The 72,089-nt window shown below is 39.9% G+C and overlaps 1 protein-coding gene across 3 annotated transcripts; it reads right to left on the reverse strand.

Moving 5' to 3' along the window:
• Positions 1 to 3,184: 3,184 nt before the first annotated feature.
• Positions 3,185 to 39,276, reverse strand: SLC25A36 (solute carrier family 25 member 36). 3 transcript variants are annotated; one of them, XM_070794062.1, is made up of 8 exons: positions 38,997 to 39,275; positions 36,413 to 36,572; positions 26,011 to 26,175; positions 20,936 to 21,013; positions 18,729 to 18,829; positions 10,988 to 11,054; positions 8,301 to 8,590; positions 3,185 to 7,085 (listed from the first exon to the last, which is right to left on the reverse strand). In XM_070794062.1, the coding sequence occupies exons 3-8, from the start codon at positions 26,064 to 26,066 to the stop codon at positions 6,892 to 6,894; spliced, it is 786 nt and encodes a 261-aa protein (XP_070650163.1). In that variant the 5' UTR covers positions 26,067 to 26,175; positions 36,413 to 36,572; positions 38,997 to 39,275; the 3' UTR covers positions 3,185 to 6,891. The 3 variants fall into 3 exon arrangements, with proteins under 3 accessions (XP_070650163.1, XP_019817281.2, XP_070650158.1); XM_019961722.2 differs by lacking the exon at positions 36,413 to 36,572 and having other exon boundaries at positions 38,997 to 39,276; XM_070794057.1 differs by lacking the exons at positions 20,936 to 21,013; positions 36,413 to 36,572 and having other exon boundaries at positions 38,997 to 39,276.
• Positions 39,277 to 72,089: the final 32,813 nt, after the last annotated feature.

Below are 72,089 nucleotides of genomic sequence, written 5' to 3' on the forward strand. Positions count from 1 at the left end.
AAATTCTAGCAATCAGAATTGAACAACACATTAAAAAGATCATTCACCATGACCAAGTGGGCTTTAACCCAGGGATGCAAGGATTCTTCAATATCTGCAAATCAATCAATGTAATACACCACATTAACAAATTGAAAAATAAAAGCCATATGATCATCTCAATAGATGCAGAGAAAGCCTTTGACAAAATTCAGCATCCATTTATGATAAAAACTCTCCAGAAAGCAGGAATAGAAGGAACATATCTCAACATAATAAAAGATACATATGACAAACCCACAGCAAACATTATCCTCAATGGTGAAAAATTGAAAGCATTTCCCCTAAAGTCAGCATCAAGACAAGGGTACCCACTTTCACCACTACTATTCAACACAGTTTTGGAAGTTTTGGCCACAGCAATCAGAGCAGAAAAAGAAATAAAAGGAATCCAAATTGGAAAAGAAGTAAAACTCTCACTGTTTTCAGATGTCATGATCCTCTACATAGAAAACCCTAAAGACTCCACCAGAAAATTAGTAAAGCTAATCAATGAATACAGTAAAGTTGTAGGATATAAAATTAATACACAGAAATCCCTTGCATTCCTATACACTAATAATGAGAAAATAGAGAAATTAAGGAAACAATTCCATTCACCACTGCAATGAAAAGAATAAAATACTTAGGAATATATCTACCTAAAGAAACTAAAGACCTATATATAGGAAACTATAAAACACTGGTGAAAGAAATCAAAGAGGACACTAATAGATGGAGAAATATACCATGTTCATGGATTGGAAGAATCAATATAGTGAAAATGAGTATACTACCCAAAGCAATCTATAGATTCAATGCAATCTCTATTAAGCTACCAACGGTATTTTTCACAGAGCTAGAACAAATAATTTCACAATTTATATGGAAATACAAAAAACCTCGAATAGCCAAAGCAATCTTGAGAAAGAAGAATGGAACTGGAGGAATCAACCTGCCTGACTTCAGGCTCTACTACAAAGCCACAGTCATCAAGACAGTATGGTACTGGCACAAAGACAGAAATATAGATCAATGGAACAAAATAGAAAGCCCAGAGGTAAATCCACGCACCTATGGACACCTTATCTTTGACAAAAGAGGTAAGAATATACAATGGATTAAAGACAATCTCTTTAACAAGTGGTGCTGGGAAAACTGGTCAACCACTTGTAAAAGACTGAAACTAGAACACTTTCTATACACAAAAATATACCTAAAATGGATTAAAGATCTAAATGTAAGACCAGAAACTATAAAACTCCTAGAGGAGAACATAGGCAAAACACTCTCCGACATACATCACAGCAGGATCCTCTATGACCCACCTCCCAGAATATTAGAAATAAAAGCAAAAATAAACAAATGGGACCTAATTAAACTTAAAAGCTTCTGCACAACAAAAGAAACTATAAGCAAGGTGACAAGACAGCCTTCAGAATGGGAGAAAATAATAGCAAACAAAGCAACTGACAACTAATCCTAAAAATATACAAGCAACTCCTACAGCTCAATTCCAGAAAAATAAACAACCCAATCAAAAAATGGGCCAAAGAATTAAATAGACATTTCTCCAAAGAAGACATACAGATGGCTAACAAACACATGAAAAGATGCTCAACATCACTCATTATCAGAGAAATGCAAATCAAAACCACAATGAGGTACCATTTCACGCGTCAGAATGGCTGTGATCCAAAAGTCTACAAGCAATAAATGCTGGAGAGGGTGTGGAGCAAAGGCAACCCTTACACTGTTGGTGGGAATGCAAACTAGTACAGCCACTATGGAGAACAGTGTGGAGATTGCTTAAAAACTGGAAATAGAACTGCCTTATGACCCAGCAATCCCACTGCTGGGCATACACACCGAGGAAACCAGAATTGAAAGAGACACGTGTACCCCAATGTTCATCGCAGCACTGTTTATAATAGCCAGGACATGGAAGCAACCTAGATGTCCATCAGCAAATGAATGGATAAGAAAGCTGTGGTATATATACACAATGGAGTATTACTCAGCCATTAAAAAGAATACATTTGAATCAGTTCTAATGAGGTGGATGAAACTGGAGCCTATTATACAGAGTGAAGTAAGCCAGAAAGAAAAACACCAATACAGTATACTAACGCATATATATGGAATTTAGAAAGATGGTAATAATAACCATGTAAACGAGACAGCAAGAGACACAGATGTATAGAACAGTCTTTTGGACTCGGTGGGAGAGGGAGAGGGTGGGATAATTTGGGAGAATGGCATTGAAACATGTATAATATCATATACGAAATGAATCACCAGTCCAGGTTCGATGCATGATACTGATGCTTGGGGCTGGTGCACTGGGACGACCCAGAGGGATGGTACGGGGAGGGAGGAGGGAGGGGGGTTAGGGATGGGGAACACGTGTATACCTGTGGCAGATTCATGTTGATGTATGGCAAAACCCAATATTGTAAAGTAATTAACCTCCAATTAAAATAAATAAATTTATATTAAAAAAATCATAAATTCAGATTCCTTCCTCTATCACAGCTCCTGGTAACTGGTAGTGAACACACATTCACAACATTTAAACTCGAGACATTTGAGCTAAGTCATACCAACTTCAACCATTATTTTGCCAGTATCTTCACTCTATATACTATTTCAGTTTTCACAAAGAATACTGTAAGGAGGCTAAACAATGCCAGCTTTAGGCAAATTGAGAAAAGGAACATGGCAAATTTTTCCTGGTTTCCTTACCAAAAAAATTAGGTGAAGTTTGATGGTTGCTACAATTTGGGAAAATCTAAAAAAACCAAAACAGACAAAACATAAAGTGGATAGGCACTACAAACACTTACAAATGTATTTCAATCTACCACATGTGGATTCATTCAGCTATTCTAACAAGTTTCCAGCTCTTTTCGAGTTTAATTTTTAATATTCTTAGTTTTCTCAAAGGATGAAACTAGAAATTTCTTCCTGAACTAAGAGTGGGATCACTTGACCTTTTAATTGCCAGAGACATCTATCACTAAGTCTAGCAGGTGGGACACTAACAATTGGAAAAAAAAAGGCAATGCACTTTTGCTCTACACATAATCATAAGAAAGTATGATTATATTCTTACCATACCAAATATTAGGATACATTATATGAAACTAAAAAATGAGACATTGGATTTTCATAAGTATATTTTAATTTTTTGAATTTTAACAACTCAAATGAAATTCAGCTAGTTAACATAAATACAGAGTAAATGCACATAATTTACAGCCACATAACAGGAATGCAATAGCAAACCTCACATAAATGGTCAAAGAATATCAACTCTTTGAAGTTGTTTAGCTACAACTGACAGGTCATAATTTAAATGTTCACATATGCAGGGGTACACATTCAAAATGTTTATTAACACAAAAACCGAGTAAAAGAGGAATCTTCAGTTTCTAAAAGGAGTAGCATAAAAAGCAGAGTATAGATTGAGAAATGTAAGGGCACAATGGAGAAGAGATTTGTGTAAGCTGAAAGTCTGTACACTGTATTAAATACTTTTAATTAAAATCCCTTTCCAATTTAAATCATTTAGAAATATCTGTATTCTTAGGAATGTTGAAGTCATGATCAATACTAGAGAAAAAGGCTGAACTATTACATCCACCAGCCCCAAAGGGGTCCTGATAGTACTAACAGTCTGGGCAGAAGGGCATGTAAACAACAAAAGACAGCACAGACAATGCCGGAAGATTACAGGATAAACTGATTCCTAGCACTTAATTCTTTCAAGGTCAAATCAATATTTTCAGTGATCTAAAACAAATCTAAAAAATGCTGACATATTTATACTCCAGTAAAAGAGTAAACACTCATTATTCTTAATAACCCAAACTCAGCTAGTCCTAATATAACCATGCTATTCCATAATGGGCATTTGGTTTTAGGAGACAGAGACATAGTTAAATAATGTAAATGATATTCTCTCTTGGTGTCAGTTTAAAAAAATCAATTACTTGGGGGTCCCATCTAGTAAGATTGGTTCCGCAAAGTAACACACATAAGGAAAACCAAGCTTTGGTGACAGTTTTTTTCCCTGGATTTAAAAGCACTGTGTGGTACCCCACAATCACAGGTTGGTGATTCTCAGATGTGCACTTGGAAATCTAGTAAACTGTTTCTGTGAGCCAGAAGTACCAGAGTTTTATCTGCTGCTCTATGAATATGCTCTTCAGTGTGTACCGCTTTAAACTGAAAGGATCAATTCCATTTTCTGAGAAGATTCTCAAATAAAAGTACATACCAATTTGAAGAGTGCTGACTACCTTTATACAGTAATAAAGTTATCTGATAGATGAAAATAAAACACAGAATAAAAAAAAGTTTCAATGCTTTTTCTTTTTAAATGTCTACACCCCCCCAAAAAAAAAAAAAAAAAACCACCTCCCAAGAAATGTTTCAGACAGACTTTATATACAATTTATATATATATATATATATATATATATTTTGTTAAATTATCTCTGTCATAAACTGCAGCAGATTGTACTTTTGGGGGGACAAAACAATTAAACATCATCGCTCCTTTCCAGTTGTTGCACAAAGAAACAAAGTCTGAGACTCTAAGATCCTTTTCTTCCAGCACAGAAATATACTCACTTTTAAAAGCTGAACACAATGCACTAAAAGGTCAAGGTCAATACAAACACAAACAGGAACAGAATATGAGTTCATCCTTGAAGGACACTTGTTATGAATTTGCTACAACTAAATAAGATGTTCCTTAGTTGCTGGTTTTCATATCATTCTTAACCATTTGTGGGTATTCAGATCACTAAATTATTGAGTCTCTTGTACATTCGATACAACTAATGTTTACAGATCTTCACAAGGCAAATGGCACTGTATTAGGCAGTATAAGCGGCACCTGAAAATCAAAACACTATAGGCTGACACTTTCACTACAGATTTAAGTTATAAACCCTATTACTGCTTTCTTTTTTTGGCATGTTTCTCACAATAAATGTCAAAGCTGATATGAATAATCCCAAAGGTAATGAAACTGAATTTGCCTTTGGTCTCCAAATAGACTGGAATACTAATTCCAATCGAAGCACCTCAAAAACATCCAGTTACTGTTGATTACAAGGAAGTTAAGAAGGTGGAGGAATTTAACAGGGCACTGCGTTTCACTGGTGACAGCAGAGAAAGCTTGCAATGACATGCTACGTTTTTTAATGTTAGGGGCACTGGAGTACACATAAGAATACTTAAAACATTTATTATATTAAAGATCCCCCAAACAATATACCTAAATCCCAGAAAAAAATGTTATGAATACTGTTTCTGCCTAATACATTAACCAACGTTTTAAAAAAATAATCCAACATGGGAATCCTCTCCTACTCACACCCCCCACCCCCAACCTCCCAAAAGGCCACAAAGTGCATTCACAAAGAGTCATTCTTAAGATAAAGCCATTGCACACAATGCACAGTTCATGTATACTGAAATGAGTACCACACTGGAGTTCAATGGTATAAGCTTCATACACCAGTATAGCAACAACCATGAGCAAAAGTCTTTAATATTATAGACTTACAGCAAGTATCTTCACAAGGGCCATACATATAATACAGTATTAAAAGGTGCAGTTGATCTCAACAGCAAAATGTAAAAGCTATCTCTTGTTAATACACTTAATCTGAATTAACTTGCATTTTTTTATGATTTACCATTCAAGAAATTAGGATGGAATAAATTTCTTATGCAAAGTAGTTTGTTCATTTATAAAACTATAAGTCAATTAGGATCACTATCCACTCAATCAGATAACAGAGGCCCTTCTTCTATAAATGTTTATGCTGCCCTGGATACTTATATAATGTTGCCTTAAGAAGAAAAACACCTTTTAAAGGCAAAGCTGAAAACTACCATTTTCTCTACTAAATAACGCAATGTATGAAGATCTTCCAGAAATAATCCAAAGGTTCAAATTCTTAATGTGAAACCAGAGAAAGATCTAGAAGCAGTACATTTTTTTTCACTTTAAGAAAATGATACCTAGGTATGATGGGTGATAATTCAACTTCATAATTAGTAAGTCACTGAAGAGACACTGCATTCATTCATGTATCATTAGGTTAGACAAGATAAGAGAACATGCTCAAGTTGTCAAAATGGCCAAGATCAACATTTTGCTGGCTTATTTTGTCCCAATCTATTACCATTTGAGTTGATACACTGGGCAATTTTAGTGTTCACACTGGGCTAAACATAACACACCTGTGAGCAGTAGAAACCAACACATTTTTAAACTAAAAGCAAGCACAATATTTAGATACTACTTCTTTTGTCAAAAACAGTGACTACTAATACCAAACAATTAACTTTAAAATACAGTGCCAAATCCTCTCAAGGAAATGTAAATACTAGTATTGTTACTTTCCAATTTCATAGGAACTATACAGAAGTGGGATGTTAGAAATTTACAACTGTTAATACTTTCTTTGGATAGTTCTAGTATATAGTTACGGATGGCTTTGTCTAGAAGACTGGAAAAGTGCTCATGGAATAAACACTGTACTCTGGTTGCCATAAATCAACAAAATGCCAATAGTATCCTGTGGTTGTGACAGAGAAAATGGCAATTTTGAGGAAGGAGTGCTTCTAAAGGCTTTTTCTTGGAGGCAGCCACGGTTTTTTCCCCCCACATTACTAAAAAGACTAAGTAATGTGGTTACAATTACTTTAATTCCTACAAGCAAACTTCCACTTAGGCATAGTTCCATGTTCCCACGCTATTTTCCTTCTGTCCGCCATGCTGGCTTTGGTGCTCCATGGTCCAATTTCTCTTTTGGTCTTCCCTCTTTACAGCGTAGCAGTTTGGCGGTGCTATCCATTGAGCAGGTAGACCACCAACTCATAGGTGGCCATCATAATGGCTGTGTTTGGAATCTGTCTCACCAGATGAGTTGTCAGACCACGGTAAAGAGACCCATAGCCTTCTTCTTGAACAAGCAAAGATAATGTCTGAAAAAAGGATCTATACTTTGTTCCCTCTTCACGCAGTCTTGTTCTTACAACTTCTGTATAGGGGAAAAAAAAAAGTCATTTTATGTAAAATGTTAATAATATCTTTATACCCTCCTAATATTGAGCACATTCCATTTATTAGATTGTAAGCGTGAGCTCAGAATAAGCGAGGAGTGATTTTTTTAAATGTAACTTACTGACACTAGTTATTTTAACAACACCAAACTCCTAAGTTAGCTAGCTAAAATCATGCATATTAATTATAAAATTTCATAGGTTCCTGAATGGAACCTATGAAAGAAGACAGAATAAACAAAAGTATCTGCTGCATACTAGATATAGATAAAAGGGAGAAAAGATGTGATTAAAAAAAAAAGGTAGAACAGGAATGATTAAAAAAAAAGGTAGAACAGGAAAGAGATTACAGGTGGTATCAAAGATGAACAGAGGACTTGCCTGGTGGTATACTGGATAGGAATCTGCCTGCCAATGCAGGGGCCATGGGTTTGATCCCTGGTCGGGACACATTCCACATGCCAAGGAACAACTAAGCCTGCGTGCTGCAACTACTGAGCCATGTGCACCTAGAGCCTGCGCTCCACAACAAGGAAGACAGCGCAATGAAAAGCCCCCGAGCTCACCAAAACCATGAGCAGCCTCTGCTCGCCACAACTAGGAAAGCTCTCATGCAGCAACAAACATAAACAAATCTTAGGGGGAAAAAAAGCCTTATGCTACTCATACATATTAAACCCCATTATGATGAACTGTATTGTTATACTATAATTCAATAAAATGGTAAAATGTTCTAATAAATGGGCCACTGGCTGAAGTGGGAAAATATTTCAGAGTTAATGGATTTACTCATACACATTCAGGGTTTCCCTGGTGGCTCAGTGTGAAGAATTCTCCTGCCAATGCAGGAAATGTGGGTTCAAGCCCTGGGTTGGGAAGATCGCCTAGAGAAGGAAACTGCAACCCACTACAGGCTGGATGGCATCACTGACTCAATGGACGTGAGTCTGGGTGAACTCTGGGAGTTGGTGATGGACAGGGAGGCCTGGCGTGCTGCGACTCATGGGGTCGCAAAGAGTCGGACACAACTGAGCGACTGAACTGAACTGAACTGAACAGTATTCTTGCCTGGGAAACCCCATGGAAAGTAGTGCCTGGCAGGCTACAAAGACTTGGACATGACTGAGAGTCATGCGAAGAGCTGGACATGACTGAGCAACTGAGTAACAACATACATCATCCCGTCTTCCTACCGTGTGGATATGCTATACTCGTGGCACATGTTTTTGAGGTGGCGGCAGCTAGCATCATTCCCACAAAATCGGACACTTCTTTTACAGACTCTTCTTCATTTTCCATTGTAGAAGCAATCTTATATTCCAGTAGTTTTTGCTTAATACTTTCATATATAACAAAATGGATAACAGTCTCTGATATGCCAGCATATGAAGCAGACATGCCCCTATAAAATCCTCTAAGTCCATCTGTCTGATACACTTTACGGACACACTCGAAAGCACCCATTCGCTTTTCCCCACGGTTCCTGAAAAGCAAAAAGGAAAAAAATCTTATTAACATAAAGTAGTACAGGTTTTTAAATAAAGTAAATACAATATACAGGAAGAGGCCACTATAGTCAAGAGTAACCCTCTTTAATTCATGAGGAAGTACAAATGAGAATTTAAAAACATCTAGAGTTCCTATTCTTTTGTCTCAAATCTGTCACATCAGACAGATAACTTATAAGGTAGTTTATTTTACTGAATGCAAAACACACTACATTGAATCTCCAGTTTCATTGAAGTTTGTATTGTAGGAATAAGCAACAAAATCCACCATGACTGCAGCTCAAGAGAAAAACAAAATAAAAACCCCTCACATTATATTAAATGCAGTTCTAAGTTGAGAAGATTTCTTTAGCATTTAATAACACATAAAAAGAATGACTGAGACACCAATGACAACAGAATATTAAGAAGTACAATTAAGGTAATTTCAGTGCACCTGAGGGATTCTTCCAAGCCCACCCAATTTCTCCCCAAAAGTCACTGGGTGAATTTAAGTCAAATTTTCTATGATCCTTTGAAGGTAATGGCTGTCTCTTTTACCTCAGTAAATAGTGAATGAGGACTTCTACAGTTATCAAGTATTTATTGAGCACTGTGCCCAAGACAACTTTCTTAGTGCTGCTTAAGGGTGCAGCATCTACTCTTGGATATAATTTTGAGTTCATAAAAATATTTATTACCTTCATTATGATTCCCTCAATAGAACTTTATCTGTAAGAAATGGGTTTAAACTCTACCCACAGGGAAAGAAATAGAAAAGTTGACTGTTTATAAATTATATACAATCTGCTTATGATGTAACAAAATAAAATCACAACTAAGACACCCACCTGATAACCTACAGATAACCTCCAACTTTATAAACTAGTAACTGTCTTGAGTAACTATCCTCAACTAATGGTACTGAATAAATACCTTCTTGGTTGAGTGATCCATGCAACCAACTGTAATTAGTTTCGGCTGTCAGACTCTTTCTTACAAGAAAGTTAAGAGAGCTCTAAGTCCTAAAGGATAACATGCAAACATATCCGTCCTATTCTCGGTCTCAGTGTTGGAAGGCAGCACACCTTCAAATCAACCTTTCATTAACCCTACTCCTAAGCCTAAAAAATTGTGCTGGCTTTACTATTACTTTTCACCTAAATCTACCCTCTAAATACTGAAGCATACATTCCCCTGGTAGTTTATAATAGTACAATACAGACTGGCATCTCATACTTTTTAACCTTTGGGTTATCTTATCTACCACTACCTTTCAGTTCTCTGACTTCAAAATAAACTTTGAGTCTTGCCATAACACTGTACTTAAGGTTTCACTAAAAATTATTCCAGATGAAACAACGACTAGACATTTCAAGTTTCCAAGTGACATACAATTCCACATGACAAAATGCAGAAAACATATCTTTAGGCAGGCATAATTGTTAAAAGATTTCTTAGATCAGTTTTATTTATAATCTACAAGATTAACACTAGGCTTCCCAAACCCTAAAATATAAGAAACAGTGAAAATCTTTTATATAAAGCCTACTTCAGGCTAAAGAGTTAAATTAGTTTCAAAACTATTAATGTGATTATTATTATTACAACACACCAGACAGGATCATCTCTCTCCTTAAAAAAGTGCTACCCTCTCCCCATCCTTCATTCTGAAGGCCAATGGGAGCTGAGACGGCAGGACTCTAAGCTATACCGCTTCTGGCCTTTCTCTCAGTTCCCAGAACCTGCCACAGGCACTAAACTTAAAGATATGTGAGGTGTGCACTGACTAGTGCCTCTGCTTAAAATGGGTTCAAAAACCATTCATTGACTATTCCACTAAAATTGGTCCTCACTGTTTCCAGAGATATCTCTAGAACCTACCAGTACCTGTTCATTACAGATACACTGAATGAATGAATCTTGCTGCCATAAAGTGACTGGGGTAACAGATGAAGTTCATGAATACTTGAGAGCTAAATTCCATGCTAGAACACTCTGCTGTACAAGGTTCTTGAGTTTGAGCAATGATCTTCAAAGACTCAGTCTAGACTCACTGATCATGTAGTTAGTTAATTTAGGTATTTAGAAGGGTTGATTATAATCAAACATGGGGTGAATGAAAGTATCACTGCTCAAGCTAGATCAAGAGGTCCTTTTTCTTCTTTTACTGAAAAACACAATGCATAATATACTTTCTTTCCTAGAAATTCTCATACCTGCAATTAACATCACTTTTGCATCTGATGGTACACCTAAGTTTCAAAACCAAATAAAACAAATTCAGCAGCAAATGAGGGCAAAAACATGGTTGGATACCTGGCACTGAAATCTCACTGATATAAATTTATAGAAAAAATTTTGTTGAAGCCAACTTTAATGAATTAACATACCTTGCATCGAGCTGTAATCGAGTCTTTATAAGCCAAATGGGGTTGGTCGCTGTGATTGCGGTAAAACCTAAACAAACATGTTTAAAATGAACTCTGGTAAAAATGAAGAACACACTATTAACCTCAAGGTTTTTTAAAACTTTATGTAAGTCTATATTTTAAAAAATGCATATAAATATTTACCTATAAACTGATGTATGCTTTACACTTTTGTTTTACAAATCCATTCACAACCATGAACATTTATACTTTATTTTCAATTTAGTCTCAAATTCTGACTCATAACTAAAAAAATTTTTAAGAACAAAATCTGATTATATGTAATTCATCTTCCAATACATTCAGAATACCCTCTGGGCACCCTCTACTCTCTAAATTTAGAAACCCATTTTTGCAGACACATAGAAATTTTGTGTATTCTAGGGCTTTTTAGCATGCAAACTCTACAACAGCTACTTGGGGTCCAACTAACATCACAAATCACTATGTTCAAAATGGAGTCTACATAAACGTCAGCATTTACCAATATTTGATCTTAAGTTGACTATATGACGAAAGAATTATTGTTTGGCCTTATGAATACTTTATGTAACCATACACTTATTAATACTGTTAACATAATGGTATCACACAGATATGGTTTCTGTTAAAGAATTAAAAAGGGCAGATCTATTTTTTCATCCACTTAAAAACATACAAAAACTTAAACATACAAAAAGTTACAAATCAGAACTTCCCTTTCACTTTGAGACACTGAAGAGAGAAACTGAAGGTAGAAGGTAGCTTTATTATACTTTAAAACTAAAGTACTATGTATTAACTATCAGTGTGGAAGGGTGGTCCCCTAAGGTGGCTCATTTCAGGTAGTAAATTAAGATCTCTTCTATGTTTCTAGGCTAGTGCGTATCTTTTACTTGCTATCTTCCTAGAGCTACGGAAAAATAGCACATGAAATGCAATCTTGATGATGGAAATTTATGAAGATTGCCTCATCTATACAAAACAGGGTTTTCATAATATAATGCTTCTGAAATATTTAAGATTAGCTGCTACACAAATTTCATAGAATAACCTTTCATCAACCTACATTTATTCAATTGGCCTTTAAATTCAGTGAAAACTTACATGCAAAAATGTCTAAGGATCTTAACTGTTAATACTTTCTATCAAATACTAGCAGGTCAAGTACATTATTTTTAGAAAGGCTTTGAAATATAATCAGCACACTAATATTAGTAAAGTACTTTCAGGAACAAAAATGCTGTGGTACTACATTGTTTACTAATTGGAATTTAGTCTCACAGGTTCTTTCCCCTTCTATAATGTCAGATCATTAGCTAACTCAAATTGTACTCCTTTAAACCACTATATTAATACTGCAGAAATAGCCAGATGTTTCACAAAGAGATGCTCAAATTGAATCTATTATCAACTAAGATAAATGAAGCAAAAGTTTGGTTTAATAACTCCTTTAATAATTTTTTAATGATTATATAGTCTCCATTTCTCTTAAGTGCTTTTAATGCTACATACATACATATAAAACTAGAAAGGGATCAACAATTTTGTAAGAATCAGCCAATACCAAAACAATAAAAATTGAATGTGCTGAACAGGGTGTCAGGAAGATGTTTTAAAAGGTTCTTTTCATGCATATATTCTTGATAAAAGGAAAGAGAAGAAAACTATGAAACCAGATCAGTTTAAATATTTTATTTGGAATAGATTTGTGCATGGCCTGGCTTAATTAAGAATAAAGCCTCTTGAATCTCATTTTTCTAAGTGAAAAAGTCAAACTAAAGATATTTAAATTACATTGTATATTTAAATTACATTCTAAAGCAAACGTGAACCTGACATCAGAATTCTGATCATATCCCTAATTTAATAATTCTTTATTTTAAACCTAAATATCTGTATTAGCTAAATGTCTGTACAGTAATATTAGGAGTTTATCAACAAAAGGCCACTAAGCAGCACAAGCCAACAAAATACTCTGCATTACTCAAAATAGTTTTTATTAATTACTCTGTGGAAATTTTAAGGAAAAAATTTGCTTTTTATTAAACTTTGAAAGCCTAAAACTGGGTATCAAACTTAAGCATCAAAGCTTTCTAAAAAAATAAAGTTCTATGTCTAAAAATATAAACTGAGTACCTAAATTTATGAACACTCTTCCAAGTCTCAAATTCCTCAATTAGAGGCTGAAAAAACCCCATATATGAAAACTTAAAAATATTATAATACATATTTGTAATTATTACTAGGGATAAATTTTTAATTATCCATAATTAAGTTTTAATTGTGCTTTGTACATGTTAATAAACAATGATAGGAAGCAAACAACAGGTATTTCTCACTTAACTAAAATTCATTTCCAGATACAGACTCACCTATGGAACGTGACACACTAAAATTTAAGTGAAAGAATGACATCATCTTGTTCCTGAAGAGTCTGAGCTTACTACAGCTGGGACTCCCTCGCCCAGTAAAAAGCTAGCTCAATGAACACACTGCCTCACTGTCAGCGAACCATTAACGTAAAGAAAATAATCGATATATAATCCACAGGTTTTTTAGCTATTGTTCCTTTACCAGCTCTGGTCCTATTACATTCTTTTAACTGAAAACATTCTAATAAATTACAGAGACAGTATTAGGCTAATGAAATCTAGAAAACATAATCTATTAGTTAAAAAAAAAACAAGCAGGAAGAAACAAATTTATTACTACCTTTGAATTATATATGGTAAGGTGATTTGAAGCTGACAAACAGCTTAAGTTAAACACCTTCCTACTTCTTTTAAGATAAACATACACAAAGCTACTGGGAATGGTTCCCCTGAAATTTAGACATTTCCTATTACTTTTATTTTGGCATTAAAATTTTGTGACATTTTGATAATATGCTATTTCATATTAATATTCTGAGTACCCTGTTAAATATTAAAACTGACTTATCTATTTGTAGGTTAAAAAGAATCAATATTGCTCCAGTCAATAAAAGCAAAATGGCAATATACTGGCCATACTATTAGTAATATGGTTAATATTTTATTAGAAAGTTTAAGAAACCTTTTAAATGTAATTTTTAAAGTTTTGTTTCATTTAAGATTCTATTTGATAATGTAAACCAATTAAAAACCAGAACAACAGAAATCCACATAATAAACTTGCTGAAAATGTCTATTTCATTAAGTGAGTGATACCTGTAGTATTGCATTTGCAGTACTTTTTATTAACTTCTGTAAGAACAAAGCCCACCTAACCTTTGAAGAGAAATATATTAAAAACAAAACAAAACAAAAAAAACACAAAAAACTAATTAAAACTAAAATAAGATCCCATATATTCTTATCCCATATTTGGAAAGTAATGGTAGGTATTAAGATCAATGTTTTTGCAAGAAAGTAGAAAGCCAAGTATCAACAGACAAGAATGGAAAGCACTGTATTAGGCTTTTAAAACATGTTATACTAAACAAAGAGAACTACTATTTTCTAAAAGTTGTCAGATGGTATGATACCATTTACAGCTATGTAAATCTTAAATACTATTAAGGAATTCTTTGGAGGTCAAGGCTATTATGGCCAAGCTAAAGACCCCAGGCTTTTATTAACAATAACTGAAAAGTTACTCCATTCTTCCTTCTAGAAGGAGTATTATCAAGGAATCAGAATTAAAGTTTTATGAAATACTCAGATAATGCACACACAAATTCAGGAAATAAAAATTCATTTCCCGCCTTCTATTCAACAGCTATTATAAATTCCCAGGGTGTGTTTCTTATAACTAGAGGCTGCAAGAGATGCTCAGATCAGTACTCACGAGGTTTAAGTTAGTCCATATTTCTACAGGAAGTGACCTGCGGATGGGGAGCATGAGATGACACGATCTCACTCTTTTCTCGGGAGAAATGTACAGTAAATGCCTAAAATAGACACAGGCTTTTCTGTATCATAACAACAAGCAGTGACCTCATCAGAAACACGTGTACAAAATGAATCCCATTGGAAGGATTTGAGAAATATTTACTGTGAGATCTAACTTTTGAAAATTTTAAGTTAAAAAAGAAAAAGGAATATCAGAATGGGCCATAATTTTTTTGTTTTTAAAGTACCGAGTACTGAAAATTCTGCCATCTGTAGCAGTTTTGAGAGTCTAAATACTTACCCAAAAGAAGATCAATTCTGCCTTAATGAAAAAATGCTAACCTTGTCAAAGTGGAAATCTAAGAAAATATTCAGAGCAGACTGTCATATCCCATTTTCCTACCATTATTATTTACCATGCTCAGAGCTGAAATCACAAAATTTTCTGTTTTTTAACAATCAGCTTATTTGGTAAATCTAAAAACCACAACAACAAAAAACCCAGAGGAGTTCCTGGCAGTCCAGTGGTTAGGACTTGGCACTTTCACTGCCATGGGCCCAGCTCTGATCCCTGGTCAGGGAATCAAGATTCTGTAAGCCACACAGCATGGCCAAAAAATATTTAAATTAAATTAAAAAAAAAATAAGTAAAAATTAAAAAAATAGAAAATTCAAGGAACTTCATTTTATAACTATAATTTTTTAAAAATGTAACATATAGGTGGCTACAATAGTACCTTTCACTTTCTGTACTATGATCAGTAATATTGCACATCCATTTTTATGAAATATTTTGTATTCAGTTTCTTGTGCTCTACGAAACAAAAAACAGGAAGAATGTTTACATGAAAACACACAAAACATCTAACCATCCATCTAGCTGAATAAACTGCCAGGGATAAATTATTTTAAAAAATATTTTATAATGTAAAACAAAATTTCTATTTAATGAGTAAAAATTTAACATTAAGCTTTAAGTCAAATAGAAAATGTACCTTGAACACTATTAACACAAACAAATAAAACCCACTAGTATCTAGGAAATGTTAAATGATTACATTATTGGTATTTAAAAAATTAAGCAATCACTGTGTAAATATATTATCCAATAAAAATCAGAATTCATTTCTCTTAAATCTATACTGTTGTATATAAAAGTATATATAACCCAGATAAAAACTTTGGAAGACTGGGAGTTACTATAGAAGAAAAAAATTTAATACTATTCTTTCTGTATACACATCTTTGTGTAGGTGTATACAGAGGGATATGCAAACTCATTTAAACAAAAACACACAAAGACCCTAAAGAAAATAAATACCCTTGATGATTAAGATATATTTAGTCTGCCAAAGGTCATATGTGGGGTGAGGGGGGAAGGTAGTATAACAAAGTTACTATTACTTAACCTGATTAAGTAGCCTCACAACTAGAAAAAAATTTTTAATGCATGAAAATTTATAGCTCAAGTTGAGAGTTTACAAATTCTTACATTATTTCCTTGAAACACTAAAACAAATGAAAATAAGACAGCCTTTAAATAAACTGTCCTTTAAATTAAATAGGCTTAGTATTCAATTTCTATGAATAGAATGCAAAAGGCAACTTAACCAAGAGGTTACTTGGAATAAAAATTATGTACATGATTACTAAACCCTTAAGGCATATGCTATGTGATGTGGCAAAATCTTGCAGGCATTATCAACAGTGGTACATTTTTGATACTAAAGTGACAAGGTTAGCATTTTTTTGAATAGTAAGAAAACAAATTTTCAAATGGCTGCCTCTAAGCACTTTGCACCCCAAGTTCATATTTTGAAGACCTCTAAAAATGATCCTGAAGAAAAACCAGTCTAGATTATTACAAGAGTGAAGGGGGCCAAAGGCTACCTTAACAAGTCTGCACGGGACCATTCAGTTTCACCAACCATGTAGCTACCTATAAAAACTGCAAAGCTAAATATTATTGCTCATGAACAGGTGCAAAGAAGCTCTGAAGGTGTAATTCTCAGAAAAAATCTAACTGCAAACAAATGGAAGAAGTATTTTCAAATTACACAAGTGTATAGTACAATATTCTCTGAACAATGTAAGTCTTTCAATTTACCAAAATTCAAGAAATTCAAGTTGGGAAATAGTATCAATGCATAGATAGAACAAGTTAATATTTGTACACATTTGAGAAAAAAAGTACAAAATGGCAATTCCACTGAAAATCTTTGCAATATGATACAAATACAGTAATAAATTTTGATGAGATAGTCTAATGAAAGATGTTCCAGTGGGAATTGGTTTTCTGAAACCCTAAATTTGCAATACTCAATATATTAACAACTATCCTCAACTTAAAATAATTGCTTACCTACTTTCTTGGCATCAAGTCTTTCAAAAAAGAAAGATTAACATTTCTTTACAATTTTCTGGGGTTAAAAAAACAAAAACATGAACACTGATAATCCAGAAATATATTCTTAAAGACCCTAACATAGTGGTTATATAGCTTGAAATTAGCCACTAACTTTATAGACTCAAATTTGGAGGGAAAAATCATATATATTCATATCCAACATTTATCAAAATACATTAAAAAAATCTAACTCTCTGTGGTATTAAAGAACTGATTCTCAAAATATAACCTATGTAGAGCAACCCACTCATTCTAAGAATACGGTAATGGAGAGTCACATAAACTATCTAACTTGCCTAAGATTTCTTTTCTTTGCTAAAGAGTATTTCACCATCTTGATCTTTAAAGCTTTACTTTCCAGTTTTAAAACTCTGTGAGTCAGTCAACAATAAACTAAATATAAAAAGCCATAAAAATAATTTGTAAGGTATGTACTAGATTGTATGGCTATTGACCTCTCGGAAATTAGTATTTCAAACTTACACTTAGTTCATTAATTATGTGGTTGAAATGGATCCAATTTATTTCTAAACAGAAAACAGTTAACTCATTATCAAACACCTGACATTCAATTTCTCAATCAACAGTTGAAAAAGGTAGTTATAATTTGCTTTATAAAGTCACAGCATAATTTAGAAATGTGAGGCATGATTAAATATGTGACAATCTCAGAACTATAGAGAATTTTCTGATGAGAAATAAAGGTCATGGCTTTGTCTAACATGCATGGCAGCAAATGATTTCAGAACCACATTGGTCAAACCAATCTCCCAGCTTATCTTTAATGGCAGTGCAGAGGTCCAGGACTAGCTGTTTTAATTCACAATCATATATTCTCATGAATGATGATGAAAGAGTTCCTGGAAACATTTCTAGAGCAAGCTTGTACACACACCTGGTGCACAGCTACATTTTCAGTGCTATCTTAGTGTGATTTATGTGGAATGCTAAACATATTTTTTAATACATACATTATAACAACAGAGTTATCAGTAATACACCACTCGCAAAAATTTCAGCATTTGAGCACAGGACAAAATGAATACTTTACCAAGAACTGCCGGCACATTTCAGACAGAAGCCAAAACATGCAGCAAAAAAGGAAAAGGCACTAACAGAAATTGAGGAGAAAAGAGTAAATTACAGCTCTGTAATTTTAAGTATAATTATGGTTGGATTCTTAAAACAGTTAAAAGTGATCACAAACTACACAAGACAATGTAAATATTATATTACCTGCATGTATTACAAACTTCTAAATACATAAATGCCAACTGACAACAGATTTTACATATACTATTTAATCAAATTTATGGTATACTAAAAAATGTAAAAATCATGCTTGCAGATGTGAATCAATGAAAGCACATTGCCTTAACTTTACAAGGTTAAATTCATCAAAAAGCAATATTAAGTCTCTAGGTATCAGAAAATTTTGTTTTTTAATATCATGTATTCATACCTGCCATTGCAGCTGAAATCATGTGTACCTGGGTAGAATCAGGATCAAATAAACCATTCAACTTTTCCTTGCAGTTTGAATAAGCAGCAAAGTATATGGCTCTAAAATAAAGATTTAAGTTTTGTCAATAAGCATGTTGCTTAATTCATAAGATTTAAATGGCATATAAATTGATCTTTATTATTTCAGAATCCAGAAATCTAAAAACATAATCTTAAGTTATTATTTACATTTTCATGTAATATCTACATATTTTTTAAAAAGACCATAAAGTATTTTTTGTATTGACTCGTTAAAGATAAACTTAAATGTAAAGCATTCTCAAACAGATGCTCATATCCCAATATTTTAACAGCAACTGACTGAAACAAAAAGTGTTTGTATAAGACTTTGATGATCAGAAAACACATGAATAGGCTGAAAGGCCTATACAGCACTAAGGGTAAGTTAAATACACCTAAGTAGATGTGATATGGGTATTTTATGTTGTTTTTGAAGAGAGGAAGGCAGAACTGACAAATAATCAAAGCGAATGTTCAACAATTTTGACACATTGAGCTACATATCAATCTATGCTACACAGAGAGTAGTTTACAGCATCCCTAAACCGACAGAACAACTGCAAAAGAAATCAGTCACACTGGGTCATATCAGGTATTCTAACATTTGTAAACACTGAATTAAATTTGTAAATATTTTCCCTGCTAACTTATTGTGACTTTACGCATTCAACTACCTCCTCACTGTTCATAGCCTTCGGGGCATTGAGTTACTTGCTGCTGTATCAAATATCTTGTTATTTTCCAACAATCCTGATTGTCTAAGAAGGGAAAGAGTAAACAAGTAAAAATGGGGCAAATGTCACTGTTGTGTGTTTCTTTAATGTGCTTAAGAAAATACGGAAGTCAATAAAACTGAAGATGAAACACTCTATTTCATAAAAAAAAAAAAGGATACACTGAATGATATCAAAGTAGTAAGAGGAATAAACACTGCATTACTAGATATGAATAAGAAAAAATGCACCCTCATGAGAAAACGGGCAAGGAATATGCATATGTAATTCACAGAAGAGAGATACAAATGAAAAACAGTTACGAGGAGGAGGACATGAAAGCACCAAAATAAAACATGTATTAAAACAGTGAAAATCATGGCTAGTCTATTTGGCAAGTATTAAAATACATGGAGAGTTGCCAACATTTGTAATATGTGGATAAAGAACAACTAATTCCCTACTTGAGAATAAAAGGATGGCATGCCTTTTCAGAGGGATCTGAGCAATATTCGCTAACTTTAAATGTTCATATGCCCTTCTGTCCAGAAATTCTACTTTTAGGTAACTATCCTAAAGAAAAATATTTGCTTAAGTACTCACAGATAAAGGCACAGCTATGTTTCCAAAACCATTGTTTTTAACAGCAAGAATCTGGAAATAAATCTAAAGGTTTACAAATAAGGGGGTCAATCACACTATACAAGTTTTAAAAAACTCAGCGATTTTCATGGAAAAAGCTTCAAGAAAAATTTGGTGAAATAGTTCAATAGAATTCAATTTATATAAATGATAATAAACATATATACTGTGCTTTTCATGTACACAATTAGCCAGAAAAACATAAAGGAAGACTTTAAACCAGACTTTTATCATAGCTATCTATCTATGGGCAGGGCAGACTAACTGTGTGTAGAAAGGTACGCTGGGTGAGAGGGGATGTGTTTAAGGTGACATGTCAAGCTTTACGCTACACATTTTTTTAGACCTCACAATAAGAATGAATTTTGGATCAGGTTTTAAAAAGAAAGAGCCCACAAGAAGTTGAAATCCCATGAATAATGGGATCTGGTTCTGCTACACTGTTTGGATACAGAGACCTGGGTACACATTTTCTGAATGTGAACTCTGCTGTGTTCTATCATGGAAAAAGTCAACCTAAGATAAAAAGATATCAGAGAAAAAAGACAAAATATTAAGGCCTTTTTGGTTTTTTTGACTTGGTGCAAAGACTGCTTCATGACAATCTCATACATGACAATGACCACTGAAGTCCTCACACTCCACATGATACAATCTGCCCATCCTTTTGGATGGTTACTGACACCCATCTGTCACAGTGCTCCATCCTTATCATCTTGACTTCTCGTCAGCATCTTCTCTCGTTAAACTTGACTGCCGCAACTGAATTAACTTAAATGTATTTTTTTACCTGGAAGGGGCCACCCCCACCAAATTGGGGCCTAATCCTCTAAATAGGGAACGAGGCCCTTCTTTTTCCAAGATCACCCTGAAAGAGAAAAATATTATTTAGAAAGGAATGTCCTTCAAAGTGTGGTACTTTATTTATACAGAACATATAAAAGTCTAAATCTCCTATGTTTGTACTATGTTATAACTGCTCTTGTCAGTACTCCTCACCTCACTTATGAAAACGTGCTTTCCTTGACAAAGCATATAATAAAGATATAACAGATTTACTAGTGAAACTCCATTCAGATTCTTTCCTGAAAGTTTCAGAGACATAATCATCGATATAGATTTCTACATTTTCATATGATCATGCTACTCTTTTCTTTAATCTCCTCCATTTTACTATCTTTACCAGCAACTTCAATTCCCAATTAGAAATGCAGTTGCTTCCTAGTATTGGAGATCCCTTGATACTGAACACTATCCCACTGCAGCAATATGTTATCCAACCATTTTAGTGAAATGGCAAATACCTACTAATACAGTACTAATCTACTAGTAATTTACTAATTAATCTACTAATGTTAGTACCCTTACATTCTTCAGGGTACTAAAATGGTTAGTCTGCTACTCTTTCTCCCTCTAATCAGTTAACATTTACTGAATAGTTACTGTGTAAAAACTAAACACAGTAAGGAGATAGAAAAGATGGTAAGGACCCTGCCACTGAGAAATCTGCTGTCCATTTGTGGAAAAAAGAATTAGGCTGAAGTAAGTAATTTAACAGAGCATATTAATAAGTAAATACTAAACACAGGCTCAGCAGGGAGAGGAACAGAGAGGCATGTCCAAGTTATAGAAGGCTTTCTGAAGGTGAGTTATTAAATGAGATGTGGAGGTAAGAAACATAGATTGATGAAGTGTAGGTATTTTAACTCAGAGTTAACAGACTAGGCCAGTGGTTCTGAAGCATCTATATGCTTAAGAATGACTGCTTGAAAGGCAGTTGAGCATAATGCATAATTAAGGGTCTGAATTGTGGGGCCTTAATATAAGGCCCAATTCTGGTAACTGACTAGTTGTGAAACATAAAGTAATGACCTTTCTCTTATTCTTGCTTTTCATCAACAGTAAACAGAAAAACAATATTTTCAGGGGGGAGGTAGGGTGGTGGTTACTATGAGCAATGTGTGCTATGTGCTAAGTCGCTTCAGTTGTGTCCAACTCTGTGTGATGCTATGAACTGTAGCCCGCCAGGCTTGCCTGTTCACGGGATTCTCCAGGCAAGAATACTGGAGTGGGTTGCCATGCCCTTCTCCAGGGGACCTTCCCATCCCAAGGATCAAACCCAGATCTCTTATGTCTCCTGCACTGGCAGGCGGGTTCTTTACCACTAGCACCACTTGGGAAACCCAAGTTAATTAAAAAAAAAAAGAGCTTAAAAGAGTACCAGGCTTAAACACTTGATAAACCTCAATATTATCATTATTATTGGAGCATTTGTTCAAAGTTAAAATTTCTTAGATTATGCCCTTAAAGTATTCTGATTCAATAGGTACAGGACAGTGCTTAGCAACTTGCATTTTTACCATGCTGCCAGATGACTGATATAGGTGATACAGAACACTTTAGATAAAACTAGGTTAGACAGAAGCAGAATTAAGAATGACAAATTGTAGAACACATTTAATAAATTTCAGTGTTTGCTACTCCCTTCTGTGATAAATTCTTTTGAGAAGTTAAGAAAGGTAACTGTCCTTTAAAATAAACAAACATTTGCAAACACTCACAATATTGCACACAATTTCAACCTAATTTATAGATCTCTGGAAGTTCATCCACGAGTCCCTAAGAAACTAACAGAACCTAAGGGGGAATTCCCAAAATACCTGGTTTAGAAGCCACGAAACACTTCATACCCACTAGGATGGTTACATAAAAACAGATGGAGTAAAACAAAGGCTGGTGAGAATTTTTATTTTATATTTTGGCAAGGAATTAGAAACCTCATTCATTGGTGGTGGGAATGTAAAATGATGCATCCATTCTGGAAAATGGTTTGGCAGTTCCCCAAAGTGTTAAAATGACCCAGCAATTCTACTCCTAATACAATATTCAGTTCAGTTCAGTCGCTCAGTCGTGTCTGACTCTTTGCAACCCCATGAATCGCAGCACGTATATATCCCCCCAAAAAAGAAAACATGAACAAGAAAACAGGTTTCTATAATGACATTATTCACAATACTCCCAAAGGGGAGACAATGCAAATGTTCATCAACTGATGGGAGGATAAATACATGTAGTACATACCCACACAATACAACATTTGGCAATAAAGAGATGCTTGCTACAGCATAGATGAACTTTGACAACAGGCTGAGTGAAAGAAATCAGGCACAAAAGACCACATATTACATAATCTCATTTACATAAAATTCCTTGAATATGCAAGTCCTTAATGACAGAAAATAGATTAGTAGTTGTTGCCTAGGGCGGGGGGTGGGGGGGGGGGTGGCGAGGAAAAAGAGAAAACAGGAGTAACTGCTAACAGGAAAGGGTTTCTTTTTGTGGTGATGATGAGTATATTCTAAATTTAGAATGTGGTGATGTGAATATACAACTCTGTGAATGCAAACTCTGTGAATATAATATACTAAGAACAACTAAACTATACACCTTAAATGGGTGAATTTTATAATATGTAAATTATCTCTGAATAGAGATGATGGGAAAAAAGGAAGAAGCCACAAAACAGATTGATTGGGGAAAATATGGGAATACGAAGAGAGGTTAAGGCAAGAAAATGCAGACTTGGAAGTCATCTGGGTACTGATGATAGGTGAAACATTAAACTGACTTTGTACGTGGGGGAGTCCTAGGCAGCACTAATCGTAAAGAATCCACCTGCCAATGCAGATGATGCAAGCGACTTGGCCTTGATCCCTGGGTTGGAAAAGATCCTCTGGAGAAGGAAATGGCAACCCACTCTAGTATTCTTGCCTGGGAAATGCCATGGACGGAGGAGCGTGGTGGGTTACAGTTCCTGAAAAACTGAGAAATTAAAACAAAAACCAGAGGGATTCCTATTAGTTCCTCTGAGGAAAGTCAGAGAAGGCAAAACCACTGAAAAATGAAATAAAAAAATATAGTATGGTCAAAAAGGTCAAAGGAAGAATTTTAAGAAGAGGAAGTCAGCGGTAATGTCAAAATCATGGTATTAAAAGATTATCATTAACCACATAGAAGTATTTATCTGTAACTATAGCAATGTTAACCTGAAATTGTTAACAATTTTATTCGGCCTACTCAAGTACTTAGCTAAGTTTGAAAAGTGATGAAACCTTTTAGTAGTGAAAGTAAACACAAAGTATGAGTTTACTTGCTACCACAAAATAAACACTACTGAACTAAGTTCAAACAGATTATGTCCCAAGTGAGCCGATAAGACAGACACACAGGCCTTGAGTTACCCATGCTTGTGCTTGGTCGTTAAGCTGGGTCCAATTCTTTGAAACCCCATGGACTGTAGCCCACCACACTCCTCTGTCCATGGGATTTCCCAGGCAAGAATATGGGAGTGGGTTGCTATTTCCTTCTCCAGGGAATCTTCCCAACCCAGGGATCAAACCCACGTCTCCTGCATTGGCAGATAGATTCTTTACCACTGAACCACCCTGGAAGCCCATTCAGTTAAACACTTAAGTTCAAACATGTAAAATCCAATTTCAATAGTTAAAAAAAAAATTTTTTTTTACTTATTTATTTGGCTGCACTGGGTCTTGGTTGTGGCATGTGAGATCCCTGACCAGGGATCAAACCCGGGGCCTGTGCTTGGGGTGCATGGAGTCTTGTGGCACTGGACCACCAGGCAAGTCCCCCATTTTCAACAGTTCTGAAATTTCAAATCTAATTTGTAATATAATCAAGTATGACAGAATGTAAAACACATCTTTTTCAAACCACCAAGAAATGCTAAACACTAAATTACATTTTAAAATCTGCTTTAAATCTTGGTTATATTTAGGCTGTTTAAAAATCAGACTGTCATTAATGGGAAATAGATGGGGAAACAGTGGAAACAGTGCTAGACTTTATTTCTCTGGGCTCCAAAATCACTACAGATGGTGACTGCAGCCATGAAATTAAAAGACGCTTACTCCTTGGAAGGAAAGTTATGACCAACCTAGACAGCATATTCAAAAGCAGAGACATTACTCTGCCAACAAAGGTTCGTCTAGTCAAGGCTATGGTTTTTCCTGTGGTCACGTATGGAAGTGAGAGTTGGACTGTGAAGAAGGCTGAGAGCCAGAGAATTGATGCTTTTGAACTGTGGTGTTGGAGAAGACTCTTGAGAGTCCCTTGGACTGCAAGGAGATCCAACCAGTCCATTCTAAAGGAGATCAGCCCTGGGATTTCTTTGGAAGGAATGATGCTAAAGCTGAAACTCTAGTACTTTGGCCACCTCATGCGAAGAGTTGACTCATTGGAAAAGACTCTGATGCTGGAAGGGATTGGGGGCAGGAGAAGGGGACGACAGAGGGCGAGATGGCTGGATGGTATCACTGACTCGATGGACGTAAGTCTGAGTGAACTCTGGAGTTGGTCAGGGACAGGGAGGCCTGGCGTGCTGCGATTCATGAGGTTGCAAAGAGTCGGACACGACTGAGCGACTGATCTGATCTGATCTGATGTGTGAGTACTTTGAAAATTAAAAACACACACACAAGAATTAGTATTTAACATTATCACATTTCAAAAACTAAACTGTTTTAGAATTCATAATCCAAAACAAAATAAATGCAAAGTATGAGTTTATTTTGATATCTTTCTGAAATGTATCTTTAGAAAATAAATCAAATGGATAAATGTAGAAAAATATTTTAAATGTACATAATTTGGAAATAATATTACATTTTATATTATCCAATTTGCTTTTTCTCTCCATTAGGGATTGCTGTTTCTACTGAACAGGTGAGGGTAATTGTCATTAACTCTGTAAAACCTTTTTAAATATGGCAGAATATAAATAAGACAACAAGGCTATCATTAAGGTAAATCAACAACAACAAAAATTAATGAATATTGTGCTCTCACTTTAGACAATGGAGCGGTCCAGGAGACACTACTCGATTGACACTGGCTCCAGCCATGGTGCTCAGCTGAACTTCAGAGATATAAAGTGTCACAGAAGATGACTGCAGCCGTGTTTTCACAACTTCCAGTGGACATGTCAGAATAGCTCCCACTGTACCACCACATCTACAAGAAAGTACAAAGAACAAAACTCTACTTAATTCATAAATTAGTACACATGCACAGAGCTATGACATAAAATGAGCAACTGGGGCTTTGAGAAGGTACTAAAATCTACAATTTCTGTATTTAGGAGACTAAATAATTTTTTACATGTTTCATGTATTTGCACAGAAACATTTAGAAGCTAAAAGTAACAGTTTATTATCTACCTAGCAAGAAAAATTAGCTGAAGAGTCCAAACAGTGGGTGCTATTGTTAAAATGTATTGGTACATCACATCACAGCTTTAAATACTGTTATAAGGGTTTATTTAGTATTCCTTGTCCAGATAGTACTTGTGTTAAAACTGAGACAATTATGTGAGATATATCCTATTTATCAAACTCCTACCCTATCTTTCAATACTCAAGAAATAGTCTTGACAACCTGAGGATATATTGGGCCGCACGGAATGCAAGATCTTGGCTTAATTCTTACGATTTTAATAATACTGCTAGCTATTTTACAAGATTATTGTTTCTTGCATTACCAAATGTGTGACTGAGTATCTGACAAAAATATAATTTTATGAGTTATGATCCTAACTCTAGATATATGAAGATAAGAGGACATTTCCCCCTGGATCATAACAGATTAGTAAGACAGGTGGTACAGAGTCCTTTGGTTACTGTTGAAAAGACCCAGTCAAGTCACAGCACACCAAGTGGCCTATGAGCGAAATCTCTGCCAGATCTAGGAATGCCTTCCTAGCACCACGGGACAAAATGGTCATAAAATACCTCCCAAAGTGTGGTTGAATTTATGACCACGAGGGGACCCTGTCAACTACAAACTGACCCTTGCCATCTACCTCTACAAGGATTAAATAATGTGCTGCTGCAGCTGCTGATTTTCAATACTCCCTGAAAGGAGTTCAGGGTGGAGAGCAGAAATGAGGCACTCTGTGCTTGGCGAAAAACTGGCAGAACAGGTCTTCAGACAGATATTTCTAGGAGCTGATTTTATGAACCCAATTCTTGGATGTCCTTATATCTGCTGCTGCTGCTAAGTCGCTTCAGTTGTGTCTGACTCTGTGCGACCCCACAGACAGCAGCCCACCAAGCTCTGCCATCCCTGGGATTCTCCAGGCAAGAACACTGGAGTGGGTTGCCATTTCCTTCTCCATTGCGTGAAAGTGAAAAGTGAAAGTGAAGTCGCTCAGTCACAACCGACTCGTGGCGACCCCATGGACTACAGCCTACCAGGCTCCTCCATCCATGGGATTTTCTAGGCAAGAGTACTGGAGTGGCTTGCCATTGCCTTCTCCATCCTTATATCCAGAAAAGTACTAAAATCCTTCATGGTCATAACTGCTCCTTATGACCAGCAGAAACCTTCTGCAGCATCATCTTATAGGATTTGAAATAGCTCAATTGGAATTTCATCACTTACACTAGCTTTGTTCGTAGTGATTGTTCCTAAAGCCCACTTGACTTCACATTCCAGGATGTCTGCCTCTAGGTGAGTGATCACACCATCGTGATTATCTGAGTCATGAAGATCTTTTTTGTATAGTTCTTCTGTGTATTCTTGCCACCTCTTCTTAATATCTTCTGCTTCTGCTAGGTCCATACCATTTCTGTCCTTTATCGAGCCCATCTTTGCATGAAATGTTCCCTTGGTATCTCTAATTTTCCTGGAGAGATCTCTAGTCTTTCCCATTCTATTGATTTCCTCTATTTCTTTGCACTGATTACTGAGGAAGGCCTTCTTACCTCTCCTTGAGATGGATGCTGAGTTGTCAAATCAAAGGAAGCAGCATTATTCTAAGAACATCCATTCTTATTTAAGCCTTCCATGGTTAAAAAGATTTGAGGTTACATAATATACTTTATGTTCATAACTGATGTGGCTGGAAAACTACTATTGAATTTATAGCATCAGTAGAACTGAAAATGTGATATTATTTTATGCATGTCAACAAAGGAGTGACCTGTTCTTCTACAGAGAATGGAAATTGGAAGTCAAACAGCCTTTTGTGCTCCAAAGAAAAGTGAAGTGAAAGTGCTGGTTGCTCAGTCATGTCCGATTCTTCCAAAATAGGGTCTCAAACATTTTGTAACCTTCATTTAAGTTGTTAGGAGGCTTGGAGATATTAGTAGATTAATCTATCTTCCAATACAGTTTAATAAAGCACTGAATAAATGATGCAATGGATCAATGGATGAGTGATCAACTAATAGTTCTGCCAGTATCTGATTTTTTCCCCAATAAAGTTACATAAATCAAAAAAAAAAAAAAAAAAAAAATTTGTCAGTGTCAACTACAGATACCAGCAATTAAATTTGTTTTTAACAGAACTATTACTAATGGGCCAGATCATAAACTAGACATATACAGTATGATCCCTTAAAAAAAACCCTCAATAAATAAAATACACGAGGATCTGAACTGTACAGAGCTGGGGGTGAAGTGTAAGTGGGTATACACACAAACACTTGAACTGTCCTGAAGGCGTTTTACATTATAAAATGCAATAGGTATGCAGTACAAGAGTAATACTCCAGTGTTTCTCTCGCTGCTTTAAGTTATTTTAAAGTAATTATTTTGTACACTGAAATCATCATTAATTGATGTAGAGAACAAAACTATTGCTGTTGACAAACATTTAAAATCCCTATTCTGTGCAAACAGGAATAACTACATTAGATTTAGCTCCTCTCCACTGTCTAACAGAGAAGGCAATGGCACACCACTCCAGTACTCTTGCCTGGAAAATCCCATGGGCGGTGGAGCCTGGTAGGCTGCAGTCCATGGGGTCGCTACGAGTCCGACACGACTGAGCGACTTCACATTGGAGGAGGAAATGGCAACCCACTCTAGTGTTCTTGCCTGGAGAATCCCAGGACGGGAGCCTGGTGGGCTGGTGTCTATGGGGTCGCACAGAGTCGGACACGACTGAAGTGACTTAGCAGCCACTGTCTAAAGGAAAACGCCACAAAGACAGAGAGAGGAGGAAGGTTTCAAGCAATGAAGCAAATGGGAAGGATTAACTGTCTTGGCAAAGAGGAAGAAAGGCCCGCAGAAGGAAATACCAAAGAGTAGTAACAGTTTTGCCCTGCTGTGACCTCTTGCTGCTGCTGCTAAGTCACTTCAGTCGTGTCCGACTCTGTGCGACCCCATAAATGGCAGCCCACCAGGCTCCCCGTCCCTGGGATTCTCCAGGCAAAAACACTGGAGTGGGTTGCCATTTCCTTCTCCAATACATGAAAGAGAAAAGCGAAAGTGAAGTCGCTCAGTCGTGTCCGACTCTAGCGACCCCATGGACTGCAGCCTATCAGGCTCCTCCGTCCATGGGATTTTCTAGGCAAAAGTACTGGAGTGGGGTGCCATTGCCTTCTCCGACTGTGACCCCTTAGAGGTCTAAAGACCAAGAGCACCAAGTACTCAAGATGGAGATAAGGCAAAGAATTGAACGCTGACAGGTAATGAAGCAAAGTGGGATACCCAGGTTGTATTCTCTCCCTCCCCCACCTACAGTGGGTAAAATTGTTTCCAGGAGCAGAAGCCTAATTCTCTGAAGAAACGAACTCAAACTCTGAGTTCAGGTTTAACAGGTACAATGCATCCAAAAGACTCATGTCAAGTTACAATACTGCAATCTCTCAAAATACTGAGTATACATTGGAGAGAGTGGGGCAAGGGTAGAAGCAGAGACTTCTAGAAAGAACAAAAGATCACATACATAAAGAAGCCATAATCCCATCAGATTTCGCAACTGCAGAAGGTAAATTATTCTAGAATTCTAAACCTAAGGATTAAACAGATAAAATAAGAAGTTCCCACTGGGAGGGAGACATGGGGTAAGGCAGCAGGGAAATGTTGGTTTTCATGATCTTTCAGCAGCCTTTTTAAAAACCTCATGTATACATCTTTATTTTCAAATAATTTTTTAATCAAAATTTCAGCAGTTAAGTGTCCTTTAAAAACAGCAAGGGTTTTTTTAACTGGAGAATGTGGTTGACGTTTCTGGGGCTCAATGGACTCCATGAAAAATGGTGTGTTTGTGCAAATGTCTATGACTCAGAACTCAACAATAAATTTGCAATCATGACCTACCTCTCACCATTTCCACCCTGGTCTAAGCACAATATTGTACTGAGGTTACTGGAGCAACCTTTTAATTAGTGTCTCTCTGCTTCTACCCCTGCCCCACTCCCTCCGATGTATACTCTAAAGTGACTGCATTGAAATCTTGAGTCAGATCAAGTCTTTTCAAAGACTTCCTAAGTCATTCAGACAAAAAGCCAAAGCCCTCACAATGGTCTATAAGACCTTACACAATCGCATCTATTTCCCTTCTCACTCTGCTCTGACCACACTGACCTCTGCTCTAATTCTTAGAATTTAACACATCAAGCATGCTCCTGTGGTTTTGGAGGACAAGCATCAGTTCAAAGGGAGTTAAAGGGACACAGAGGCTTTCTGATAACTGACTATCTTCACGTCTCACATGGTCTACACTCTAAACTTCCTTTCATATTTCCCCTGACCATCTCCACTGCAGTGCCTTAAAGCAGAGCCTCATTTCATGTCTAATCTTCTAACTGGTCCTGAGTCCCTGTGGTTCAGTGATGTGGCCATTGAGTTAAGATTGCAAGGTGTCACCAATGTAATTTGCTACTAATGAAAGTACTAAGTTGGAGGCTTTACTGTTATAATTCAAAGTGTCTCAAACATTTGCTTTAAAAGGTTTGACTAGTAAACAATTCCAAAGAGAGAATAGCCAACTTTGACAGCAAAAGAGCATATAGTTATTCTGCAATGTCAAAAATCTAGCAAGGGTAGTTTCTAAGCAAGTAAAACTTAAATGTAACTATACCTTTGTTATATCCAGGTTAAAAAACTTCAACTACATTCTCTTAGAACTATGAATCCTTGGATCAATGCACATTTTAAAGTTTCAAAGGCAAATGCCACACCTTTAGAACATATGAGGGCAAGGCTGCTTGGTGAGAGCTTACCATGTAACTATGAATTGATTTTAGAGAATATTTTTTTAAATTTAATTTTATTTTTTAACTTTACAATATTGTATTGGTTTTGCCATATATCAACATGAATCCGCCACAGGTATACACGTGTTCCCCATCCTGAACCCTCCTCCCCTCTCCCTCCCTGTACCATCCCTCTGGGTCGTCCCAGTGCACCAGCCCCAAGCATCCAATATCATGCATCGAACCTGAACTGGCGACTCATTTCATATATGATATTATACTGGTTATCAATAAACATCTTTACAAGACGTTTAAAACTATTCTATTTTCATGATGTTTGAGAAATTATACAATAAGTAAATCAAGTCACCCCAGGAATTTACTGGATTGTAGACACATTTTTAGCCTATGGTAATTTGGGAGTGTAAATGTCTCAGAACTTTCCACTGTTGCTTCTACTTGTTTATAGTATATAATGAAGATAAAAATTTTGACATGTCAGACGTTCTAACTACTCAAGGGCCTACAGATCCCTTGAGAGTAAAGCAAAGGCTAAAAGCTGCTTAGAATGGAATTGTTTTCCCCCTTGAAGCTAGGCACAATGTAACCAAGAAACTGGTTAAAAAACAAAACACAAAAAAATCTGGGAAAATGGGTCTTTAAGAAAGAGAAAGGCCTCTGAGGGCCTTAAAGTACTACACCCAAGTTACCGCAACACAGGAATCAGAAACTTGAGAGGCTGGGGGAAGACAGGGAAAGGGAAAAAGAAATTATTCACTAACATGAGTAACAAGTTTATCAGTTTCAGCCAAGATGCCAAGAGTCATAAATCCCTAGGGTCAGTGCATATGCAGAACGCCATCATCAGGACAGCCTCAAGGGCCTGAATCACTAGATTCAGTTTCCCTGGGTTTAGAGACTTTTACTAGACCTATCTGTGGAGGAATCTAACTGGTGTCCCATGTTTCTGCTTAGGAAAGGATGAAAAGTGAAAGTGTTAGTTGCTCAATCCTGTCTGACTCTTTCATGGACTGCAGCCTACCAGGCTTCTGTCCATGGAATTCTCCAGGCAAGAATATTGTAGTGGGTTGCCATTCCCTTCTCTAGGGGATCTTTCCAACCCAGGGATCGAACCCAGGTCTCCTGTACTACAGGAAGATTCTTTACTGTGTGAGCCACCAGGGAAGCCCCAAGGAAAGGATGGGTCATGAAAAAGCAATGGGATTTAAGACTGTGGTTGTTACACATACATGTTTGATTTTGACCTTCTGAGCATGTATGGATCAGGACACTTGCTTTTACTAGGCAAGGTAATTCATAAATGGACAAAGTCTATTTTGCTTGGGTCCACAATATTGATGTGTAGGCACACACACATATTTATATGTATGTACATATATACAATAGGTACTTTAGAAATATATTTGTTAACACTAAGCAAACCTATTTTGTTAAACAACTGCAGTGTTTAGCTTTGAAAGCAAAGTGAATAGGTTAAAATATTTTGTTATCTCTGCTGTAGGTAACACTCCCTTGTAATTTCCTAATTAGGACATTAGTCAAATTAAGAAATATGTCTAAGAAAAAGACTCATTAAAATGTCAGAATTTTGCAATCACAAAAATGTAGCCTATCTTTGAAATTCTAGTAAGTCTTAACTGAAACTGTTTTCTCTGATAATATATTTGTAGAGGTACTTATTCTGAAGCTTTAATGTTTGAGCAAGATACAAATTCTTCAAGAATGAAAGACATATTCTATATACTTGACAGAATAACTTATGAAAAGTCAGACAGATGTGAGATGTGGTTGAGAATAATGGTACTTGGTGGGGGTGGGTATCTGTAGTGTTTCTCATGCAGGAAAAAAATTAACAAGCTAGGCTTTTTCAAAATGCTAAAGCAAAATCAAAGCACTAATAACATTAAAAAAAAAAAAAAAGACGTTAACCAACAACTTAGATAAATATGGAAAAACAATGATATCAGGATTAAAATTCACTATAGAAGCAAAATATACTGAGGGTATGAGATAGGTCTAGTAAAAATAACAACTCCCTCCCCCCATTATTGCTTTGTTTCTTTGCTCCCCCCAGCAACAAATCTCAAAATTCCATTTACTGTCTAATTTCTCTCCCACTTCCATCAGATTTCCACTCCCAGCTCTGCCTTGAAAACTGCTAATCACAGTAACCAAAGGTCTCCACAACTGTTAAATTCAGTAATTAAGAACTCTCAGATCTCATCGTAACAGACAATAACATAGGACAACTAATCAGCCACTCTTTCCTAATATTGTATATATTTGTTTCTTCATTTGACTTTCAGAGCACATTTTTGTGGTCTACTTTGCTGGTTCCTCTTGTTCTGATCCGTTTTGCTGAAATTTCCAGAGGTCCTCTCTTTCGCCCTATGTCCCTTAGTGACATCATGTAAGCTCATGTCACCATCTATATACCATTAATTACTAAATATGTGTTTCTAGTCCAGACCTCCTTTCTGGGCTCGCCTAATACATGCATCCTGTTCAAACTTACGTCTTAAACGGAACTATATACTTATCTTCCTCCACTCCAGCCCTATTCCATCTGCAATCTCGCCCATTTCAATTAACAATAATTTCTTCCCCTTCAGGTACCCAAACTAAAAATCTTGCAGTTACTCATTTTTCTTCACATGTCACATAGACTACAACCTTCTTTGAAGAACTGCTGCCCCTCATTTTGATTATTTCAACAGCCACATCACTTCCTCACCTCTGGCCTTGCCCCATGTACAGTCTACTCTGTGCATGGCGACCAGAGTCAGCCTTGAGAACTCCTGCAGTGACTCTTCCCATCTCAGGAAAAAAAGCCAAATGGCCTAATACGGCTCTATTACTTTGGCTATACTTACCCAAGGGCCTTTTCACTGCCTGGTCTACCTAAATAGTTAACTCTCTGCCCTCCAGGTCTTTGTTCAAAAGTCACCTTCTCAGTTAGGACTCCACCAAGACTCCCTACTTGGAGCTACAGTGTTGCCCACCCCCATTATTCCCTTTTATCCTGTTCCATTTTTTCCTCAACCATGGCACTGAAACCTTTTAATTAATGATATAATTTACTTAGCATAACAATTCAATCCCCTCTTTTCAGATAATTGTGGGCATTTTTCAATATTACATTAAAATTGGACATGTGGTAGGCTCTTGAAATTAGCTGCAATATGGAATCTGGACTACACCAATAAACTTTCACTTTGTTACATTAAAATCCATTGCTTTATGTTCTGTTCTGACTCCTTTACCTATGTATTACTCTATAACATCATGTATTGGTCATTTAAAAAATACTGGTTCACTGGATTATACAGGTCTTTCAAATGCTGATACATTTTATTATACAATATCTTAAAAATTATATTCCCTATCTACTCAAGATTTCCAAAGTTCCAATTAGTGTTTGAAATCTCCGATTTTATCACATGGCAACAAATGCTACCAGTGGTTTTCCTCGAAGCAACAGGCCCACTTCTTTCATTTTTTTTTTGAGAAAGTATTTGCCAAATATTCAAGACTGAATAGTCACAGTTGAGTGGGTCTCATGAAAAAAGAGGCTAGTTCAGTTTGAGGCTGCAAAAATTGCAGAAGTACTTTATTCATGTTTCCCATTTTCTCACGCAGAATATAAAATGAAGTTGTATACACAAGCGTCAAGATTTAAAACTAATTTTTACTGTTTCAAAAACACTCTTAAGTGAACCTGTGTTTTTAAAGTGCAAGTGCTAGTGACCGCCAGCACAGTCTGGGGATGCTGCCGTGACGCATGCTAAGGCATCACTGCTTTTGCACCAGCGGTCCAAACATCAACAGTGAAAAGGCAACACTGTGTTAATATTTTTATGAGAAGAGCTTTAACATCTCAGACCACTAAAAGTTCTTGGGAACTCCCAGGGGTTCCTGACCTACAATGCTATACCACAATAATCTCCTTACAGGAATATAAGTTTCTTCAAGAATATTCTACATCAGGATAAGCAACTTACCTTAGTCTTACGATCTATTAGGCAGAATTAAAGAATGTATTTTTAAGGAGAAAAAGTTGTAAAGATCATGAAAATTAAGGCTAAGCAAAAATGTAGACAAAGTAAACTGTATATAAAGCACATTAATTATACTTTTAAGTATTCTACTTCTGCCCAGATCGTACAAGGAAACAGGTGAAGTCATTTAACAAATATTATGACAAAATTTCTGCAGAAACAAGATATCTGACACCCACTGGAGATTCTTACTGAATAAATGAAAAATAAATGGTTTAATAAATGGCTTAATAAATGACTGGGTTAATCCCAGGATATAAAAAGAAACAATCTTAGATAGCCTGAGATTGCCCACTGTATATTTTAAGCTCTCACTGTCATAGGAGCTACACAGGAAAAAAATTCATCCACCTAAGTTGGGAGATTTATTCCTCCCATTTGAGGCAATCTCTCTCTCAAATAGAAAACCCCCCCAACTGCCACACAAGTAAACAATGTAGATCTATCAAAGAATGTAAAAACATACTGCTTAAATCTTCATACACAAACACTGTTATTAAAAGTATAGCTAAAATAAAATTGTATTTACATCCTTTTTGCAGGCTGTCATGAGCGGCCTCCGTTAATACAATCAACCTAACCGATGACCTGACTCTGAATATTAACCCTGACAAAAACTTAATGGGACCAAAGGGTGTGTTCAAGAAAGCACGAGTTACACATGTGAGGCTGTCACTCAGACCCAAGGTCCAGTGCTGCTGCTGCTGCTGCTAAGTCGCGTCAGTCGTGGCCGACTCTGTGCGACCCCACAGACGGCAGCCCACAAGGCTCCCGTCCCTGGGATTCTCCAGGCAAGAACACTGGAGTGGGGTGCCACTGCCTTCTCCAGAGCTAGAATGTTTTACAATTTTCTGATTTAATAAGATCACTACAAGGCTCCTAAAAAATCTAAGATGCAAACACATATTTGAATAAATACTATTATAATCATCAAGAAAACAATTCAAAGGCTCTATCTTAAAATGATTTTTGTCTAATGATTAAATGTGACTGTGAAAGGTTTTTGGTTCTTGCACAATAGCTAATAAAAAGAATTCCTTTTCTCTATCTGGTTATTATTAAAGGAAAAAATACATTTCCCTAACTCTTAATTTACATAATTCCATCACGATAAAAAAATGAAATCTAGTTTTCTATAAAGAACGTCCAAGAAATGATCGACTAAATACACGACTTGCGATGTACCGTGTGCGTGCATGCTCAGGTGTGTCCAACTCTTTGCCACCCTAGGGACTGTAGACCACTAGGCTCCTCTGTTCACGGGATCCTCCAGCTAAGAATCCTGGAGAAGGCTGCCATTTGCTCCTCCAGGGGATCATCCCGACCCAGGGATGGAACATGTTTCCTGCAATGGCAGGCAGATTATTTACCAGGTGAACCATCCAGACATCTTCAACCAAGAACAATGTTACCCACAAGTCAATTTGCATTTCTACAATGCTTAGCATACAGATTTTCAGAACATTCCACAGCACTGATTTCATTTAAGACAGAGCTGGAAGGTTCCTTAGAGATTATTTACCTTTCACTAAACATGTATGAAAAGGTGTTTGATGTTGGATAAGCACATTTTTTATACCTTGCTATTTCCCCATATTTTGAAGGAGCTAAGTCAGATGATCTTTACCATCCTTCCTAGTTCTAACGTTTCTCTAAGAAAGATAAGCCAAATTTTACTGAAATAACTTATGCAACTACATATAAACATATAATGGATACAGGATGCAAAGGAAGAATTTATATCTATCTTATGTCAGGTACTATAAACAAATACTTCATTTAAAACTCTAAATAACCTGCACATGCTAAGTTCTTTTTTGGGGGCTATTGAAAAGTCAAAGTTGCTTAGTCGTGTCCGACTCTTTGTGACCCCCATGGACTATAGAGACCATGGAATTCTCCAGGCCAAATACTGGAGTATGGACAGGCAGAGGGGCTCCCAAACTGGGAAGTTAGTGCAATCAAGCTAACATTGCAAATAAATATGCCCTATTTTTAACAAGGCTGCCCAGGTGACTCGGTGGTTAAGACTCTGCCTGACAAAGCAGGAGATGAGGGGTCAATCCCTGGGTGGGGAAAATCCCCTCGAGGAAGAAATAGCAACCCACTCCAGTATTCTTGCCTGGAAAATCCCAGGAACAGAGGAGCCTGGAGGGCTACTGTCCATAGGTTCACAAAGAGTCGGATGTGACTGAGCACACTTTAAACAAAACTTGACAATATGTAGAGCATTAAAAATTTTAGGACCTAGACCAGGGCCTTAGAAACGGTCTCAACGTCCTCATTTTAGAGATGAAGCAACTGAGATCAAAGAGTTTGTCCATTTCTCATTCAGATTAAAATAGTGGCCAGAAGTAGATGTGTCTAACTTTCATGAATTACCTTATGATCTGATTACAGAAGGGAACCCGATTATTTGCACAAGACATCTTTACAAGAATACCTACATGGCTAATGGGTTTAAAAATGATTTAATTTGCCAAGATTATTGGTAAACATATAATATAGAAAGCAAACCCTGCCAAAACTTAGTCTCGCAAACTAAATGAAAACTACTTTAATCTCACAACAGTGCCTGGTCCACAAGCGGTGTACAGTGTTTGTTGAGTTAACGTGCTAAGCTAAGGAAAGCATGGTCATCACTGGCGATAGAGTCCACACGTCTAACTCCAACGAAGCCACTGCGAACAGAACCGCGTATGTATTAGTTTAATATTCTTAAAGTAGCTGATTTAGAAACAAACTGCATGCTTTGAGGGGATGCGACTTTATATGGTCACAAAGGCAGAAAAGAACCTCAGCATAATTCGTCGTATCCATTTTCGATTAGACTATGACCCTGCAAAAAAGAAGTAACTCCTAAATTTAAAATTGCTATGCCTCTCCAAATTTGGAAAAAACAACCTAAAAAAGGAGACTAAATTGGCTGAACAAAAGATCTGTAGTACTCAGGCTGGCAAACAAGGAACGAAGACTTTTAGTCTTAACCTTGTACAAACAGTAACCATTGTCAAAGCTTCTGACCTCTCCCCTACCCCCACTTTTCTTCTTTAAGCGGACGAAAAGCAGTGGATGTGCAAGAGGGTTGATTTTCAGGAAAAGAATCTGACCCCGGACGCACTGTCGCTTTGAGACAGCACCTCGCAACCTGGAAAAGCTCAGGAAGGAAATTTTCTGAGCTCGAAACATACAGCTACTGCGAGCAACCGAACCCCAAAGCTTTCCCGCTAGAGCCGGAAGCCCCAGGACGACTCACCGGGACTGACTAGGGCCCGGAAATCAGCCGCGCGAGGTCCGAGGAGGGGCGTGAGCTACGTGAGGCCCCGCCGCAGCCCGCGCGCCAGGGAGGGAAGAAGGAGGAGGTGCGGCGCCCATTTTGTCCTCGGCCTCCGCACTTTCCGCCCCCGACCAGGCCGGGCAACCTACGCGAGGCCTGCAGCTGCTGTCCTCCCGCGGCCGCGCATCCCCGACGCCCGCTAGGCCGCGGCGAGTGGACTGGGCCTATGTGGACCCCAGCGCCGCCAGCCACTCCCCAGGCCTCGCTCTGGCTCCGCGGGCCCAAAGCCTGACGTCCAGCCGGCTTCGCCCTCCCACCCTCCCCGCCTGGGCCTCAGCCCTCTGGGCTTCTTCGGCTCCCAGCTCCAGTCCCCTCACCCCTGCGCTTCCGGGCCGCATCCCCCTCACCCTTTTAGCCTGAGTCTCAGGCCACGGCCCTCGGCCTCAGCCCGGAGCCCTCAGCCACAGTCCGCAAGCCCCGGCTGCAACGTACCCTCCGGCAAACAGATGCACCAGCGTGTCCCTCTGGCTCATTCTCTCTGCCGCATGTCCTCCGGGCGCTGAGGCGGGACGCGGATCCGGCCGCCCGCGAAGGCCACAGCTTCCGCCCCGGCCTGGAGCAGCACGGCGCCCCACTGACGGCGAGGGGAGCTGACGGAGACGCGGCTGCAGAAGGAGCCGGCGCGGCCCTCCCCGTAGCGCTGCAGCCGGGCCGCCTCCCGCTCCCGCTCAGCGCTCACCACCCGCGCTAGAGGGCAGCGCGGCGGCAGTGAAGTGGGAAAGAATATTCCGACCACCGCCCCCCCGACATAAACAGAAGCTACCATTGGTCCGCGCTGCATGACGTCACGAAGCCGGCATGCCTCTTTCACGTGATCGCTAAGGCGTTTCTCAATGAAAGGGGCCGGGAGGCGGGGCCAGAGCGCGTGCACAGAGGGTAGTAGGTCACGGTGTCCTCGCACCTCCAGCGTTTGTTCCGAGGGCTGCGCCCGGCGCGGTCTCGACCCGAGCAGCCTAGCGGATTCGAGCTCCTCGATCCCCCGGCTCCCGGTCTGGGTTCCTGGTATGCAAGCGGAGTGGGGGTGCGAGCCGGCCCAATCTCTGATTTGATTTAAGGACTGCTTGTTGGTTTTTTGTTTTTTTTTAGAGCTGTTTTACATTCACAACAAAATTGAAACGAAGGTACAGAAAATTTCCATTTGCCTCCTGCTTGATTTGCGTTTTAATAATTGGATCTATGACCCAGCATTTCCGCTTCCTGTTATCTGTTGATATCTCAGTTGTGGCATCATGCGTGGAATCAGTCCTGTCCGACTCTTTACAGCCTCAGGGACTGTAGCCTGCCAGGCTCCTCTGTTCTTGGAATCTTTTCAAGTCAGGAATACTGAAGACGGTTGTCTTTTCCTACTCCAACTGATACCTCAGAGTAGCACGCAAAACAGTCCAAGAATGAAAGAACAAACAAAAACAAAAGGAAACAATCCAAGAAAAGGCTCGAACAAAGATACTACTACTTGATCACAAACAACAGTACTGTATTTACAAACAGTGCTTCTAATAGTGGAAAACTGATCAGTAGGAGAATGGAGAAATGAGTCACAGAATATTCCTACTGTGGAGTATTATGCAGTTGTAACAAAGGGTGCGGTAGATCAATGTGGAAAAAAATCTCCAAGGTGTAGTAACTAAAACAGGCAAATGGAATTAAAACACTAAGGTTTATTTTAGAAAGGAGAAAGAAAACCATTATTTACTAATTTTTCTAACTAGCAACTCTTTCTTATATGTATACGTAAGAAGGTCAAAGACTGAGGGAAAGAAAATGTTTTATCCCTTTAGAATATGATGATTAAATATTTGAAAATTTTCCTAATTAGTAGTTATTTCTGAGGTGCAGAATATAACATAACACTGAAACTATTTGTCGCTCACAGTAAATAAATGTTGATCTTTTCCACCTCTTGGCAGTTTCCATTTCACCTTCAAGGCCCTCACCACACGTTCCCACCCTTTCAAGGTCACTTACTTCATGAAGTCCTCCCTGATTACCTCAGCTCTCTTTACTTGCTCCTAAATTTCCACAAAATGTATGTACAGATTGCACGTCACTGTCAAGAGTTCATGCACTTCACAGTAAATGCTCATATGTAAAGTGGGCATAGGAGTACCTATCTCACAAGGCAGTAATGAGGACTGAACACCTTAAAATTCTGTAAAACGCTGTAACAGTCTGTGTAAGTGCTACCTGTAATAATAAGTAGTATTATTTTACTGTGTTGTATTCCTAATAACAAAAATGATGGCAGCTGATATTTCTTGAATACTTACTAATATGCCAGGCTCTGATCTAAATCCTTTACAGCATTCTCTTGCTAAACTCACAAGTACCCTGCGAGGTCAGTGATCTTACCCCCCCACTTTTTCCATGAGGAGACTGAGATATAGAATAATTGACTTGCCCAAGATTCTCTCTTTTACCCAGAAAGAGTTTGGATTTGAATCATCCAGCAGAGTCTCTCTGATCTCAGTGCTTCAGTTGGTAAAGTAATAGCTGCACATCAGAGAGGGAAATTTTGAAACAAAACAAAACTCCTAGAGAAGTAGAAATAAAAATTGACACCCTGGCCATACTTCCCTCAAACCTTTGTGTTAACTTTTGGTGGTGGTGTTGTGGGTAGGTGGGTAGATCTTTTTTTTTTTAATATACGAGTTTTATTGAGGTATCATAAAACATGAGATAAAATTCACCCATTTAAAGTATAGTGAGTAGTTTTTAGTATATTCTGATGATTGCACAACCATCAGTTCAGTTAAGTTCAGTTGCTCAGTCGTGTCTGACTCTTTGTGACCCCATGAACTGCAGCATGCCAAGCCTCCCTCCAACTCCTGGAGTCCACCCAACCCCATGTCCATTGAGTCGGTGATGCCATCCAACCATCTCATCCTCTGTTGTCCCCTTCTTCTGCCCTCGATCATTCCCAGCATCATTCCCAGCATCCATCACCACTACCTAATTCTAGAACATTTTCCTTATCCTGAAAGAACATTTCCTCACTCTCATACTTGTTATCAATTACTCCCATTCTCTTCTCTTCCTATCTTCTGCCAACCACTAATCTACTTTCTATCTCTCTGGATTTGTCTAATCTGGACGTTTCATATAAATAGAATTATACAGTATGTGTCCTTTTGTGTTTAGGTTCTTTCACTAAGCATAATGTTTTCAAGGTTTATTCACGTTTTAGCACTTATCAGTACTTCATTCGGAGAAGGCAATGACAACCCACTCCAGTATTCTTGTCTGGAAAATCCCATGGACGTAGGAGCCTGGTAGGCTGTAGTCCATGGGATTGCTGAGAGTCGGACACAACTGAGTGACTTCACTTTCACTTTTCACTTTCATGCATTGGAGCAGGAAATGGCAACCCACTCCAGTGTTCTTGCCTGGAGAATCCCAGGGATGGGGGAGCCTGATGGGCGGCCATCTATGGGGTCGCACAGAGTCGGACATGACTGAAGCGGCTTAGCAGCAGTAGCAGCAGCAGCAACAGTAGTACTTCATTCCCTTTTATGATAGGATAGCAGTCCATCATATGACTGTACTACATTTTGTTTATTCTCAATTGACGCCATTTGGATTGTTTCCACTTTTTGGCTGTCATGGATAATCCTGCTATGAATATTTGTGTACAAGTTTTGGCATGCATGTATATTATCAGTTCTCCTGGGGATGTACTTGGGAGTGGCATTGCTGGGTCATATGATAGCTTGATGTTTAATGCTTTCAATAACTGCCAGACTGTTTTCCAAAGTGACTGCATCAATTTATGATGCATTTTCTTTAAGACAATAACTGTGGCTCCATGTTTTTCGCATAGTGAGTACTGTGGTGATTACATTTAATGAAGGTTCTGAAACTGGTAAGGAGGGAGCCTGAGTTCTTAGGTGCAGTAAATTATTCCGACAAGAGCAATAGCAGTTCATAATGTGACTGTTTCTTTTGGATCCACCTTCAGATGCCATCATGGAAGGAGACTCTGTCCCCTGCACATTCTGACTAGTGGCCCTGGGGGCCAGCCACTGGGGTGTGGTTGCTGAGGCTGTCATTCCTGCAGGGATTCTGGGGTTGCATTGGCTGTCCTGTTTCTTGAGTTTCTACTGCCCTGTGTCATCTGCCAGCTCTTTTATAACTTTCCTTCCTCATTCCTATTTTCTAACGTCTTCAAGTGCTTCACACAGGACCAGCACAAAGAAGAGGTTACTTGAGCCCTTGCCCCTTAAACAAACAAGTTTCCAGGTACTTTTCCAGAATATTAAAGTAGGGTGGGTGGGGCAGAGACCTTGCTTTGTTGTCAGGTATACCTGTACCTCTTTCAGATCCCCATTCCAACTGAGGGATTTTCTGGGAGCTGTAGCTTTAAACTGAATGTAGAAAGAGAAGCTGATGGGGAAAGCATGGCCACATCTGGTTGCTTGGCTCAAAACAAAGAAGCTCATTGTGAAGTGGAGGAGACTGCTACTCTGTTTTCTGATTGGTACTGAGCTCAAATTTTCATTGCTAAAGGCTGAGAAGTTCTGAGTACCTATTTGTTGGGAAGTGGAGCACAGATGGGCCAGTGATACCATTTCCCTCCCCCACTTTGCCTCAGTTGGTCTTGTAGATACAGAAAATTCATACAGGTTCCAAACCTTAGATTGGTAACATTAGTTTTAAATATTTGAGTGGATTTTTTTTGAAAAGGTTTGTGTCTTCTTAGCTTTTAATGGGAGGTTTGGAGAGATTGTTTTATATTCTCTTAGCCAGATGCCATTAAAATTGTTTTCCTTATGTTGCTTCTAATAAAAAGTAATAAATTCAAACAATACAGAGGTGCATGAGTTAGAAATTAAAACCCTCACCTCAACAACCTCCCTTCCTAAATCCTGCTCCTCAGAGGACATCATTGGCAAGTGTTGGTTAAGCACCCTTCTGGGTACTTAATGCCATGATAGTAATCATCTCAAAGAGCTTTGGGTGTGTGCAGTACTCACCAAGTACCAGTCACTGTTGGAAGCACTTTTCATGTATTTAACTTCAGAACCTAATGAAGGACATATTACAGATGAGCAGACCGATTTACAGAGGGGTTAGAGGATTTGTTAAGGTGGCTCAGCTAACACATAGCCGAGCTTGGATGGAAACCTAAGGACTCTGGCTTCAGAGTATATATGTGCGTGCATGCTTAGAGTTGTGTCTGACTCTTTGTGACTCCACAGACTGTAACCCACCAGGCGGCTCTGTCCATGGGATTCTCCAGGCAAGAATACTGGAGTGGGTAGCCATTCCCTTCTCCATGGGATCGTCCCAACCCAGGGATTGAACCTGGGTCTCCCACATTACAGGCAGATTCTTTACTGTCTGAGCCATCAACGAAGCCCCTTACAGTCTGTACTCTCATCCTCTATTCCACACCATCTCAATTGTTCAGTGGTTGATTGAGAATACTAGCAATAATTTCATAAAAAAGTGGAGGGGGATGACCTTTGAAGGAACTTAAGGAGATGTGATGTCAAGAGGATGAAATGTACACTTATACTGAACCCCAGACCGGGTCATGAGGGCAGCTGCTCATTCGGGTTTCAGGTCCCATTGAGCCACCTCTCCCATCAGCAGCATCACTTACTCTGTGTCACATTTCTATTCGGTCATGGTTAAAGGCTCTCCTTAGTTACACAGGTGATAAGCAGAGCTAGCATGAAAATAGATAAGGAGGTGGTAGAAACGGACTTCCCCCAGAAGGATTCAGTTAGCTTGTTGGAAACACTGTCCTCCAGGGAGTATTTTAGTAATGTGTCCCAGGAGGCTTGGAGAAAAATCCCGCAAAACAGAAAATGACTTTTTCTATCCTGTGAGACAGGAGTTTTAGGACGGTAGTGAGACCTTGCAGAGAAATCCAGAGATTTTCTTGAGATAAGGGTGTATAATACACTTCATATGGACAATGCCTGGAACCTCACAGTTTGTGGTAATACAGAAGTTGTGCCCTGCCTCACATTTAAGAGACCATCTAGGGAATTTCCATTGGATGGGAATTCCATTTGGAAATTTTTCATTTCTATTGGGAAATTCCATTGGAATTGCCACTGGATGGATCACCATCCAGTGGTTAAGGTTCTGTGCTCTCACTGCTGAGGGCCCAGAGTTGACCCTTGGTCAGGAACTAAGATTCACAAGACAAAAACGAAACCATCTAAGCATCCTTGCTTTGAAACCCCACTTGCTTGTTGGCATTTGAATATTGCTTTTAATGTTTTCTTGTTGTTTAGTTGCTAAGTCGTGTCCAACTCTTCCCAAACCCATGGACTGCAGCATACAAGGCTCCTCTGTTCTTCATTATCTCTGTGCTGTGCAAATCACTTTCATTGTGTCCAACTCTTTGTGACACTATGGACTGTAGCCCACCAGCCTCCTCTGTCCATGGGATTCTCCAGGCAAGAATACTAGAGTGGATTTCCACACCCTCCTCCAGAGGATCTTCCGGACCCAGGGATCGAATCTGCATTCTTATGACTCCTGCACTGGCAGAAGATTCTTTGCCACTAGCCCCACCTGGGAAGGCCTCTTACCGTCTGCCACCCCGTTCTCCTCCTGCCTTCAATCTTGCCCAGAATCAGGGCCTTTTCTAATGAGTCAGCTCTCCACATCAGGCAGCCAAAGTATTGGAGCTTCGACTTCAGCATCAGTACTTCCAATGAATATTCAGGTTTGATTTCCTTTAGGATAGACTGGGTAGACCTCCTTGCTGTCCAAAGGATGCTCAAGAGTCTTCTCCAGGGCTTCCCTTATGGCTCAGATGGTAAAGATCTTCTCCAGCACCACAATTCGTTGCTTTGTTTTTGTCTCAAAGGAAAGATCAGCATGTAATTTTAAAATGTCTTGATTCTAATAAAAGTCAAAACACAGGAGCGTTTTCATAAATAATTAAGTAATCTTTGGTTGAGCCTGTTAGCCATTGAAAGGACATCTTACATCTTTGCCTTATTTTCAAGCTTCAAGTACATTTTCTTTACCATTGTTCGAGGAATACACCACAATTGTGGAGAATAATCTTGGGTTGTAAGGAAAAAACTGTGTCCCAAATCTGTGTGCTTGAGAATTTCTTAGGTACAGCACACCTGGTGATGCTCCTGCAGGTACAGTTGATCGTTGTAAATAAACCACAAGTTTTGTGCACAGTGTGGCCTCAGCTGTTCTACCCAGGGCCAGGGATGAATGGGCGGAAACCCAACAACAAGGAAGGCATCACTTACTCTCCCAATGTGGTGGCTTTTGTGGATTGTCCTGGAATGTGGCAGTCCACAGCTCTGCTGTGCTTCTTGACCTTGGGGCTGCCAAGGGTGTTTGAACTCCTACAAATGGGGTGGGATGGGTGGTCAAAGAGTTTATGGCCTCATTATGTCCTGTGAGGTGTCACCAAGCAAATACTGTGACACCCTAAAACCTTCACAAAGATGCATATAATCACAAAGTTTTTTTGTTTCTAATATTACAATATCATTTTTGTTTCTATCCTTTCCTATGAGCATAGCATCCCTTGGAGGGGAACAATGGGCACAAGACAACTAGGAGCCTCCCTCAGGCTGTCATATGCAGGCAAAGTCACACACACTTAGATTTACTTTGGTATATGGCTGCTGCTGCTACTGCTAAGTCACTTCAGTCGTGTCTGACTCTGTGCGACCCCAAAGACGGCAGCCTACCAGGCTCCCCCGTCCCTGGGATTCTCCAGGCAAGAACACTGGAGTGGGTTGCCATTTCCTTCTCCAATGCATGAAAGTGAAAAGTGAAGTCACTCAGTCGTGTCCGACTCTTCACGACCCCATGGACTGCAGCCTACCAAGCTCCTCCGTCCATGGGATTTTCCAGGCAAGAGTACTGGAGTGGGGTGCCATTGCCTTCTCCATGGTATATGGCTACCATCACTCATATCTCACACATCCAGAACAGACACTTTAAAGGATGCTAGACACCTTCTTGCCTGGAGAATCCCAGGGACGGGGGAGCCTGGTGGGCTGCCATCTATTGGGTCGCACAGAGTCCGACACGACTGAAGTGACTTAGCAGCAGCAGCAGACACCTTCAGGAAGCCTTCCTGAATTTCTCCAGGCTTTGCTGGAAGCCTCGTTTCCTCTCCTCAACAAACTGAAAACCAGGGATTGGGACACTTTCTGATGCAAAAGGTCATATAGTAAATACTTTGGAATCTGTGTGTCATGTGATCTCTGTTACAACTACCTGACTTCGGCGTGAAAGTAGCGACAGAATATGTAAACAAACACCTGTGACCGTGGTCCAGTCCGTTACAAGAACTGGTGGCAAGCTGAATTGGGCCCATGATTAATGTTTCCTCAACCCTTGCTCTGGATCGTAGCAGGCTTCCTATTAGGAAAAACCCTCTTATGTTTGCACGGCCCTGACACGCCACTTCCTATACTCTGTACCTACAACCCCAAAGTGAAATAAACCATTGATTTGCTTTTCCCACCACTTGTGTGAGCGCCATCATTTACGTACAATGAGCACGACAGTCCCCTCCCGTGGGCAGCAGCTAGGGGACTGCACAGAAAAATAGCTCCTTAAAAGTGAGCAAGGGGAATGTGAAGGCTGGGAGACAGCGTGTTGCTGCAGGAGATAGAGCCTTAGAGCTTCTAGTTATAGGTCAACTCATCAGAAAGCGTCAGATACCACAGCTGTTGATCAGTCGCCCAGTCGTGTCTGACTCTGCGACCCCATGGACTGCAGCACGCCAGGCTTCCCTGTCCTTCACTACCTCCCGGAGTTTTCTCAAACTCATGTCCCTTGAGTTGATAATCCATCCAGCCATCTCATGCTCTATTGCCCCCTTCTCCTTGTGCCCTCAATCTTTCTCAGCATTAGGATCTTTTCCAATGAGTCCACTGTTCGCATCAAGTGGCCAAAGTTTTGGAGCTTTAGCTTCAGCATCAGCCCTTCCAATGAATATTCAGAGCTGTTTCCTTTAGGATTGTCTGGTTTAATCTCCTTGCAGTCCAAGGGACTCTCAAGAGTCTTCTCCAGCACCACAATTCGATGCTTCGTTTCTATCTCAAAGGAATAAAGGCAAACAAAAAACCCAATCCAAAAAAATGGGCAAAGAACTTGAATAGACATTTCTCCAGGGAAAATATACAAATGGCAAATAACACAGGAAAAGATGCCTAACATCACTAATTATTAGAGAAATACAAGTCAAAATTACAGTGAGATCCTACTTCATGCCAATTAGGATGGCTAGTATAAAAGCAAAACAAAGCAGACAAACAAAAATCAGAAAATACCAAGTGTTGGCCAGGAAGTCGAGAAATTGGAACCCTAGTTTGTTTAAAGTGGTGGTGGTGGTGGTGCTGCTGCTAAGTCGCTTCTGTCGTGTCCGACTCTGTGCGACCCCATAGATGGCAGCCCACCAGACTCCTCTGTCCCTAGGATTCTCCAGGCAAGAACACTGGAGTGGGTTGCCATTTCCTTCTCCAATGCATGAAAGCGAAAAGTGAAAGTGAAGTCGCTCAGTCGTGTCCGGCTCTTAGCGACCTTATGGACTGCAGCCCACCAGGCTCCTCCGTCCAGGGGATTTTCCAGGCAAGAGTATAGGCAAGAGTGAGGTGCCATCGCCTTCTCCGGTAAAGTGGTGCAGCTACCATGAAAAACCCTATGGCAATTTCTTAAAAACTTAAACAGTTATCCTGTGTTCCAGTAATAGCACCTTTAAGTGTGTATACCCAGAAGAATTGAAAGCAGAGACTCAGATACTCACATCAATGTTCATTGAATCACTATTCAAAATAGCTGAAAGGTGGAAACAACCCAAGTGTCCGGCATCAGATGGATGGATAAACCAAATATGATATATACATGCAGTGGAATGTTTACTCAGCCTTAAAAAGGAGGGAAATTCTGACACGTGCTGTAACATGGATGAATCCTGGAGACACTATACTAAAGTGAAATATGCTGATAAGCAACCAATATTGTAGCATTTCCCAAACATGAGTTACATAGAATTGTGAAATTCATAGAGAAAAAAAGTAAACCAGTGGTTCCTAAGCTTTTGAGAAAGGGAGGATTGAGGAGATAGTGTTTCAGTTTGGGGTGATGGAAAAGTTCTGGAGATGGATAATGTATGGTGGCGCAATAATATGAATGTACTTAATGCCACTAAATTGTACACTCTGACATGGTTAAAATGGTAAATTTTATGTTATGGAAATTTTACCAGAATAAAAAAGTACTACAAGCAATACACATAGCTGTAAAAAAGTAAATATATAGTATTAGAAAAGTTAGTAATTACTTCAGCCTTCCTACCTCATTCCTCACTGTCATCCTCATTTTTGCTCCTAGAGGTAACCACTTTCAACTTTTTCTTTAGTTCTAGATTTCTCAATTATAGCAATTCATGCTGTTTCTCTTGATTTATTAATTTCAAATGTTATCCATTACCCTTTGGGTAATAAGAGATGCAGATTTAGGGTTCTTATTCCACCCCTAAACTCCTCATTTTTCCTGATTCATCTTCCCAATAGTTGTATCACATTTTATTAGTTAAATTGACAATTATTTATCTTATCAAGACTATGTAGATTTTGTCCACTACAAAGCCAATTGATGTACAAGTTGTACACCATATATCTACATCATATCTATCAATGGCCTAAAAATATTATTTTCCAAATGTTTTAATATCAGTCTATCAATCCTACTTCTTTTCCCTCACTCTAGAGGCTTTCCTCTTGGATTCTTCTATCTTGCTGCTCCAACCTGGATTAGTTATAGGTACTCTCTTGGCTACATGATTGTCATCCTGGGATTTACATCCTCTTACCTATATCCTGGACCTCATGTATTTTTTTTCCTTCTTTATTTGCTACTTCATACTGCTGAAGTACTTCAGCAGATGCCAAGGAAAAGTTGCATAGGAGGTATTATTATCGTTAGATTTTGTATGCTTTTACTTTATCTTCATATTAGATAATTTGGCTAAATATGGGATTCTATTCATAAAACTAATGGAGGTGATGGAATTTCAGCTGATCTATTTAAAATCCTAAAAGGTGATGCTGTTAAAGTGTTGTACTCAGTATGCCAGCAAATTTGGAAAACTCAGCAATGGCCACAGGATTGGAAAAGATCAGTTTTCATTCCAATCCTGAAGAAGGAAAATGCCAAAGAAAGTTCAAACTACCACACAACTGAACTTATTTCACATGCTAGCAAGGTAATGCTCAAAATCCTCCAAGCTATGTTTCAACAGTCTGTGAACCAAGAACTTCCAGATGTATGAGCTAGATTTAAAAAAGGCAGAGGAATCAGAGATCAAACTGCCAACATCCGTTGGATCACAGAAAAAGGGGGGGAATTCCAGAAAACCATCTGCTTCATTAACTACGCTAAATCCTGTGACTATGTGGATCACAACAAACTGTGGAAACTTCTTAAAGAGGTGGAAATACCCAAACATCTTACCTGCCTCCTGAGCAACCTGTATGCAGGTCAAGAAGCAACAGTTAGAACTGGACATGGAACAGTGGACTGGTTCCAAATTAGGAAAGGAGTATGTCAAGGCTGTATATTGTCACCCTGCTTGTTTAACTTCTATGCAGAGTACATATGAGAAATGGTGGGCTGGATGAAGCACAAGCTGGAATCAAGATTGCTGGGAGAAATATCAACAACCTCAGGTATGCAGATGATACCACCCTAATGGCAGAAAGCAAAGAGGAACTGCTGCTGCTGCTGCTGCTAAGTTGCGTCAGTTGTGTCCGACTCTGTGTGACCCCATAGATGGCAGCCCACCAGGCTTTCCTGTCCCTTGGATTCTCCAGGCAAGAACACTGGAGTGGGTTGCCATTTCCTTCTCCAATGCATGAAAGTGAAAAGTGAAAGTGAAGTTGCTCAGTCATGTCTGACTCTTAGCAACCCCATGGACTGCAGCCTACCAGGCTTCTCCGCCCATGGGATTTTCCATGCAAGAGTACTGGAGTGGGGTGCCATTGCCTTCTCCAAAAGAGGAACGAGAGAGCCTAGAGAGCCTTTTGATGAAGGTGAAAGAAGAGATTGAAAAAGCTGGGTTAAAATTCAACATTCAAAAAACTAAGATCATGGCATCTGGTCCCATCATGTCATGGCAAATAGTTGGGGAAACAATGGAAACAATGCAGATTTTATTTCCTTGGGCTCTAAAATCGGTGCGGACAATGACTGCAGCCATGAAATTAAAAGACTCTTGATCTTTGAAACGAAAGCTATGACAAACCTAGACAGCATATTAAAAAGCAGAGACATCACTTTGCTGACAAAAATGACTATAGTCAAAGCTACGGTTCTTCCAGTAGTCATGTATGGATGTGAGAGTTGGACCATAAAGAAAGTTGAGCGCCGAAGAATTGATGCTTTCAAATTGATGCTGGAGAAGACTCTTGAGAGTCCCAAGGAGATCAAACCAGTCAATCCTAAAGGAAACCAACCCTGAATATTCATTGGAAGAATTGATACTGAAGCTGAAGCTCCAATACTTTGGTCACCTGATGGGAAAAGTGGGATTCTGGATTGAAAATAATTTTCCCTTTTTTTTGGCTGCATCAGGTTTTAGTTGTGGACAAGGACCCTCTAGTTGTAGTGCACAAGCTTATTTGCTCTGTGGTATGTGGGCTCTTAGTTCCTTGATGAGGGACCAAAACTCTCATCCCCTGCATTCCAAGGCATATTCTTTTTTTTTTTTTAATATACATATATATATATAAAATTTTATTTACTTTTGGCTGTGCTGGGTCTTCATTGCTGCTCAAGCTTTTCTCTAGTTTCAGTGAGCAGGGGGTTGGGAGGCTTCTCTTCACTGTGGTTCTGAGGCTTCTCATTGCAGTGGCTTCTCTTGTCACCGTGCTCTAGGGAAAGCATGCTTCAGTAGTTGTGGCATGTGGGCTCAATAGTTTGTGTTTCCATGCTCTAGAGCACAGACTAATAGTTTTGTTGTTTGGGGTTTTTTGCTCTTTGGCATGTGGGGTCTTCCCAAGTCAGGGATTGGACCAGTGTCCCCTGCATTGGCAGATGGATTCTTAACCACTGGACCACCAGGGAAGTCCCTCTCTCTGACTTTTGAAGTCACTGTCCCATTGATTTCTAGCATTCAGGCCCACTATGGAGAAGCTTGACTCTATCTGTAGCTCTGGTCTTTCTACAGAGCATGTGTTTTCTTTTCATTTTCTCTTTTAACCTTTTAGGGTCTTTCTTCTATGGTTTTGGGAAATTTCAGAGAGTACCATGTTGATGGTGGAGTCTCTTCATTCATTGTGCTGAGTACCATATGGGCCTCTTATGCTTGGAAATGAATAACTAGAATTCACCCTTGGAGTGTTATTTAATGGTTTCACAAGTGCTCATTTGGGTCTTTCAGCTCTGAAACCAAAAAGTATAGCTGATCTTTTTTTTTTTTTGCTGGTATCTGGCAATAAATTCGCACTGCATCAGTACTCAGAGTCAAGGGCCAAATGTTAAAAGGATAGACTTCTGGTTTGGCAGCAATGCTGTGGGAAAGCAGCACTTTGCAAATATTTGGTGGGGAAGAGAGTGATAACAGTTTTATTTCGTAAGTGGCCGATTCCCTTGAGTCTGGATGCCACCTCCACCCTCTCCCCCACCCAGAACCGATTTAGCAGCTTTCCATCTTCTCCCCAGCCTTGACCTCAGGCCATGCCCTCTTACCCTGCTGGGGAGTTGCGTGAACAGAAGAGAAACAGAACAGGACCGGGGAGTCTCACTAACCTTTGGGTTAGGGTCAAAGATCAGTGCTGGAAGGGAAAGCTCCACATTCCATAGTCAGAATTGCCTTGGGAAAAACCTTTCTATCTCCCAGAAGTATGAGATATTAAGAACTTTTTGTACTTAATGTTTCTCTCTGCTCCTCAGTTAATCCTTTAGTGTCTTCTTTCAAGATGTCGATGAAACCGTCACCATCCAATTTTTGGCCACAGCTGAATACATTGTTTTCCCTCTTTATTGATTGGGAAATACTTAAGGTTGTTTTCCCAACTTTTCCATAAGTTTGGCTATGTAAGTCTTTCACTTTCAAACAAGGTGAAATAATGAGGGATCAGAAATATCATGAAAATCCAGGCAAAATATATAGAACTGTAAACAAAAAGAATAAAGAGCATTGCTCAATGTCCACTTACACAGAGAATTGAGTGCCGCATTTGGCACATTCCACAGTGCCAGTGTCGGAGAAGGCAATGGCACCCCACTCTAGTACTCTTGCCTGGAAAATCCCATGGGCGGAGGAGCCTGGTAGGCTGTAGTCCATGGGGTCGAGAAGAGTCGGACAACTGAGCTACTTCACTTTCACTTTTCACTTTCATGCACTGGAGAAGGAAATGGCAACCGACTCCAGTGTTCTTGCCTGGAGAATCCCAGGGACCGGGGAGCCTGGTGGGCTGCTGTCTATGGGGTCACAGAATCGGACACGACTGAAGCGACTTAGCAGCAGCAGCAGCAACAGTGCCAGTGTACCCTGAGGTGAATTCGGGATGAAAGAAGCTGGAAGCATTCTGTGCTTTTGAATATCCAGGCTCCTAGACAGTTTTTAGGGCTTCCCTTGTGGTAAAGAATCTGCCTGCAATGCGGGAGATACCTGGATTTGATCCCTTGGTTGGGAGGATCCCCTGGAGAAGGGAAAGGCTACCCATTCCAGTATTCTGGCCTGGAAAATTCCATGGACTGTATAGTCCATGGGTTTGCAAAGAGTCGGATACGACTGAGCAACTTTCACTTCACTTCAGAACTTCAGGCAGTTTTTAGGGCTTCCCAAGTGGTGCAGTCGGAGAAGGCCCTGGCACCCCACTCCAGCACTCTTGCCTGGAAAGAGTCAGACATGACTGAAGCGACTTAGCAGCAGCAGCAGCGGTGCCGTGGTAAAGAATCCAGCTGCCAATGCAGGAGATATGGTTTCGATCTCTAGGATCTCTAGGTTAGGAGGATCCCCTGGATCAGGAAATGGCAACCAGTTCCAGTATTCTTGTCTGGAAAATCCAATGGATGGAGGAAGGGCGGGCTAGTCAGTCCACCGGGTCGCAAAGAGTCAGACATGACTAAGCACACACACACACGTGCTCACAGTTACTACAGTTTCTGCAGTTGTTTATTTAATTTAAGGTTTCCCTGCTGCAGTTGTTTATTAGAGTTATGCAACTAACTTTTATTCAACACATTTTTATCAGTTAGGAATCTGACGTTTAGTGGATGCTTCCATGGGTATTATATAATTCTGTTCTTATAACACACCTGTGAAGTTGGATTTCTTTGTTTTTTTTTTCCTGCTTATAAGAAAAGGAGGGACTTCCTTTGTGGTCCAGTGATTAAGACTCCACACTCCCAAAGCTGGGGGACTAGTTTTGATCCCTAGTCAGGGAACTAGATCCTGCATGCTGTAACTAAAGACTCTGCATGCCTTAATTAAGACCCGGTGCAACTAAATTTAAACAAAGGGGGTGGGAAGCCAGGGAGGAAGTGGTGGGGAGAGAGAAGAGATGCAGATGATGAAGGGAGGGAAGAAAAATGAGAGAGAGAGACAGAGAGAGAAGGAGAAAGAGAGGCAGAAAAAAGTTCAACTCCCCCAGATTGGCACTTCATGGTGAAATATCTGTCTACCCCTCCCTGCAACTCTCTCAGCCCTTCCTATAAGCACAGGTCACTCTAGGCCAACTGAATTCCTGGCGTTGCACACATTCACACAGTTGCTTCACTCCTCTGGGCTTTCAGAAATGTCCAGGTCTGTGCTGGCCTCTCTAGACCATACCCTGTCCACTCTAAAGGCCCGTGTACTCCCTGGGAGCCAGGATTCCTGGCCAATGATGGGAACCATGCTTCCCCATGCTGGGAACCATTCCATATTTGTCTCTGTAGCCTCTTGGGCACTTGGCACTGTGGACATTAACTAAATATTTTCCATGTGCCTACCCTGTGCCAGGTACTATCCTAGCAGGGCAGCGTGACACTCAAGGGGTGAGTTCTCATAGAGTTTATATTCTTTACAATAGACAATGTGCTGATCAACAAATAAAATAACTTCATGCTGTGAAAGTATTTTAATATGAAGAAAAACAGGTGATGAGAAGCTGTGGTTTAGATTGAGTAGTTACAGACATTCTCTCTGAGGACATGGCATTTGTGTTGAGTGCTGAGAAGGCTAAAAAAGAACCAGCCATGTAAAGATGGGGCTTATCTTAATTCCCTAGGGCTACCATAAGGAAATACCACAGGCTGCATGGCTTAAACAATAGAAATTTATTCTCTCACAGTTCTGGAGGCTCGAAGTTCAAGGTCAAGGTGTTAGCAGGTTTGGTTTCTTCTGAGGCTTCTCCTTGGCTTGCAAGTGGTTGCCTTCTCACCACGTCCTCATATGACCGTCTTGCAGTCTGTGTCCCTGTTCTAATCTCCTCTTATAAGGACTCCAGTCCTGTTGGATTAGGGTCCACCCATATGACCTCATTTTACTTTAATTTCCTCCTCAAAGGCCCTGTCTCCAAATCTAGTCATATTCCGGGGTACTGGAGGGTAGAACTTCAACATATGCATTTTGTGAGGGTACAATGCAGTCTGCAACAAGAGTGAAGTGCGTTTCTAGGTATAGCAAGTGAAAAGGCTTTGAGTGAGTTTAAGGAAAAGTGAAGACAGAGGGGTAAGAGTAGAGTGAGCAGGAAAAGGCAGGTTGGAGATGGAGTTGGATAGGTGGACAGGGGCCAGCTTATGTAGGCGCCTGTTGATCATGGCAAGGATTTTACCTGAAAACAAACAACCTAAAACTAGAGAATTATGTTTTATTCAGCAGTCTGACTGAGGACTTAAGCCAGGGACACAGCCTCTCCGATAGCTCTGGAGGACTGCTCCGAAGAGGTAAGGGAGGAGCCAGGGTGTACAGGAGTTCAAACAAACAAAAAACAGGTAGCTGAACTTCAAAAGATTACTGCTAATTAAAGAAAACCAGGCATTTCAAGTTAATGAATTGAGTGCTTTTCTCTGTATGGGAAGATGCACAAGTCTGGGCTCATTGAAATCGATCCTCAAAGATTAAAACTGTCCTTTTTTTCTGCATCCTAAATCCCCTTGGGGTTCACAGTTGGGGACTGCAGTGGCTGATGGCTTGATGGCTGCAGCATTCTCTGTTTACTGATATGGCAGATAACATTTTTAGTCTGCATATTCTAAGTGAGATGAAAACCCAGTGGAGGGTTTTAAGCACAATGATGTGAGGACCTAGTTTTCTTTAAATTTCTTTCTTTTTAGTTTTTTGGCTCAGAATAAAATACTGCATTTTATTTGAATAGTCAGTTTACTATCTTTTATATAACTTTTCCCTGTCCCATTGCCCGACTCTGCAAACATACGAAGAGAGCACTCAGAGAAATAATAAAGACCTAGACTTTGGAATTGGAAAGCTCTGGGTTTGAATTCTCCTTCTTTGTGATATTAAGCAACTTAATCAACAGTCTTTTTCATTCAACTGTAGAACTGAAATAACAATGTTCACCTTACATCGTAATGATAATTTAAATTATGCCTCCTAAAGTAATGGTCATATATACAACTGGTAGGGATGGAGTGAAGGGACAAAGTAGGTGACTAAATAGTTAATACCATGCTGCTGCTGCTGCTGCTGCTAAGTCACTTCAGTCGTGTCCGACTCTGTGCGATCCCATAGATGGCAGCCCACCAGGCTCCCCCATCCCTGGGATTCTCCAGGCAAGAATACTGGAGTGGGTTGCCATTTCCTTCTCTAATGTATGAAAGTGAAAAGTCAAAGTGAAATGAGAGAGTCAGTTCCTAGGCAGGTTGATAGGAAGTCTAGGGGTCCCCAAAGAGAGAGGGGTCTGGAATTCTCAAGGAGGAAGAAAGGACAAACTTTTTTTCTTTCTCCACATTCCTTAGGATTATATAACAATAATGTATCCTGCCTGAGGACAGTCTCTGGATTAAGGACAGTCTTTGGATTAAACCTTCTGGCTAATTCTGTTATCTTAAAATGTAAATTATGGGAGTAGGTCTGATGAGGTCTTTACAACCTCCAGACATTCTTTGGATTCACTGGAGAGTATATAACTTCATTGTTAACACTAGCAAGCGGGTACTCTTTCTGCCCCCTTCTGATGCCTATGTCAGAAGCTTTCTCTATCTCCTTTATACTTTAATAAAACTTTATTACACAAAAGCTCTGAGCGATCAAGCCTCGTCTCTGGCCCCGGATTGAATTCTTCTCCTCCGGGGGCCAAGAATCCTGGTGTATTCGTGTGATTCAACAACAACCTTTCATCTTGGGGGCTCGTCCGGGATCCTTCAGGACAAGGTAAGGAAGCTTGGAGCTTTAGTTCTTTGTTCTCTTAGCGAACACGTTTTCTGCTGTGCTTTACTAACTCTACCGTGTGCTTGTGTGAATGAATGGCATGCCCTGCATGAAGCAAGTAAGGGGCCCTGCTCTGCGGTTCCACGGTGATCTCATACAGCTTATGGCAGAAACCTGTCGGGGCGTTATACCGACCTGCCAATGCCAAGAGGCACCCAATGTCTCCTTCGGGAACCGACCAGAAATGGGCAAAGCGTGTGGACCGAACTCTCCTTTCTCGGTCAAACTTTTCGGTCTCTTTGACCATTTCATAACTCCTTGGGAATTAGAAGTACTAACCTAATCTATCGGATCATAGACTTTCAAGGGACTTGTGATCTATACTGTTACTGTGTACTGTGGCTTAGGTCCCAAACTTGGATTCGTAGTCAAGAAAGTGTCTAGCCTCGCTAGGAATCGAAAGTTCGGAAGCTAGATGGAGCTCTAGCTCCCAGAACATCTCTGAGGTTAAAGGTTACTCAGATTGGGACTGCGATGGGTTTTTTTTTTTTGGTATTGCTGGCTCTTAGTGGATCAGAGGAGGCTGTTATACTGGTGTGGTGATGCTTGGAAAGAACATCTCAGTTTTATGTTCGTGTCGGTCTTATTGTGGTCAGGAAATACTCAGGGTCGTGCACAGGCACTCAGGTGACGAATGTTTCCCCTAGTAGTCTTAGCTTGGGAGGCATTCCGGAAGGTTACTCTGATTCACCCCGGGTGACATCAGAGGCAAGCAAGGTTAAGGGTGAAGAGCTGGACGTCAAGTAGGGATGCTATCAAGTCTACCCCTGGTACATCCCCACCCCATCTCGGTGGTAGAACCGGGAGGGACGAGTACGGCGCCTGCGTCGGTAAGGGACAGACTAAGTCCGACCAGGAAGGAAAAGCTTTTGGTGTAACGTCTGTCTACACCCCCATCTAGAGCAGGGAGGGACGCCTCCGGTAGAAAAAATGGCGCTGGTCGCTTTTTTTTCTCTCTTACAGATGGGAGCTAACAATTCCAGCCTCACTCCTTTGAACTGTATCCTGAAAAACTGGGATAGATTTTAATCCCCAGGGCTTAAAGAAGACACACCTGGTCTTCCTATGTGATACTGCATGGCCACGGTATCCATTGGAGGACGGCGAACGGTGGCCAGTTGGAGGGTCTCTTAAGTATAATACTGTTCTACAATTAGACCGGTTCTGTAAGGAACAAGGGAAATGGATAGAAGTAGCATATGTGTTGCCCTTTTTCTCTCTGCGAAATATGCCAGACTTATGTCCTAAGGGTATAGATTTGGGTGTGAAACCTTCAGCTCCCCCCTATCCTCTTACTTTGCCCCCGTACCAGGGACTCCAAACTGGGATTCAAACTGCCCACATGGAGGTCCAAACAACTCCTGTCTCAGTACGACCTCAGACTACTCTGGTTTCAGTAGAAACTCAGACCATCGAAGTAAGAGATGAGATGGAGGACAGGAGACAAAGAGAAGAGGAAAAACAGGTTTCTCCAATCTATCCCTGGGATCATATGCGCAGAGCAGCCAGAGAGACTGAGGAACAGCCACACAAGCTGTTGCCTCTTTATGAAACACCCACCGGGAGAAATAATCAGTCTGTGAGAGTTAATAAGCCTTTTCTTATCAAGAAATACAAAGAATCAAGGAGGATCTGGGAGACTATTTAGAGGACCCAGAAAAATATATTAGAGCTTTTAAAGGTGTTACTCTGATTTATGACCTCACTTGGAAGGATGTGATGTATATCTTGGGACAAACGCTGACTCCCGAGTCAAAGACTCGAGTTTTGGGAAAAGCGGTTGCTTATGGAGATGAATGGCTTGGTAATGAATCAGTAGGGAAGAGGGAGAACGAGATAGCGGCCCTCCCCACTGGGAATCAGGCGGTCCCAACTATAGAACCAGACTGGGACTACAACACAGCTAAAGGAAGATGGGATCAGAGTCATTTTGTTAGATGTATTCTTGAGGGACTTAGGCTGGCACGTTCTAAGCCTTTAAACGATGGCAAATTGGCAGACACAGAACAGGAGAAAGAAGCTCCTGGTAAATTCCTAGATAGACTGAGAGAAGGCCTTCGCAGATTCACTGAGATTGATCCCGAAAGTGAAGAGGGAAAAGTGATCTTAAAGGATAGATTTCTCAGTCGGCTCCAGATATTCGCCGTAAGCTATTAAAACAGGCGTATGGACCAAATCAGAACTGGCTCAGACAGTATATTATGGTAGGGAATATGAGGAAAAGAAAGAAAGGCAAAAAAAAAAGACAAAGGAAAAGGCAGAAGCCTTCGCCAAGGCTATGAAAAACGTTCTTAAACAGCCTGAGAAAAATGCCCAGAGGGGCCCAGGTGAAAAGGGATGGGCTTGCTATTACTGTGGAAAGGAGAGGCACCTCAAGCGGGATTGCCCTCAGGCATCTAAGCCGCCCCCGGCTCCGTGTCCGGTCTGCAAAGGACCACACTGGAAGAGAGACTGCCCCCAGAGGCGTACGTCTCCCGGGTCGGACTCTCAAGACAATCAGGACTGAAGGTGCCCGGGGGTCCCCACACAAGCTCCCGTCCTAATTACACCTGAGGAACCCCGGGTATTAATAGTTGTGGGGGGCCAATCCGTCGATTTCCTTTTAGATACTGGGGCAACTTATTCTGTGCTTACTGAAGCCCCTGGCCCACTTTCTTCCTGATCCGCTTCTGTAATGGGACTGTCTGGACGAGCCAAAAGGTATTATTTCAGTTATTCTTTATCTTGCAACTGGGATTCTGTGCTGTTTTCACACGAGTTTCTGATTGTGCCAGAATCTCCCTCACCCCTTTTGGGAAGGGATATACTGAGCAAGGTCCATGCCTCTGTTTTCATGAATATGGAGCCCTCCCTTTCTCTCCCTTTAGTTGAACAAAATATAAATCCTAGAGTATGGGCTGATGGAAAATCTGTGGGTCGAGCACAAAATGCTATTCCCGTAGTTGTTAAGCTCAAAGACCCACACGTATTTCCACATAAGAAGCAGTATCCACTGAAACCTGAAGTTAAGGAAGGGTTAAAACCCATCATCGAACATTTAAAGGAGCAGGGACTATTAATTCCCTGTAACAGTCCTTGCAACACTCCTATTTTGGGTATAAAGAAATCGAATGGTAAGTGGAGACTAGTTCAAGATTTACAAATAATAAATGAGGCTGTAGTTCCTTTACACCCCGTGGTGCCTAATCCTTATACTCTATTGTCTGAAATTCCTGAACGGGCCAAATATTTCTCAGTACTTGATTTAAAGGATGCTTTCTATTCAGTGCCTTTGGCAGAAGAAAGTCAATTCCTATTTGCCTTTGAAGACCCTACACAGCCAGCTTCTCAGTTAACCTGGACAGTTTTGCCCCAGGGATTTCATGACAGTCCTCACTTATTCGGACAAAGTTTGTCACGGGATCTACAAATTTTTAATAGCTCTGAAGCAGTGGTGTTACAATATGTAGATGATGTTTTGCTCTGTGCTGAGACAGAGGAAGCTGGTTCGCGAGCCTCAGAAGATTTCTTAAACTTTCTGGCAGACTGTGGTTACAAGGCATCAAAAGAAAAGGCTCAGCTTTGTCAACAATCGGTTAGATATCTGGGCCTAATCATATCAGAAGGGACTGGGGCCATAGGCCCTGAGAGAATTAAACCTATACTAAATCACCCCTTACCTATGACTTTAAGACAATTGAGAGGATTTTTGGGAATCACAGGTTACTGTCGCATTTGGATTCCGGGTTACGGGGAACTTGCCCGGCCTTTATATAAACATAGCTGAAACTCAGCAGGCCCAAACCGACAAACTGGTTTGGTCTCCAGAAACTCAAAAGGCTTTTAAGGTTCTTCAGACTGCTGTCCTGCAAGCTCCAGCTCTGAGCTTGGCCACAGGGTCAGAATTTAATTTGTTTGTCACTGAAAGAAAAGGTGTGACATTGGGAGTTTTGACACAACCCCGAGGGCCTCACCAGCAACCTATTGCTTATCTAAGCAGAGAATTAGATGTAGTTTCATGTGGATGGCCCCACTGCCTAAGAGTAATTGGGGCAGCGGCTTTATTAGCACCTGAAACTTTAAAAATAATTAATGGACGAAACCTTACTGTACTGACTTCTCATGATGTGAGTGGAATCTTAAATTCTAAGGTTAATATTTGGATGACAGACAGTAGGCTTCTTAAGTATCAGTCATTGTTGTTAGAGGGACCAGTAACTAAGCTTAAAGTTTGTGGAAATTTAAATCCTGCCACTTTCCTTCCTGAGAAGGAAAATGAAACACCTGATCACGATTGTTCTCAATTTCCTAACTTTAAACTATGCAGCTCGGGAGGATCTAAAGGATATCCCATTAGACAATCCTGACATGGAAATATTTACAGATGGCAGTTCTTTTGTTCAGGATGGAAAGCGTAAAGCGGGTTATGCCGTGGTGACTGCTGAACAGGTTTTAGAAGCAAAATCTCTCCCCCAGGGAACTAGTGCTCAGTTAGCGGAGCTCGTGGCCCTGACCCGAGCTCTAGAATTAAGCAAAGGGCAGCGGATGGGCCTGATAATCTATATGAGTCTACTTCTGCTGACTCCAAATATCCTGAGTCTGCCCTTGGATCCTCAAGACAATGTCTTCCTGTCCTGGGCTCACTCCTATGCTGCATTCCACAATCAGTCTAACTGCTGGGTCTGCAGAGAGCTCCCCTCTTCGTCAGTGGAAGGCTTCCTGTGGTGGACATCCCCACTTCAAGAAAAAGACTTTCTCCAAGTCTGTGAATACCTTCGACAACAATCACATGCGATGCCTCTTCGTCATCTGATGACATCTACCAACCCTAAAATGGACTGGTGCAACACTTTGTACTCTAACTATGGACATAATGTGACTTTTAATTTTGATTATACATTGTCTCGGTTCAATGACTATTTTGCTACATATAAGGAAAATAGGTCTAGATCTAATGGTTTTTTACCTGACATTTATCAAATATGGGATGAGGTTACATGGCTAACTCCTGAAAAAGGACATTTAATATCTACTGCCTCTATATGCTGGGAACAAACAGAGCCGGCCCCAAAAGTTAGCCAACAACTTATTTACAATGATTGGAAACAAATGGGATATTTGTCTCAGGAAACATGCAATGTAATCATTCCCGTGTTTTCCAATCCCAGTTCAGGTTCTCCCTTTGTCTGGCCAGGCACGAATTGGGACTGGATATCTCAGTCGCGCTGGCTTGCTCCAAACGGGACTTATTGGATATGTGGCTCTTACCTATGGGCATGGCTCCCCCCTGGTTGGATAGGGAGATGCACCCTGGGTCTAGCCTTTACTCATGGCTTTATATTTTCAGAGCTTCCAGAAAAGCCTGCTAATTTACCCCACCTTAAAACTCAGTGGGCAAGGTCTGTATTTTATTGGTATGATTATTTGGCTGCAGCGTTTGTTCCCTCTTTGGGAACTACAGATGTTATGTTACGAGTGGATGCTTTGACTAATTTTACTCAACAGGCATTACAAGATTCTCAAAAGGCTATTTCAGCTCTTAATGCTGAACAAGCACAAATTAGAAAGGTGGTTTTACAAAACAGATTGGCTCTAGATATTCTGACAGCTGCACAAGGAGGAACTTGTGCCATTATTCATACCCAATGCTGTACATATATACCTGATATGAGCACGAACGTCACTCATTTTACTAACCACATGAACAAGATGATTAGGGCCATGGACACTCCTGAAGCCTCAATTGCTTCACTTTGGAAAACGTTAACTAATTCCCCATGGTGGACAACTATCTTAATTACAATAATTCTGGTTGTTTTGTTCTTGCTGTTTGCTCCCTGCATCTGTAATTGTATAACTGGATTTGTTTCTAGCCGAATGAAAGCTTTTAAGTTACAAATGGTTGCTCAAACTCCTGCTACTGCTGTAGCTTCCTCCAGCTACTATTTGGGGCCCCTGGATCAGATATCCTCAATATGAGGATTAGGAGAATATGTTGCCTCACCAATTTAGGGACAACGCCCCTTGTCAGCTTGGAAGCAGTTATGGAACGAGGACGACGCCCCTTTTCCCTAGGCAACATAATTCTCCTAAGAGAAAAGGGGGGAATGAGAGAGTCAGTTCCTAGGCAGGTTGATAGGAAGTCTAGGGGTCCCCAAAGAGAGAGGGGTCTGGAATTCTCAAGGAGGAAGAAAGGACAAACTTTTTTTCTTTCTCCACATTCCTTAGGATTATATAACAATAATGTATCCTGCCTGAGGACAGTCTCTGGATTAAGGACAGTCTTTGGATTAAACCTTCTGGCTAATTCTGTTATCTTAAAATGTAAATTATGGGAGTAGGTCTGATGAGGTCTTTACAACCTCCAGACATTCTTTGGATTCACTGGAGAGTATATAACTTCATTGTTAACACTAGCAAGCGGGTACTCTTTCTGCCCCCTTCTGATGCCTATGTCAGAAGCTTTCTCTATCTCCTTTATACTTTAATAAAACTTTATTACACAAAAGCTCTGAGCGATCAAGCCTCGTCTCTGGCCCCGGATTGAATTCTTCTCCTCCGGGGGCCAAGAATCCCGGTGTATTCGTGTGATTCAACAACAACCTTTCAGAAATCACTCAGTCGTGTTAATACCATGAGGGGACTGCAAATAGAAAAAATATGGGAGACCCCTATAAGTTAATGATTACTCAAGAAAGGAGGTTTACTTAACCACCAAACCAAGCAGTCTTGCTTAGCAACAAAACCAATCAACGAAAGCATGAGACATGCCCCCAAACAATAAAACAATGGTGGAATGATACCCACATCCTGCCCAGTGAACTCAGTAAGTTAATGATCCCTAGGATATGCTTTCTACACATAAAAAAAACAGTAATTTGTGGACTTAGCTTGACCATATAGAGACAGGAAAACTCCCCTCCCTTATCTGGAGGAGGAGCTGATGATGGAAGCATGATGTCTTCTTGAGAAGACAAAGAAATTTTCCTCAACCTACCCACTTTTCCTTTTATTATGAAACTGTAGCCCAGTAAGTTTCTGGGCATGAAATTTCCTGCTCACCCATTTGTAAACCTCACAAGTGTCCTTTACTAATAAGTAACTTCTTATCTGTCACTTTGTCTCTCGCTGAATTCTTTTCTGCACTGAGACATAAAGGACTGTGGTACCAGTGGTCTTTGTAGCCCCCCAAAATGATGCCAGTGGGTTTCATAATCAATATATATCAAATAATTTTGAAAACTATAGATTTTTAAAAACATCAATTGTATTTTATTTCTTTTTTTCTCTTAACCATTTTTTAATTGAAGTATAGCTAATTTACGATGTTGTGTTAGTTTCAGGCATACAACAAAGTGATTCAGATACCACACATACACACACACACACACACACACACACAGATACATATATATGCATGCATGCTAAGTCACTTCTGTTTTGTCTGACTCTTTGCGACCTTGTGAAATATAGCCTGCCAGACTCCTCTGTCCTTGGGATTCTCCAAGCAAGAATACTGGAGTGGGTTGCCATACACTCTTCCAGGCTATCCTGACCCAGGGGTTGAACCTGCATCTCCTGTGGCTCCTGCATTGCAGGTGGATTCTTTACCACTGAGCTACCAGGGAAGCCTATATATATGTATATATATTCAATGCCTATATATACACACACACATATACATATATAAGACTTCCCTGGTGGCTCAGACAGTAAAGAGTCTGCCTGCAATGTGGGAGACCAGGGTTTGATCCCTGGGTTGGGAAGATTCCCTGGAAGAGGAAATGGCAACCCACTCCAGTATTCTTGCCTGGAGAATCCCTTGGACAGAGGAGCCTGGCGGGCTACAGTCCATGGGGTTGAAAAGAGTTGGACATGATTGAGCAACTAAGCATAGCATAACATATATATATATATATATATATATACACACACACACACACTCACATACATATGTATTTTCCATTATAGGTTATTACAAGATATTGAATATAGTTCCCTGTGCTATATAGTAGGTCCTTGTTTATTTTATATATAGTAGTGTGTGTATGGTAAGGGAGGGTAAAGTTTTCAGTTTCGAAAGATCACTCTGGCAATGTGTGGAGGCTAGATGGAAGGTGGGTAAGAAAGGAAACAGATGCATTAGTGGGAATTGCAAACGGTGGCTTGGACTGACTACTCTCAGGGGAATAATGAGTTGGCTGGAGTGCGGGGATAAATAGGTGAATGGGGAGGAATAAGAAAATCTATGATATGTTTCATTAAAATGTAATTTCCAAACAAGATTCATCATCACAGCGAGTAAAAGGTGCTAATTTAAGAATTCCATGAATGAAGTCATTTCAAAGAGTCTTGGATAATTCGATTGGAATAGTGCCATTCACTGAGCCTCAGTTGTGTGATAGATAACTTGCTTTACATGTAGTTTCACGTGTGAAGTTTCTCATCTTCATTAGAACCCCTTGAGAGGGAATTGCCACCATTATTTAGAGATGAGAGAGCAGAGGCTCTAGTGAAACCATGGGAGATCAGGAAATATCCTCTCCAACCCCCAGAACCCTGCTTTTCCCTCTGCCCTGGGCCCTTCCAAGATGCTTTGCTCACTGTTCACTGTGGGGCTCAGAGGAGGGCTGCTGGCTCCTCCACCTTCTCTGAGCAGCTGAGCCCAGCTCAGACCTGCCAGCAGAGTGAGCCTCGTAGACCTGTGGCTGTGGGCCTTTAATGAGATAGAGTTGATAAAAACACTTAATGGCACAATTTATTAATTTATTTCCTATGAAATGTTAATTATGAGCTCCTGCTAACACAAAGTTTGGGGAGCAGTGTGTAACTTTGACTTAGGGCAGTGTTCAGAGTCCTGAGCCCTCTCCCATCCCCACTCTCTATGAGTTTTGGTTTCTGAGCTGAATTCCAGTTCATGATCCTCTTTTCTGTCCCATTTATTCTATGAAAAGGAAAATGAAATATTTACAGAGAAAGAAAGAGAGGGAGAAGCCCACGGTGGGAAGGGAAGCAGCTGCCACTGCTGGGAAAACAGAAGCATTCCAGTCGGAGATGGGGTATAGGGTGTGGAGAGGTCAAGGTGAACCACCTCTTCCTGTGTGGACCACTGACAGGGTGGGGGGTGCAGGGGTAGCGAGCCTGTGCCAAGGTCACCGCCCGCCCCTAAGTGGTTTTCTGTTGGCCATGAGGAATGTTAGCAATGGACACCAAACAGAAATGGTCTTTATTTGTACTCAGCTCACAGCACACAATGCCACCTTCTCTTCCGGGGGCCCCAGGGCTAGGAGCTGTTTTAAGCAACAGTCAACAAGAAGGCAGTGACTAGTATGTAGGCTGGGTAGCCAGGGATTTTCAGAGATGTTTCAGCCTCTGCCCTGGGGCGTTCTCATCTTTATGAAGTGAAGTTGCTCAGTAGTGTCTGACTCTTTGTGACCCCATGGACTGTAGCCTATTATGCTTCTCCGTCCATGGGATTTTCCAGGCAAGAGTACTGGAGTGGGTTGCCATATCCTCCAGAGGATCTTCCTGACCCAGGGATCGAACCCAGGTCTCCCGCACTGTAGGCAGACGCTTTACCGTCTGAGCCACCAGGGACTCCTCTTAATAGTAGTAGCAAAAGGGTCTTTTCCCCCCATAGAGGAAAAAGTATCTTATTCTGTGATGGCCTGCTGATAAAGGAGGTAACTGAATCACCACCCTTAGGGAATGGACTGCCTGAGAGAGTAGACAGGAGAGTAGACAGGAGGTCCCACCCAGGTTTATGATCTCTGTTCTCAGGGAGCTTCCTAATTCGTCCCTGGGCAAATTCCAATGTAGTTTACACAACCACTATTTCCAATAAAGTCCAGGAAATGGTGAACACTTGCATGAAAATAACTTAGGTACTTTGTCACATTTGAAGAAGTTTTAGTTGACATATAGACACCTCTCGTTTTAAGTAACCATTCAGTTCAGTTCAGTAGCTCAGTCGTGTCCGACTCTTTTTTTACCCCATGAATTGCAGCACACCAGGCCTCCCTGTCCATCACCAACTCCCAGAGTTCACCCAAACCCATGTCTATCGAGTCGGTGATGCTATCCAGCCATCTCATCCTCTGTCGTCCCCTTCTCCTCCTGCCCCCAATCCCTCCCAGCATCAGAGTCTTTTCCAATAGGTCAACTCATTGCATGAGGTAGCCAAAGTACTGGAGTTTCAGCTTTAGCATCAGTCCTTCCAAAGGACACCCAGGACTGATCTCCTTTAGGGTGGACTGGTTGGATCTCCTTGCAGTCCAACGGACTCTCAAGTCTTCTCCAACACCACAGTTCAAAAGCATCAGTTCTTCGGCGCTCAGCTTTCTTCACAGTCCAACTTTCACATCCATACATGACCACTGGAAAAACCATAGCCTCGACTAGATGGACGTTTGTTGGCAAAGTAATATCTCTGCTTTTGAATATGCTATCTAGGTTGGTCATAACCTTCCTTCCAAGGAGTAAGTGTCTTTTAATTTCATGGCTGCAATCACCATCTGCAGTGATTTTGGAGCCCCCCAAAAATAAAGTCTGACACTGTTTCCACTGTTTCTCCATCTATTTCCCATGAAGTGATGGGACCAGATGCCATGATCTTAGTTTTCTGAATGTTGAGTTTTAAGCCAACTTTTTCACTCTCCTCTTTCACTTTCATCGAGAGCCTTTGTAGTTCCTCTTCACTTTCTGCCATAAGGGTGGTGTCATCTGCATATCTGAGCTTATTGATATTTCTCCCAGCAATCTTGATTCCAGCTTGTGCTTCTTCCAGCCCAGCATTTCTCATGATGTACTCTGCATATAAGTTAAATAAACAGGGTGACAATATACAGCCTTGACGTACTCCTTTTCCTATTTGGAACCAGTCTGTTGTTCCATGTCCAGTTCTAACTGTTGCTTCCTGACCTGCATATAGGTTTCTCAAGAGGCAGGTCAGGTGGTCTGGTATTCCCATCTCTTGAAGAATTTTCCACAGTTTATTGTGATCCACACAGCCAAAGGCTCTGGCATAGTCAATAAGGCAAAAATAGATATTTTTCTGGAACTCTCTTGCTTTTTCGATGATCCAGCGGATGTTGGCAATTTGATCTCTGGTTCCTCTGCCTTTTCTAAAACCAGCTTGAACATCTGGAAGTTCACGGTTCATGTATTGCTGAAGCCTGGCTTGGAGAATTTTGAGCATTTGACTTCCCTGGTGGCTCAGATGATAAAGCGTCTGCTTACAAAGCCGGAGACCCGGGTTCAATTCCTGGGTCAGGGAGATCTCCTGGAGAAGGGAATGGCAACCCATTCCAGTATTATTGCCTCCCCCCACCTCTAGCCAAAAGAGGGGCTCAAAGAAGTAACCATTAGACACAGACTTTAAAAGCTACCCTGTTTTTTAGGGGAGATGTATGGAGAGAGTAGCATGGGAATTTACAATACCATGTGTAAAATAGATAGCCAAAAGGAATTTGCTGTATGACTCAGGGAACTCAAACAGGGGCTCTGTGACAGGCTGAAGGGTGGAATGGGGAGAAAGAAGGAAGGGAGGGAGGTTCCGGAGAGAGGGGACATGGGGGCATCTATGGCTGATTCTTGTTGATATATGACAGAAAACCAAAAGATTCTGTAAAGCAATTATTCTTCAATTAAAAAAATTTTTTTTTAATGTCGAAAAAAAATTGGATGGCTAAAGATGAATTGACCTAAACATAAAAAAAAAAAATTCTGTTTTTTAGATCCAAATGCGTATGAGAATTTGGTACAAAAGTGGCATTTCAAATTAGTGGAGGCAAATGAATTATTTGATAAAACATATTGTGATTACTGGGTTATCCCATTTGCAACAAACAAAACTTGGACTTCTAAACTCACTCCTTAGATCAAGATAAATTCCAGATGGATCAGAGATTTAAATACAAAAATGTAAGCCAGGTCAAAAGAATGAGAAGACAAACCACATACCGAGAGAAAGTATTTGCAAAACACATATATTATAATAATCAAGCCATGAAAAGATGTGGAGGAGGAACCTGAAACAAATAATTACTAAGAGTAAAAAAAGCTAATCTAAAAAGGATCTGTACTATATTATTCCAAGTACATGACATTCTGGAATAGGCAGAACTATGGAGACAGTAAAAAGATCAGTGTTTGCCAGGGGTTGAAGGAAGGAGAGATGACTAAGCCAAGCACAGAGGGTTTTTAGGGCAGTGGGGCTATTCTGTATGCTATAGTGGTGGATACAGGTCATTACACATCTGTCACAACACATGGAATGTACACCACCACAAGAGAAACCTAAGGTGAACTATGGACTTTGGGTGACAAAGATGTGTCAGTGTAGCTTCATCACAGGTAACAAATGTGTCCCTCTGCTTGGGATGTTGATATTAAGGGGGCTGTACATGTGTGGAGTCAGGGAGTGAATGGAAATTCTATACTTTCAACTCAATTTGATCGTGAACCTAAAACTGCTCTAAAAAATAAAGACTCTTAAAAAAATGAAGCTAGCAGAAACAAAACAAAAAAGTGGAGTCAAGCATATTATGCATAATAACCAAAAAACTGTAAAATATCCAGGGAGTGAAATACTACTCAACAATAAAAAAGAAAGAAGGTACACACAATAACATGAGTAAATTGCACAGACATTGTAAAAGAAGCCAGATACAATTCCAATATTACATTTTCGAATAGGCAAGACTAATCTAGAAGGAGAGAAAGCAGATGCCTGGTTGCTGGGGTGGGCGCTGGAGGTGGGATTGACTGTAAAGGGGATGGAAACACAATGGAGGGGATTCAGTGACTGGAACTCAATCAATGAGGTGATGGAAGTGCTCTTAACTGTATTGCTGGTTACTTGGCTGCATGTATTTGTCAAAATGCGATTGAACTGTATACTTGAAATTGGTGCATTTTATTGTATGTAAATTATACACCTCAGTATAAGTGATTTAAAAAATGAAACCCTAAAAATGTTAAAATATATGAGACTTCCAGAAAGAGAAAGACAAATACCATATGATTTCACTTTTCCATGAAATCTAAAATATGGCACAAATAAACCTATCTACAAAACAGAAACAGACTTACATAGAGAACAGACTTGTTGTTGCCAAGGGGAGGTGGGGAGGCTGGAGTTTGCAGATGTAAGCTATTATGTATAGATGAACAGCCAGGGCCCACTATATAGCACAGGGAACTATATCCAATCTCCTGGGATAAATCATGAGAATAGTTTGAAAAGCATATAAATATAATGTATATTATATTATATATGTATAACTGAGTCACTCTGCTGTACAGCAGAGATTGGCACAAAATTATAAATCAATTACTGTTGTTGCTGTTGTTCAGTCACCAAGTTGTGTCCGACTCTGCAACCCCATGGATTGTAGCCTGCCAGGCTTCTCTGTCCATGGAGTTTTCCAGACAATAATACTGAAATAGGTTGCCATTTCCTACTCCAGGGCATATTCCTGATCCAGGGATTGAACCCACATCTCTTGCTCTCTGCATTGGCAGGTGGATGCTCTATCACTGTGCCACCTGGGACAGCCAATATTGTTTCAAAACTGAGCCTGGTAAGGGATATAAGGGCATACATGTTTTGATAATCATGGGTGGTGATTGCAGTTGTGTTAGGTTAATTGTGAAGGGCTTGGCTTCCTGGAGGAAATGACATATATATATATATATACACACATACATACATACATACATATTTTAAAATTTTATTGAGGTATACTCGGTTTACAATGTTGTGTTAGTTTCAGGTATACAGCAAAGTGAATCAGTTATACATATACATATATTTATTCTTTTTCAGATATTTTTTCCCCATGTAGGCTGAATCGCTGATCCTGTATGTGACGCCAGTTGTCTTGTGGTATCTCACTGTGTACACTGTTCGTTGAACCCATGGTAGACAAGGTGCAAGCAGGGAAGGAGCCGTAGGAACTGCAGACTAGTTTATTCTCTCCTGGATGGTGCAGCAGCCATAGCAGCAGACAAGCTGTATTCTCTCCACTTGTGGTTGTTGACCCAACAGATACAGCCGTGACCCAACAGTAATTCTGCTGCTTTTTAGGTGGATCCCTGGGTTGGAAAGATCCCCTGGAGAAGGAAATGGCAACCCACTCTAGTACTCTTGCCTGAAAAATCCCATGGATGGAGGAGTCCATGGAGTCTCAGAGAGTCGGACACGACTGAGCGACTGAAACTTTTACTTTGCACTTTTTCATATAACAAAGGGCTTCCCTGGTGGCTCAGAAGGTTAAGAACCTGCCTGCAATGTGGGAGACCTGGATTCGATCCCTGGATTGGGAAGATCCCCTGGAGGAGGGCCTGGCAATCCACTCCAGTACTCTTGTCTGGAGAATCCCCATGGACTGAGGAGCCAGGTGGGCTACCGTCCACGGGGTTGCAAAGAGTCCGACAAGACTGAGTGACCAAGCACACATAACAAAAGTAGTCCGTATCCAAATGAGTACCTCATGATTTGCATGTGCAATGCTATAAATGATCTCAGCTGTTACACAGTCATTATTTACAAAACATGAACACCTGAACACGCCATCATGGCTAATTTGCTCTGCTGTCTCCACACAGTGCATTACAGAGTATTGAGTAGAGTTCCCTGTGGAAAATGATTTATAGTAACAGGGCTTATCCCATCTGGGAAGTTCCTACTTGAAACTGAGATACGACCATAACGTCACCATGAAACTGGTCTCAGGCTACTAGTGGGCTGCTGATGTTGCAACTGCCGCTGCTGCTGGTGATAAATGATCTCACATGCCTGCGTTTAGCATATTTATGCGGATCAAGATTGGGTAGGGGGGCATTGGGATCTAGGAAGATTCTTATTCCCAGGGTAGTCTTTTCCCCTACTCCTGTGTCTTGATTAAGATGTAGGAAAAATCCCTTTCTTATGTGTTTGGACTAATTTCCCAAATGAAATCTTAAAAAGGAAACAAATGGAAAACTTCTCCTGGGCACTGTTCCCCTCCTCTACTGCCTTGCATCTAAGTTTTGTTGAGAAACCTGGTTTCTGATTAACCAGTCTGGTCCCAGATTAGACTGGCTGACCCTGCTAATCTCACACTTGGCCCCAGGCTCCTTTTCCTGATGGCAGCTTTGTCTGAAGCCTAAATAAAGATAGC

The sequence above is a fragment of the Bos indicus genome, chromosome 1 (genome assembly GCF_029378745.1).
Source record: "Bos indicus isolate NIAB-ARS_2022 breed Sahiwal x Tharparkar chromosome 1, NIAB-ARS_B.indTharparkar_mat_pri_1.0, whole genome shotgun sequence".
Taxonomy (NCBI): Eukaryota; Metazoa; Chordata; class Mammalia; order Artiodactyla; family Bovidae; genus Bos; species Bos indicus.

Bases quoted from the DNA above. Each gene is read 5' to 3' on its own strand.
- SLC25A36 (XM_019961722.2), bottom strand. From the start codon at position 39,037: ATGAGCCAGAGGGACACGCTGGTGCATCTGTTTGCCGGAGG. The intron at 26,176-38,996 runs GTACGTTGCAGC...ACTTTCTTGTAG, and splicing joins GTGCATCTGTTTGCCGGAGG to ATGTGGTGGTACAGTGGGAG. The intron at 8,591-10,987 runs GTATGTTAATTC...TTTGCTTTTCAG, and splicing joins CGATTACAGCTCGATGCAAG to GAACCGTGGGGAAAAGCGAA.